Genomic DNA, 72,089 nt, shown 5'->3' on the forward strand with positions numbered 1-72,089 from the left:
ACCAGCAGCAGCGTGACCAGGAGGTACGGGGGCCCATGGCCGATATAGGGCCTGGCGGAACCTATGGAAGTCCTGGAATCTGCCAGCAACCTATGTCAAAATGGACAACCGCAGTAGTGTAAGGAGACCTCAAAGTGGCACATGGCAGAGTGTAAGCAATGGGAGGCCGTACAGGGACCCAGGTCACACTGTGGGCTCAGCAGCAGCGTGACCAGGAGGTACGGGGGCCCATGGCCGATATGGGGCCTGGCGGAACCTATGGAAGGCCTGGAATCTGCCAGCAACCTATGTCAAAATGGACAAGCACAGTAGTGTAAGGAGACCTCAAAGTGGCACATGGCAGAGTGTAAGCAATGGGAGGCCGTACAGGGACCCAGGTCACACTGTGGGACCAGCAGCAGCGTGACCAGGAGGTACGGGGGCCCATGGCCGATATAGGGCCTGGCGGAACCTATGGAAGTCCTGGAATCTGCCAGCAACCTATGTCAAAATGGACAACCGCAGTAGTGTAAGGAGACCTCAAAGTGGCACATGGCAGAGTGTAAGCAATGGGAGGCCGTACAGGGACCCAGGTCACACTGTGGGCTCAGCAGCAGCGTGACCAGGAGGTACGGGGGCCCATGGCCGATATGGGGCCTGGCGGAACCTATGGAAGGCCTGGAATCTGCCAGCAACCTATGTCAAAATGGACAAGCACAGTAGTGTAAGGAGACCTCAAAGTGGCACATGGCAGAGTGTAAGCAATGGGAGGCCGTACAGGGACCCAGGTCACACTGTGGGCTCAGCAGCAGCGTGACCAGGAGGTACGGGGGCCCATGGCCGATATGGGGCCTGGCGGAACCTATGGAAGTCCTCTAATCTGCCAGCAACCTATGTCAAAATGGACAAGCACAGTAGTGTGAGGAGACCTCAAAGTGGCACATGGCAGAGTGTAAGCAATGGGAGGCCGTACAGGGACCCAGGTCACACTGTGGGCTCAGCAGCAGCGTGACCAGGAGGTACGGGGGCCCATGGCCGATATGGGGCCTGGCGGAACCTATGGAAGTCCTCTAATCTGCCAGCAACCTATGTCAAAATGGAAAAGCACAGTAGTGTGAGGAGACCTCAAAGTGGCACATGGCAGAGTGTAAGCAATGGGAGGCCGTACAGGGACCCAGGTCACACTGTGGGCCCAGCAGCAGCTTGACCAGGAGGTACGGGGGCCCATGGCCGATATAGGGCCTGGCGGAACCTATGGAAGTCCTGGAATCTGCCAGCAACCTATGTCAAAATGGACAACCGCAGTAGTGTAAGGAGACCTCAAAGTGGCACATGGCAGAGTGTAAGCAATGGGAGGCCGTACAGGGACCCAGGTCACACTGTGGGACCAGCAGCAGCGTGACCAGGAGGTACGGGGGCCCATGGCCGATATGGGGCCTGGCGGAACCTATGGAAGTCCTCTAATCTGCCAGCAACCTATGTCAAAATGGACAAGCACAGTAGTGTGAGGAGACCTCAAAGTGGCACATGGCAGAGTGTAAGCAATGGGAGGCCGTACAGGGACCCAGGTCACACTGTGGGACCAGCAGCAGCGTGACCAGGAGGTACGGGGGCCCATGGCCGATATGGGGCCTGGCGGAACCTATGGAAGGCCTGGAATCTGCCAGCAACCTATGTCAAAATGGACAAGCACAGTAGTGTAAGGAGACCTCAAAGTGGCACATGGCAGAGTGTAAGCAATGGGAGGCCGTACCGGGACCCAGGTCACACTGTGGGCTCAGCAGCAGCGTGACCAGGAGGTACGGGGGCCCATGGCCGATATGGGGCCTGGCGGAACCTATGGAAGTCCTGGAATCTGCCAGCAACCTATGTCAAAATGGACAACCGCAGTAGTGTAAGGAAACCTCAAAGTGGCACATGGCAGAGTGTAAGCAATGGGAGGCCGTACAGGGACCCAGGTCACACTGTGGGCTCAGCAGCAGCGTGACCAGGAGGTACGGGGGCCCATGGCCGATATGGGGCCTGGCGGAACCTATGGAAGGCCTGGAATCTGCCAGCAACCTATGTCAAAATGGACAAGCACAGTAGTGTAAGGAGACCTCAAAGTGGCACATGGCAGAGTGTAAGCAATGGGAGGCCGTACAGGGACCCAGGTCACACTGTGGGCTCAGCAGCAGCGTGACCAGGAGGTACGGGGGCCCATGGCCGATATGGGGCCTGGCGGAACCTATGGAAGTCCTCTAATCTGCCAGCAACCTATGTCAAAATGGACAAGCACAGTAGTGTGAGGAGACCTCAAAGTGGCACATGGCAGAGTGTAAGCAATGGGAGGCCGTACAGGGACCCAGGTCACACTGTGGGCTCAGCAGCAGCGTGACCAGGAGGTACGGGGGCCCATGGCCGATATGGGGCCTGGCGGAACCTATGGAAGTCCTCTAATCTGCCAGCAACCTATGTCAAAATGGAAAAGCACAGTAGTGTGAGGAGACCTCAAAGTGGCACATGGCAGAGTGTAAGCAATGGGAGACCGTACAGGGACCCAGGTCACACTGTGGGCCCAGCAGCAGCGTGACCAGGAGGTACGGGGGCCCATGGCCGATATAGGGCCTGGCGGAACCTATGGAAGTCCTGGAATCTGCCAGCAACCTATGTCAAAATGGACAACCGCAGTAGTGTAAGGAGACCTCAAAGTGGCACATGGCAGAGTGTAAGCAATGGGAGGCCGTACAGGGACCCAGGTCACATTGTGGGACCAGCAGCAGCGTGACCAGGAGGTACGGGGGCCCATGGCCGATATGGGGCCTGGCGGAACCTATGGAAGTCCTCTAATCTGCCAGCAACCTATGTCAAAATGGACAAGCACAGTAGTGTGAGGAGACCTCAAAGTGGCACATGGCAGAGTGTAAGCAATGGGAGGCCGTACAGGGACCCAGGTCACACTGTGGGACCAGCAGCAGCGTGACCAGGAGGTACGGGGGCCCATGGCCGATATGGGGCCTGGCGGAACCTATGGAAGGCCTGGAATCTGCCAGCAACCTATGTCAAAATGGACAAGCACAGTAGTGTAAGGAGACCTCAAAGTGGCACATGGCAGAGTGTAAGCAATGGGAGGCCGTACAGGGACCCAGGTCACACTGTGGGCTCAGCAGCAGCGTGACCAGGAGGTACGGGGGCCCATGGCCGATATGGGGCCTGGCGGAACCTATGGAAGGCCTGGAATCTGCCAGCAACCTATGTCAAAATGGACAAGCACAGTAGTGTAAGGAGACCTCAAAGTGGCACATGGCAGAGTGTAAGCAATGGGAGGCCGTACAGGGACCCAGGTCACACTGTGGGCTCAGCAGCAGCGTGACCAGGAGGTACGGGGGCCCATGGCCGATATGGGGCCTGGCGGAACCTATGGAAGTCCTCTAATCTGCCAGCAACCTATGTCAAAATGGACAAGCACAGTAGTGTGAGGAGACCTCAAAGTGGCACATGGCAGAGTGTAAGCAATGGGAGGCCGTACAGGGACCCAGGTCACACTGTGGGCTCAGCAGCAGCGTGACCAGGAGGTACGGGGGCCCATGGCCGATATGGGGCCTGGCGGAACCTATGGAAGTCCTCTAATCTGCCAGCAACCTATGTCAAAATGGAAAAGCACAGTAGTGTGAGGAGACCTCAAAGTGGCACATGGCAGAGTGTAAGCAATGGGAGGCCGTACAGGGACCCAGGTCACACTGTGGGCCCAGCAGCAGCTTGACCAGGAGGTACGGGGGCCCATGGCCGATATAGGGCCTGGCGGAACCTATGGAAGTCCTGGAATCTGCCAGCAACCTATGTCAAAATGGACAACCGCAGTAGTGTAAGGAGACCTCAAAGTGGCACATGGCAGAGTGTAAGCAATGGGAGGCCGTACAGGGACCCAGGTCACACTGTGGGACCAGCAGCAGCGTGACCAGGAGGTACGGGGGCCCATGGCCGATATGGGGCCTGGCGGAACCTATGGAAGTCCTCTAATCTGCCAGCAACCTATGTCAAAATGGACAAGCACAGTAGTGTGAGGAGACCTCAAAGTGGCACATGGCAGAGTGTAAGCAATGGGAGGCCGTACAGGGACCCAGGTCACACTGTGGGACCAGCAGCAGCGTGACCAGGAGGTACGGGGGCCCATGGCCGATATGGGGCCTGGCGGAACCTATGGAAGGCCTGGAATCTGCCAGCAACCTATGTCAAAATGGACAAGCACAGTAGTGTAAGGAGACCTCAAAGTGGCACATGGCAGAGTGTAAGCAATGGGAGGCCGTACCGGGACCCAGGTCACACTGTGGGCTCAGCAGCAGCGTGACCAGGAGGTACGGGGGCCCATGGCCGATATGGGGCCTGGCGGAACCTATGGAAGTCCTGGAATCTGCCAGCAACCTATGTCAAAATGGACAACCGCAGTAGTGTAAGGAGACCTCAAAGTGGCACATGGCAGAGTGTAAGCAATGGGAGGCCGTACAGGGACCCAGGTCACACTGTGGGCTCAGCAGCAGCGTGACCAGGAGGTACGGGGGCCCATGGCCGATATGGGGCCTGGCGGAACCTATGGAAGGCCTGGAATCTGCCAGCAACCTATGTCAAAATGGACAAGCACAGTAGTGTAAGGAGACCTCAAAGTGGCACATGGCAGAGTGTAAGCAATGGGAGGCCGTACAGGGACCCAGGTCACACTGTGGGCTCAGCAGCAGCGTGACCAGGAGGTACGGGGGCCCATGGCCGATATGGGGCCTGGCGGAACCTATGGAAGTCCTCTAATCTGCCAGCAACCTATGTCAAAATGGACAAGCACAGTAGTGTGAGGAGACCTCAAAGTGGCACATGGCAGAGTGTAAGCAATGGGAGGCCGTACAGGGACCCAGGTCACACTGTGGGCTCAGCAGCAGCGTGACCAGGAGGTACGGGGGCCCATGGCCGATATGGGGCCTGGCGGAACCTATGGAAGTCCTCTAATCTGCCAGCAACCTATGTCAAAATGGAAAAGCACAGTAGTGTGAGGAGACCTCAAAGTGGCACATGGCAGAGTGTAAGCAATGGGAGACCGTACAGGGACCCAGGTCACACTGTGGGCCCAGCAGCAGCGTGACCAGGAGGTACGGGGGCCCATGGCCGATATAGGGCCTGGCGGAACCTATGGAAGTCCTGGAATCTGCCAGCAACCTATGTCAAAATGGACAACCGCAGTAGTGTAAGGAGACCTCAAAGTGGCACATGGCAGAGTGTAAGCAATGGGAGGCCGTACAGGGACCCAGGTCACATTGTGGGACCAGCAGCAGCGTGACCAGGAGGTACGGGGGCCCATGGCCGATATGGGGCCTGGCGGAACCTATGGAAGTCCTCTAATCTGCCAGCAACCTATGTCAAAATGGACAAGCACAGTAGTGTGAGGAGACCTCAAAGTGGCACATGGCAGAGTGTAAGCAATGGGAGGCCGTACAGGGACCCAGGTCACACTGTGGGACCAGCAGCAGCGTGACCAGGAGGTACGGGGGCCCATGGCCGATATGGGGCCTGGCGGAACCTATGGAAGGCCTGGAATCTGCCAGCAACCTATGTCAAAATGGACAAGCACAGTAGTGTAAGGAGACCTCAAAGTGGCACATGGCAGAGTGTAAGCAATGGGAGGCCGTACAGGGACAGGGACCCAGGTCACACTGTGGGCTCAGCAGCAGCGTGACCAGGAGGTACGGGGGCCCATGGCCGATATGGGGCCTGGCGGAACCTATGGAAGTCCTGGAATCTGCCAGCAACCTATGTCAAAATGGACAACCGCAGTAGTGTAAGGAGACCTCAAAGTGGCACATGGCAGAGTGTAAGCAATGGGAGGCCGTACAGGGACCCAGGTCACACTGTGGGACCAGCAGCAGCGTGACCAGGAGGTACGGGGGCCCATGGCCGATATGGGGCCTGGCGGAACCTATGGAAGTCCTCTAATCTGCCAGCAACCTATGTCAAAATGGACAAGTACAGTAGTGTGAGGAGACCTCAAAGTGGCACATGGCAGAGTGTAAGCAATGGGAGGCCGTACAGGGACCCAGGTCACACTGTGGGCTCAGCAGCAGCGTGACCAGGAGGTACGGGGGCCCAAGGCCGATATGGGGCCTGGCGGAACCTATGGAAGTCCTCTAATCTGCCAGCAACCTATGTCAAAATGGACAAGCACAGTAGTGTGAGGAGACCTCAAAGTGGCACATGGCAGAGTGTAAGCAATGGGAGGCCGTACAGGGACCCAGGTCACACTGTGGGCTCAGCAGCAGCGTGACCAGGAGGTACGGGGGCCCATGGCCGATATGGGGCCTGGCGGAACCTATGGAAGGCCTGGAATCTGCCAGCAACCTATGTCAAAATGGAAAAGCACAGTAGTGTAAGGAGACCTCAAAGTGGCACATGGCAGAGTGTAAGCAATGGGAGGCCGTACAGGGACCCAGGTCACACTGTGGGCTCAGCAGCAGCGTGACCAGGAGGTACGGGGGCCCATGGCCGATATGGGGCCTGGCGGAACCTATGGAAGGCCTGGAATCTGCCAGCAACCTATGTCAAAATGGAAAAGCACAGTAGTGTAAGGAGACCTCAGAGTGGCACATGGCAGAGTGTAAGCAATGGGAGGCCGTACAGGGACCCAGGTCACACTGTGGGACCAGCAGCAGCGTGACCAGGAGGTACGGGGGCCCATGGCCGATATAGGGCCTGGCGGAACCTATGGAAGTCCTGGAATCTGCCAGCAACCTATGTCAAAATGGACAACCGCAGTAGTGTAAGGAGACCTCAAAGTGGCACATGGCAGAGTGTAAGCAATGGGAGGCCGTACAGGGACCCAGGTCACACTGTGGGCTCAGCAGCAGCGTGACCAGGAGGTACGGGGGCCCATGGCCGATATGGGGCCTGGCGGAACCTATGGAAGGCCTGGAATCTGCCAGCAACCTATGTCAAAATGGACAAGCACAGTAGTGTAAGGAGACCTCAAAGTGGCACATGGCAGAGTGTAAGCAATGGGAGGCCGTACAGGGACCCAGGTCACACTGTGGGCTCAGCAGCAGCGTGACCAGGAGGTACGGGGGCCCATGGCCGATATGGGGCCTGGCGGAACCTATGGGAGGCCCGTAATCTGCCAGCACCCTATGACAAAATGGAACCCTGGGCTGGGGCATGCAGAACCGCCGTATCTTTATCACGTTTTTCCCAGGCCACCGAATGGCGACGCTGCATATGCTGACGCAACGCTGTAGTCCCAACATGGGCCCCCTGGCCACGCTTGACTTTCTGGCCACATAGTCGACATTAGGCTACGTTTACTTCCTCGGGCGGCTTGACGAAAAATTGCCACACCACAGAGTAGGAAACTTTGCCTCCGCTACTCCTCACTGGCTGACTGCTACTTCCTCCGTGCACACCGGCACCACTACTGGCCGTGGTGGTAGGCTGCAGTGGAGCTGGTGCTCTACTCCGTGGCCGTTTGCCTCCACTGACACTGCTGCGACCCTGCTGCCTCCTGGCAGCAGAAATGGGAGGCCGTACAGGGACCCATGAGAGACTCTGGACCTGGCAGCAGCATGAAGAGGCGGTATATAGGGGCCCATGGCAGATTAGGGGCCTGGCAGCAGCTATGTGAGGCCCGTAATCTGCCTGCACCCTATGTCAAAAAATTAAACACACCAGCAGTGTGAAGAGACCTGAAAGTGGCACATGGCAGCAGAGTGTGGCGATGGAGACAGCAGCAATGGGAGGCCGTACAGGGACCCATGAGAGACTCTGGACTTGGCAGCAGCATGAGGAGGCGGTATATAGGGGCCCATGGCAGATTAGGGGCCTGGCAGCAGCTATGTGAGGCCCGTAATCTGCCTGCACCCTATGTCAAAAAATTAAACACAACTAAAGTGTGAAGAGACCTGAAAGTGGCACATGGCAGCAGAGTGTGGCGATGGAGACAGCAGCAATGGGAGGCCGTACAGGGACCCATGAGAGACTCTAGACTTGGCAGCAGCATAAGGAGGCGGTATATAGGGGCCCATGGCAGATTAGGGGCCTGGCAGCAGCTATGTGAGGCCCGTAATCTGCCTGCACCCTATGTCAAAAAATTCAACACACCAGCAGTGTGAAGAGACCTGAAAGTGGCACATGGCAGCAGAGTGTGGCGATGGAGACAGCAGCAATGGGAGGCCGTACAGGGACCCATGAGAGACTCTAGACTTGGCAGCAGCATGAGGAGGCGGTATATAGGGGCCCATGGCAGATTAGGGGCCTGGCAGCAGCTATGTGAGGCCCGTAATCTGCCTGCACCCTATGTCAAAAAATTCAACACAACTAAAGTGTGAAGAGACCTGAAAGTGGCACATGGCAGCAGAGTGTGGCGATGGAGACAGCAGCAATGGGAGGCCGTACAGGGACCCATGAGAGACTCTGCACTTGTCAGCAGCATGAGGAGGCGGTATATAGGGGCCCATGGCAGATTAGGGGCCTGGCAGCAGCTATGGGAGGCCCGTAATCTGCCAGCACCCTATGTCAAAAAATTCAACACAACAGCAGTGTGAAGAGACCTGAATGTGGCACATGGCAGAGTGTGGCGATGGAGACAGCAGCAATGGGAGGCCCGTAATCTGCCAGCACCCTATGACAAGAAATGGAACACACCAGCAGTGTGTGAGGAGACCTGAAAGTGGCACATGGCAGGGGCATGATTCATGGCGCATTTAGTCAGTTGTGTCAGGAACTGGTGGTTTGAAATCCAGACTAATCCACGCCTGATTCATTTTCACAAACGTGAGTCTCTCCACACTTTGGGTGGACAGTCGTGTCCTCCGCGGAGTTACAATACCTCCTGCCGCACTAAACACGCGCTCCGATGCCACGCTACTAGCCGGGCATGACAGCCTTTCAAGGGCAAATTCAGCTAGTTGGGGCCAAAGGTCAAGTTTCGTTGCCCAGTAGTCAAGGGGATTGTCTACCTCGGTTGGCAGGGTGCTGTCCAAGTAGGCCCAAGCCTGTTGTTTGAGCTCCTGCTCCAGGTCCACCTGATGCTGCTGCTGCTGCTGCGGCTGGTTAGTAGTTTCCTCACTGCGCTGGTGAAGAAAGCTACTCATCATCGACTGCAGACTGAGGCAGCCGCTGCTGGTGGAGCTGCCACTGCTCCTACCACCCCACCCCTCCCCTGCTGCCATGGCAGCGGAACGCGAGCGCACAGGGCCCACAGTGTCTGAGGATGGACGTTGGCGCACAAAGGCAGAGACCAACTGACTACATAGGTGGTTTTTATAGTACGTAATTTTGGCCTCCCTCTCAGCAGGTGTGAAAAAGGCCACCATTTTGGAACGATAGCGAGGGTCCAACAAGGTGGACAGCCAAAAGTCATCCCTCTGTCTGATGGTTATTATTCGGCTGTCGCTAAGCAAGCAACCGAGCATGCTATGGGCCATTTGCGCCAAGGAATGCGAGGGACTCCCTGCCTCCATCTCCACAGCATACTGCCACGGTGCGTCTGGATCCTCTGTCTCCTCCTCCTCTACCAGATGCTCCTGCTCCTCCACTCCTGTCCGCTGAGTGGAAAAACCACCCATTTCACTCAATAATTCCTGAGCACAAATGTCCTCCTCTACCTCCTCCTCTTCTTCCTGTCCTGGCCCCACAGGGGTCATGTGGCGTTGAGATCTGTGCGCCACGTCTACCGCACCCTGACCAGCCATTGTTAACAGCATTTGTTCCAGGACGTGCAACAGAGGAATGACGTCGTTCATCCCATAGTCCTGCCGACTCACGAATAGCGTGGCCTCCTCAAAGGGCCTGAGCAAGCGGCAGGTGTCACGCATCAGCTGCCAATGGCTGACATCGAAGTTACACAGGGGAGTACCTTTATCCGCTTGTAACATCAGGAAATCGGTGATGGCCTTTCGCTGCTCGTAAAGGCGGTCTAACATGTGTAGGGTTGAATTCCACCTTGTTGCAACGTCGCAGATCAGGCGATACTGTGGAATTCCGTTCTGCCGCTGCAGCTCAATGAGGGTGTTCTTTGCGGTGTAGGAATGGCTGAAATGCATGCACAGTTTACGTGACATTTTAAGGATGTCTTGCAGTGGGATGGTGGATTTTAGGAACCGCTTGACAACCAGATTGAACACGTGAGCCATGCATGGCGCATGGCACAACCTTCCTTGACGCAGAGCAGACACCATGTTCTTTCCGTTGTCGGTCAACATGGTTCCGATTTTCAGTTTGCGCGGAGACAGCCATCTGTCGATTTCTCTGTTCATTACACTCAGCAGTTCCTCCCCTGTGTGACTACGTTCGCCAAGGCATACCAGGTGCAGCACAGCGTGACACCGTTGCGCCCTGCACATGTGATATGCCGGTCGGGTAATGGGACCTGGCACGGGGGTGGCGGCTGAGGACACGGCGGAAAAAGAGGTGGTAGAGGCGGACATGTTTGCTGGACCAAGGACGTGCAAACGTGGAGGCAAAAGCGTCGTGACCTGTCCAAGTTGCTGGTGCGGCTGTGCCGGCACCACGTTCACCCAGTGGGCCGTAAATGACATATACTGTCCCTGACCGTAGTTACAGCTCCACACGTCGGCGCTGCCGTGCACTTTGGCAGAGACCGACGTGCTCAAAGACTGGCCCACCATCTCTTCTACATGTGAATGCAGGGCTGGCACTGCCTTTATGGCGAAGAAATGACGGCTTGGCACTCTCCACCGCGGCGCGGCACAAGCCATCATTTCTCGGAAAGGTGCTGAGTCCACCAGTTGGAAAGGGAGGGACTGCAGCACCAGCAACTTGGACAGGAGGACGTTCAGCTTTTGCACCGTCGGGTGCGTGCTCGCAAACTGTTGTCTCTTGGAAACGGATTCCAAGAAAGACTGTTGACGGAATCCGAGAAGAGGAGTAGCAGGAGAAGGAGCATCTGAACGAGCGGAAGATGCCAACGAGCGACAACTCCCCTCAGCAGAGGTGTTGGAGCTTTGACTGGCTGATAGAGGGCGATTGACGACGTCGGGTGACGGAGCAAGTAACGGAGCGGGTGATGGAGCGGGGGCTGGGGCAGGCAGAACCGCCGTATCTTTATCACGGTTTTCCCAGGCCACCGAATGGTGACGCTGCATATGCTGACGCAACGCTGTAGTCCCAACATGGGCCCCCTGACCACGCTTGCATTTCTGGCCACATAGTCGACAGACGGCTACGTTTAATTCCTCGGGCGGCTTGACGAAAAATTGCCACACCACCGAGTAGGAAACTTTGCCACCGCTACTCCTCACTGGCTGACTGCTACTTCCTCCGTGCGCACCGGCACCACTACTGGCCGTGGTGGTAGGCTGCAGTGGAGCTGGTGCTCTACTCCGTGGCCGTTTGGCTCCACTGACACTGATGCGACCCTGCTGCCTCCTGGGCAACCCACCGACTGTTTCGCTCGCTGCCAAGCTGGCACCCTCTTCTCCTGATGATGCGGAAGAAATTGCCTGATGACGACGAGGCAGCCAAGTGCGATCAACCTCCTCATCATCAAGTACGGTCTCCGCCTCACTACTAGCCCCCTCGGCTGCGTGTGGGTCAGGAGACAGACCTGTCTCTAGACCGGCTACCGAGCCACTCTCCTCGCCAGTACTTGTTCGCCTGGCTGCTGAAAAGGCCGATGTCTCCCCCCGTTCCTGACCGCCCTCTGTTAGCTCTTCCTCACTGTACAGTGGGGCTGAGCCCACAGCATGCGATACTTCGCTTGGTGAGGGAACAGCAAAGGACAGGGGCAGGTAGAGGACATGTGATTTCAGTGGGCTTGCTCCCGGGCCATGCCAACTAACGGTTGTGTCTGACGTACCCACCGACCGTTGGCTGAAGGTGTCAGAGGTGACCTGGGAAGAGGAAGACGACCGAGCCAACCAATCAATGACGGTAGGGTTGTCGGTGGAGACACGACCGCTGGATGACACCGGGAGCACTGGCCTCTGGCTGCGAATAGTGCTGCCTCGACCCCTTCCTCTGCTGCCACGTCTGCTCGCTCCTAAAACATTGCCTCCTCTGCCACTCCTCTGCATGTTGTCTGACATACTCTTTAATTCAACGATTATGTGTCCCTGAGTAACAATTCTGTGGCCCTGAGTAACAATTCTGTGTCTGTGCGAGTATCAATTCTGTGGCCCTAAGTAACAGTTCTGTGGCCCTCAGTAACAGTTCTGCGTCTGTGCGAGTAACAATTCTGTGTCTGTGCGAGTAACACTTCTGTGGCCCAAAGTAACAGTTCTGTGGCCTTCAGTAACAATTCTGTGTCTGTGCGAGTAACAATTCTGTGTCTGTGCGAGTAACAATTCTGTGTCTGTGCGAGTAACAATTCTTTGTCTGTGCGAGTAACAATTCTCTGGCACTCAGTAACAATTCTGTCTGTCCCTGAGTAACAATTCTCTGGCACTCAGTATCAATTCTGTCTGTCCTTGAGTAACAATTCTCTGGCACTCAGTAACAATTCTGTCTGTCCCTGAGTATGAATTCTGTGGCCCTAACTAGCGTTTATTTGTCCCTAAGTAACAGTTCTGTGGCCCTGAGTAACAATTCTGTGTCTGTGCGAGTATCAATTCTGTGGCCCTAAGTAACAGTTCTGTGGCCCTCAGTAACAGTTCTGTGTCTGTGCGAGTAACAATTCTGTGTCTGTGCGAGTAACACTTCTGTGGCCCAAAGTAACAGTTCTGTGGCCTTCAGTAACAATTCTGTGTCTGTGCGAGTAACAATTCTGTGTCTGTGCGAGTAACAATTCTGTGTCTGTGCGAGTAACAATTCTCTGGCACTCAGTAACAATTCTGTCTGTCCCTGAGTAACAATTCTCTGGCACTCAGTAACAATTCTGTCTGTCCCTGAGTAACAATTCTCTGGCACTCAGTAACAATTCTGTCTGTCCCTGAGTAACAATTCTCTGGCACTCAGTAACAATTCTGTCTGTCCCTGAGTATGAATTCTGTGGCCCTAACTAGCGTTTCTTTGTCCCTAAGTAACAGTTCTGTGGCCCTGAGTAACAATTCTGTGTCTGTGCGAGTATCAATTCTGTGGCCCTAAGTAACAGTTCTGTGGCCCTCAGTAACAGTTCTGTGTCTGTGCGAGTAACAATTCTGTGTCTGTGCGAGTAACACTTCTGTGGCCCAAAGTAACAGTTCTGTGGCCTTCAGTAACAATTCTGTGTCTGTGCGAGTAACAATTCTGTGTCTGTGCGAGTAACAATTCTGTGTCTGTGCGAGTAACAATTCTCTGGCACTCAGTAACAATTCTGTCTGTCCCTGAGTAACAATTCTGTGTCTGTGCGAGTAACACTTCTGTGTCTGTGCGAGTAACAATTCTGTGTCTGTGCGAGTAACAATTCTGTGTCTGTGCGAGTAACAATTCTGTGTCTGTGCGAGTAACAATTCTTTGTCTGTGCGAGTAACAATTCTCTGGCACTCAGTAACAATTCTGTCTGTCCCTGAGTAACAATTCTCTGGCACTCAGTAACAATTCTGTCTGTCCCTGAGTAACAATTCTCTGGCACTCAGTAACAATTCTGTCTGTCCCTGAGTAAAAATTCTGTGGCCCTAATAACGTTTCTGTGGCCCTAAGTAACAATTCTCTGGCACTGAGTAACAATTCTGTCTGTCCCTGAGTATGAATTCTGTGGCCCTAACTAGCGTTTCTTTGTCCCTAAATAACGATTCTGTGGCCCTCATTAACAAATCTGTGTCCCTGACTAATGGTTCTGTGTCCCTATGTAACTTTTCTCTGTCCCCAATTCTCTTTTCTGTGGCCCTAACTCTGTCCCTGTCCCTAGTACAGAGCGGTCTGCCTCTGTTCAATGACTGCAGGCAAATGAAGAATTCCAAAATGGCCGCTATTTATAGCTCAACCATTACACAGTGCTGGCTGGCTGGCTGCTGATTGGCTGATGCGATCACATGTCGTTGAGGAATGCATTATGGGTCAGCGCGCCTTGTCTGCGCGCCTTCCCAGACATCCCCGCTCCGTCGCCGCACATGTCAGCCGCCATTTTCTGAAAAATTTCGATTCGCGCGTCCGAATTAGGCTATTTTTCGGATTCGGCACGAATCGAAATTTTTCCGATATTCGACTCGAATTCCACTTCGGATACTTCGATTCGCTCATCTCTAATTGCTACAGATGGCACCACAACTTTCAAACCTCCCATCCTGCTCTTGGGTAACCAATATTAACCCGGCTGGTCCCGGCTGGTGGTCCTGGCTGGTGATTCCCTGCCTGCACCTGGCGATCGTCGAGTATCGCCAACGGGGGAGAAACCAGTGTATAAACAACACAGATCTCTCCCCATTCAGCTCTTGCACACTGTTTTATATGGCTCTGCATAGCACAGCCATACAAAGCAGTGTGCTTACAGTGTAAAGCACACACATACAACACAGTAAAACAGCACACAGCACACAGTTAACCCTTTGATCTCCCCAGATGTTAACCCTTTCCTGCCAAGTGTTATTAGTACAGTGTCAGTGCTTTTTATTAGCACTGATTACTGTGTTGGTGTCACTGGGGATGTCAGTGACACCAAGTCAGTTCCCCCAGTGTCAAAATGCCCCCCGCAGTTCTGCAGTCCCGCTATAAGTTGCTGATCGCCGCCATTACTAGTAAAATTACAAAAATTCCAGTATATATACCGCCATTTGTAAATGCTATAACCTTCACGTAAACCAATTAATTTACACGTATAGGGATTTTTTTCAGCAAAGACATGTAGCAGAATACATTTTGGCCTACATTTATGACAAAATTAGATTTTTAAAAAATTTTTATTTGACATGTTTAATAGCAAAAAGTCAAAAATTGTTTTTTTTCTCAAAATTGTCTGTGTTTTCTTGTTTATAGCGCAAAAAATAAAAAGCGCAGAGGCAATCAAATACCGCTGAAAGAAAGCTCTATTTGTGGGGGGAAAAGGATGTAAATTTAATTTGGGTGCAGTGTTGCATGACCGCGCAATTGTAAGTTAAAATAACCCAGCATCGTAAAGCAAAAAATGGCCTGGTCAGGAAGGGGGGTAAATCCTCAGGAGGGCAAGTGGTTTAACCGCTTGCCGCCCTGCCACTGTATATATACGTGTGCAGGGCGGCAGTGGAGTGCAAAAGCATGTTTTAAAACGGGCTCCGCACTCCCGTCACTTTCGCGGGTAGGGGGCGCGCGCGCTCCCGCCGACCCGCGGGTGACACGATTCGATCCAGGAGGGATCGATCATTAGATTTCAGCCAGTGATTTCTGGCTGAAATCAGATGATCGGTCCCTGTCCTATCCTGTCCTGTGTTGACATTTACACAGGGCAGGATATGATGTCATTCTTCTCTGCCTGGACACATTCCATTCCAGACAGAGAAGAAGAAACATTTAAACGTGAGTAAAACACTACACTGACAGTTAGAACACACTAGAGGACACATTTAACCCCCTGATCGCCCCCCCCCAGTTAACCCCTTCACTGCCCTGTCACCAGTGTCACTGATCAGTGAAGCGATTTTTACTGATCACTGTATCAGTGTCGCTGGCGACTTCCGTTAGTGTTAGCGCCCCTCCCAGATAGCGCCAGATTGCCCGCTAATAAACCAGTAGTCCCGTCTAACCGTCTAACCCCTTGATCGCCCCCCCCCCCGAGTTGACCCCTTCACTGCCCTGTCACCAGTGTCACTGATCAGTGAACCGATTTTTACTGAACACTATATCAGTGTCGCTGGCGACTTCCGTTAGTGCTAGCGCCCCTCCCAGATAGCGCCAGATTGCCCGCCAGTACATCAGTAATCTCATTTAACCCCTTGATCGCCCCCCCCCCCAGTTAACCCCTTCACTGCCCTGTCACCAGTGTCATTGATTACAGTGAACAGATTTTTACTGATCACTGTATTAGTGTCACTGGTGACTTCCGATAGTTTTAGCGCCCCTCCCAGATAGCGCCAGTTTGCCCGCTAGTACACAAATAATCACATTTGACCCCTTGATTGCCAGGAACACGCTTACTTGCACGCTAAACCTCCATTGCTAGTATAGTGTCTGATTGGATCAATATCTTTGATCAGATCAGCGCTATACCAGCATTCACATTACTATAGTATCCCCAAAAACGCAGTGTTAGCAGGATCAGCCCCAACACCTGCCAGCACCTGCGTTTAGCCCCTACACCCCCCCCCCTTCTCTCCCAGCAAGTGCAGTGTCAGTAGATAACTGTCACTTGATACATATTACACACAAAACCGCAGTGTTCACAGAATCAGGCCTGATCTCTGTTAGCACTTGTCTGTAAATTTTTTGTAGCGGTTCAAGCAGTCCCTGACAGCCAGGCGCTCTTTTTCCCGTGAGTCGCACTAGGTACCTGTAAATTTAGTGGCCAAAATGTCTAAGCAAATGTACTCTAGTGAAGACGCCTATAGGATTCTGAGCATGTCAAGTGAGAGCGAAGGGGAAGACTCACTGGCAGAATCAGGCTCAGCATACAAACCTATAGACAGCAGCGGCACCCTGACAGGTAGCTCAGACGACGAGGAAGTGGTTCCTGCTAAGGTCAGGCGTACCCGATCCCATTCACAGGTTGCTGAGGTGGTACAATTGCATTATGACTCTCATATGCAGCAGAGTGCCAGTACTAGTGCCGCAGTATCTTTTGGTGAACTGGCGAGCACCAGCGGCCTAGTACGTCCTGGTCGTAGGCATACCAGCACTGCAGTATCACTTGGTGACGTGGCGAGTCCCATAAGTGCAGTACAAGCTGGTGCGGTGGCGAGCACAAGTAGTGTCCCGAGGCCACCAAGAATTCGCAGACAGGCCCGTAGCGCCCCTAGTGTTCTTCCGGATGTGCTTGCAAATCCCGATTGGCAGCCCACAAATTCTGCAGCACCCGTACTTCCCCCATTCACTGCCCAACCCGGAATTCAGGTGGAAACAGCAAATTTAAATACTCCCCTTAATTTTTTTGAGCTGTTTTTCACAGATCTTTATGCATTGATTGTGGATCAAAGCAATTTATATGCACGACAATATATCGCTGCCAACCCAAATTCATACCTTGCCAGACCATTCGCATGGAAACCCATTACAGTTTCCGAATTTAACGTTTTTTTGGGCCTAACCCTCAACATGGGCATTAATGATAAAAATCAATTCCGCTTGTTCACATGTCCGTGTTCTCTGCTGCCATGGCCAGGCATAGATATGAGACGATAATGCGTTTTATGCACTTCTACGACAACACACTCAGTCGCCCTCGGGGTGACCCTGAATTTGACCGGCTCCACAAAATTCGGCCCCTCGTAAATCACCTTAACCAAAAATTTGCAGATGTGTATACTCCCCATAAAAACATCTGCATCGATGAGTCCCTCATTCAATATTCTGTCCGCCTTCTAATCAAACAATATCTCCCCAGCAAGCGTGCCAGATATGGGATCAAGATGTATAAGACCTGTGAGAGGGCAACAGGCTATACATGTAAGTTTCGGATTTACGAGAGAAAAGATAGTCACTTGGAGCCCCCCGGATGCCCAGACTACATGGGGAGCAGTGGCAAGATAGTTTGGGACTTGGCGTCATCCTATTTCCATACGGGGTACCACTTATACGTGGACAATTTTTATTCAAGCGTGCCACTATTTAGACATTTGTTCAGTTTGGGAATTTGCGCATGTGGCACTGTGCGATCTAATCGCCGAGGCTTCCCCCAACGGCTTGTAAATACCCGTCTAAAAAAGGGGGAAAAAGCCTGCTTGAGAAATGAAGAATTGCTCGCAGTGAAGTGGAAGGACAAACGGGATGTTTACCTCCTGTCTTCCATTCACGCAGATACAACCGTCCAAATTACCACGGCAGCTGGTGTTGTTGAGAAGCCCCTCTGTGTCCACGATTATAACCTTAACATGGGAGGGGTGGACTTCAATGACCAGATGATGAAGCCGTACTTAGTTTCCCGAAAATCCAAACGCTGGTACATAAAAGTGTCAGTTTATTTATTTCAATTGGCTGTATATAACGCTTTTGTTCTCTATAAAGCAACTGGACATAGTGGATCATACCTAAATTTCCAGTTAGAGAACATCAGGGCCCTTTTGTATCCAGAAGGTGCTGCGCCCCAAACCCCTCTCCCAGATGCAGTTAGCCGTCTGCATGAGAGACATTTTCCCGATACCATTCCTGGTACCCCAACCCAAAGAAGACCCCAAAAAAGATGTCGTGTCTGCACCAAACGTGGAATTAGGCGTGACAGCCGCTATTGTTGTCCCTCCTGTCCTGGCCAACCTGGCCTCTGCGTCAAGCCCTGCTTCCGCCTCTACCATACACTAGTGAACTATTAGTATAGGGTACAGCACGGCACAGATCAGGGCACATTTACACAGGGTCTCGAAAGATGTTAGGTAGTCAGGAAACTGGCTATCGCATTTGGAGAGACCCTACCAGCTGTTTAAATGTTTGAAGTTTGAAAAAAAAAAAGGTTAAAAAAATAAATAAATAAAGTACAAATACCCCCCAAAAAAATAAAAAAATGTAAAAACCAAAAATAGTTATAGTTTTTTTTGTTGTTGTCATTTTTGTGATTGTTCGACTTCTACTGTTTTATTGTTATTGTTTTATTGTTAACCATTTCTGTTTGCAGGAATGCTTTCAGCTGCAGCGCTGACCTGTTTATTCTGACAGCAACAGGAACTTGCTCTCAGAATAGACATAAGTCAGCGTGGGCAGCGCTGTTGGATGAGATTTTTTATCCGCAGTTAAAAAAAAGAGAATATATGCCAAAGCATGGGGGCCTGGGGTGGCCAGTGGGTGGATGGCCCCTATGCTTCGGCATATATATTTTATATTTGTTGGCACATTTCATGTGTGCCCACCATTAGAAGTGGGTGGATTGAGGGAGTTTTCTAATGGTGGGCATACCACCACACACTTTTCCTTATAAAGTTGTTTTATTGAGTTTGTTTTATTGTTAACCATTGTTGATTTCTTTGCAGGAACGTCAAACTGCAGCACTGACCTGTTTATTCTGACAGCAACAGGGTCTTGCTTTCAGAATAGACATAAGTAGGTGTGTGCAGTGCTGTCGGATGATATTTTTCTTCCGCAGTTAAAAAAAAGAGAATATATGCCAAAGCATGGGGGCCTGGGGTGGCCAGCGGGTGGATGGCCCCTATGCTTCGGCATATATATTTTATATTTGTTGGCACATTTCATATGTGCCCACCATTAGAAGTGGGTGGATTGAGGGAGGTTTCTAATGGTGGGCATACCACACACTTTTTCTGGCAGAGATTTCTTCTCTTTTTTTTCATTCAGCCCACAGGCTGCATAAAGTAAAAAAGAACATAGCATATACACCCAACAAGGACCAGTGACGTACTGGTACATCACTGGACTTTGAATGGTTATACCAGGGTGATGCCCGCAGCTGCAGGCATCATGCTGGTATCATTTTTTTCAGCCGGCAATGGGCTTTTATGTAAAAGCATTCGGTAGGGTCTCTCCAAATGCGATACATGAAAGCATGGTTAATTAGCTGCAGAATTGCCTTTACAAGCAGCGGGAGAAAATGCTCCCCCTCCCCTTCCCTGAGATAGCATTAAAAGTGATTAAAAAAAAAAATATTAAAGGGACAGTGTAAAAATAATTAAATAAATCAGAAAAAAAGAGAAAAAAAGGACCCTCGCCCATTCGCGCACACCTGCGGTCGTGTGCGTTGACCCTGTGCCAGTATGGAAACAGTGATTGCACCATGCATGTGAGGTATCGCCACGAACATCAGATCAAGGGCAGTAATTATAGCTCTAGACCTCCTCTGTAAATCTAAAATGGTAGCTTGTAAAGGCTTTTAAAGCGTTTCCTATAGATATTAAAAATGTATGCAGTTTGTCGCCATTGCACAGGGCATGCGTAATTTTAAAGCATGTCATGTTTAGTATCTATTTACTCAGCATAGCATCATCTTTTATATCATACCAAATAATCGGCCAATATATTGTGTTTTTTCTGCATTAAAATTAAAAAAAGTGTATATTTTTCAAAAAAATTGCGTTTGAAAAATCGCTGTGTAAGTAATATGTGAGATAAAAAATTGCACCACCCACCATTTTATTTACTAGGGTGTCTGCTCTAAAAAAATATATAATGTTTGGGGGTTCACTTTAATTTCCTAGCAAAAATACTGATTTTTTTAATGTGAACAAAAAGTGTCAGAAAAGGCTTGGTCTTCAGGTGGTTAGAAGAGTGAGTGATGTTTGGCATAAACTTCTAATGCTGGGCATAAAATGCCCCCACCCCCCAAAACGACCCCTTTTTGGAAAGTAGACACCCCAAACTATTTGCTGAGAGGCATGTTGAATCAATAGAAGAATTTATTTTTTTACCACAAGTTTTTGGAAAATGAAGAAAGAAAATAAAAATATATTTTTTCTTTTCTTTTTTATATTTCAAAACCTTGTGAGAAAAAATTAGATCTGCAAAATACTTACCATGCCTCTTTTTAAATTCCTTGGAGTGTCTACTTTCCAAAAAGGGGTCATTTGGGGGGGTTTGGTGCTATCCTGGCATTACAGGGCCTCCGAAACTGTGATAGGTAGTGGGGAAGTGAAATGAAGAAGTTACGCACCTTCAGGCTTTCAAGGTGCTCATTGGATTTCAGGCTCCTGTATGCGGCTAGGCTCCCAAAAAGTGTCACACGTGTGGTATCTTCATACTCGGTAAAAGTAGCAGAATGTATTTTGGGGTATAATTTTACATATACCCATGGCTTGTGCAAGAAATAAATCATTTAAATGACAATTTTGTGTAAAAAAAAAACAAAAAAAAACGTTTTTGTCATTTTCCAGAAACTTGTGGAAAAAAAATAAATCTCCAATGGACACAATGGCCCTGATTCACTATTGGGCTTGGGCGCATATTTATGGGCTTAAGCCCAATTTTCATGGGCGTCCGTCATTTTTTACCCTGCAACCTAATTCACTATTGAGCAGAGCCCATAAGCAGATGCCCAATCTAATTCACAAAAAGACACACGCCCGAAATCAGACTCACAAAACAGACTTGCTAAGAAGCAAGTCTAAAACCATGAAAAATCACTGCAGAGACATGTTCACTTAGAAATTTGCTTTGCCAAATATCAGGACTTCACTTTAAACAATATCTGCTATTTCCAAAAAAATTAAGAATGTGTTAAAAATCGTTTTTTTCAAGGAAATCGACACAGTAAAAATCTAGAAGCCCGTGCAGTGCCTTTGGCAGATACAACTGAGCATGTGCAGAACACATTTTAGACCTCTGCCATGGGCGTTTGCTTTTTAGCCACTGACTAATAGTGAATCTTACTGCGGATTCCTCTGACAGCCGACACTCGCTCGCGTCTATTGTGTTTAATAAACAGCACTCGGCATATCTTCATGTAATCTAACTAGATTTCCTTAGTTCTAGTGATTCTATTTTTGTTTCTTATCCTTTATAATTATTTCTGTAATGATTTTACTTATTTCAAAGGTCTAGATAATATTTATTTTGACAGCTGAATGTAAAAATAAAGGTCCGCAATAAAAAAAAAAAAAAAAAAAAACAGCGTGGGTCCCCCCTCTCATCCTTACCAAGCCCTTCAGGTCTGGTATGGATATTAAGGGGGAACTCCACGCTGAAATTAAAAAAAAAAAACAGCGTGGGTCCCCCTCAATATCCATACCAGACCCTTATCCGAGCATGCAGCCCGGCAGGTCAGGAAAGGGGGGGGACGAGCGAGCGCCCCCCCCCTCCTGAACCATACCAGGCCACATGCCCTCAACATGGGGGGGGTGCTTTGAGGCAGGGGGGGATCCCCCCCCCAAAGCACCTTGTCCCCATGTTGATGAGGACAAGGGCCTCTTCCCCACAACCCTGGCCGGTGGTTGTGGGGGTCTGCGGGCGGGGGGCTTATCAGAATCTGGAAGCCCCCTTTAACAAGGGGGCCCCCAGATCCCGGCCCCCCCCCCCCACGTGAACGAATCTGCGGTACATGCTCCCGCAGACTCCTTCACAAAAAAAAAAGTGTGGTGTAAAAAAAACACAGTACAGGGTCTTTGACAAGTCCTTTATTAAAACAATGTCCCCCGAAGTAGATCCAACGTCAATCGCGGCGGCGGCGGCAGGGACCCGAAAAAAGAAAAAAAAAAAAAGGTTCCGCTCCAGTCGGAGGCTTCCAGCCTTGTGAAGAAGAGGCTAGCTGACAGTTCTTATATAGGTATGGGGCGGGGCCAGCCGGGGACATCATCCGAGTGACCCGCCCCATGTCACATGCTTGCTGTTCCCGGCTGGCCCCGCCCCATACCTATATAAGAAATGTCAGACTGTCTCCTGCATTCAGCTAGTTAGCCTCAGTGGAGAGACAGGGTGACATTTCTCAAATAGGTAAGGGGCGGGGATGATGTGCCCGGCTGGCCCCGCCCCTAACCTATTTAAGAAATGTCAGCTAGCCTCTTCTTCACAAGGCTGGAAGCCTCGGACGGGAGCGGAACCTTTTTTTTTTTTTCTTTTTTCGGGTCCCTGCCGCCGCCGCCGTGATTGACGTTGGATCTACTTCGGGGGACATTGTTTTAATAAAGGACTTGTCAAAGACCCTGTACTGTGTTTTTTTTACACCACACTTAGTTTTTTTGTGAATAAGTCTGCGGGACCATGTACCGCAGACTCGTTCACGTAGGGGGGGGCCGGGATCTGGGGGCCCCCTTGTTAAAGGGGGCTTCCAGATTCTGATAAGCCCCCCGCCCGCAGACCCCCACAACCACCGGCCAGGGTTGTGGGGAAGAGGCCCTTGTCCTCATCAACATGGGGACAAGGTGCTTTGGGGGGGGATCCCCCCCTGCCCCAAAGCACCCCCCCATGTTGAGGGCATGTGGCCTGGTATGGTTCAGGAGGGGGGGGGCGCTCGCTCGTCCCCCCCCCTTTCCTGACCTGCCGGGCTGCATGCTCGGATAAGGGTCTGGTATGGATATTGAGGGGGACCCACGCTGTTTTTTTTTTTAATTTCAGTGTGGAGTTCCCCCTTAATATCCATACCAGACCTGAAGGGCTTGGTAAGGATGAGAGGGGGGGACCCACGCTGTTTTTTTTATTATTTATTTAATTCACGGAAATAATTTGAAATTCAGCTGTCAGTGGGAAACCCCGATGACAGCTGAAACATTCCTTCTGTCCCTGCAGAGAGCTCCGCTATTATATTTGACATTAAAAAGTATAGAGACTGCAACATTGTATCTATTTGTATCCATTCCGGATATAGATGTTTTTATTCGGATACAAATAGATACAATGTTGCAACCTTTATACTTTTTATTGTCAAATATAAAAGCGCAGCTCTCTGCAGGGACAGAAGTAATTACTTTGCTATTATATTTGCAGGCCGTAGACGGGGCGAAAATCGAACAATTTTTTTACCATTGGTGGTAACGTCGGCCCATTGAACAACCGAATTTTTTTTTTTTTTTTAAATGGTCAGTTTTCGCCCCATCTATGGCCTGCATTTTTCTTTTTCTTATTCTTCTTTTTCTTGCAGGTCATGACTCATGTGCAGATTTTTTATCTGTTAAAAGATCAGCCAATTTGCCAATCATTGCAGCTAAAATCGGCCGATCTGCAAAATCGGCCAATTTTTATCCAAATTTACCAATTAAAAAAAGTTGCAAAATCCCCAAAAATGGCTGACCAATTAACCCACTAACGGGCCGATTTTTTTTGCGGACGATTTTAGACCCATGTAAAGCAGGCCATAGATGGGTCTAAAATCGGCCGATTTTTCTGCCGAAAAAAAAATCGAACGATTTTCGGGCCGTTAGTGGGTTAATTGGTCAGCTGTTTTTCGGGATTTTGGCACATTTTTTTTATCAGTAAATTTGGAACAAAAAATTTTCGACTTTACTGGTAAACAAAATATGCTAAAATCCCAAAAAATGGCCGACCAATTATCCCAATAACGGAAGAGGCCCTTGTCCCCATTAACATGGGGACAAGGTGCTTTGGGGGGGAGCCCCCCTTCCCCAAAGCACCCCCCCATGTTGAGGGCATGTGGCCTGGTATAGTTCAGGAGGGGGGGGCGCTCGCTCCTCCCCCCCCCTTTCCTGACCTGCCGGGCTGCATGCTCGGATAAGGGTCTATTATGGATTTTGGGGGGATCCCCAAGCTGTTTTTTTTTTATTTCAGCGTGGAGTTCCCCCTTAATATCCATACCAGATCCGAAGGGCTTGGTACGGATGTGAGGGGGGACCCCACGCTTTTTTTTTTTTTTGTACATTCAGCTGTCAGTGGGGAACCCCGCTGACAGTTGAAACATTAACACATGGCTGTCGCTCCTACAATCCCGCATGAGTTATGTTATCAACTCATGCAGCATTTTAGTAGCGAAAACCAATGCAGCGCTCATGTTTCAGCTGTCGGCGGAGTTCCCCACTGACAGTTGATGTAAAAGTATTGCAGGGAATTATAAACAATTTGTAAAAAACCCGGCGTGGGGTCCCCCCTCTCATCCATAATAAGCCCTTCGGGTCTCGTATGGATGTTAAGGGGTAACTCCACGCTGAAATTAAATAAAAAACAGCATGGGGTACCCCCCAAAATCCATAACAGATACTTATCTGAGCATGCAGCCCAGCAGGTCAGGAAAGGGGGGGGGGACAAGCGAGCGCCTCCCCCCCTCCTGAACCATACCAGGCCACATGCCCATACCAAATTATTCAAACATTTGTAAACAGACCAATTAACTGAAATGGTTTGGCATTTGTACCCCAAATATGACGTTCCCTGAGGCATTGGTAAACCGAGGTAAGCCTGTATTAGTATTGCAATCCTTTGTATTGGGATACATAGAACCAACATACATCTGAATTGGCAACATAGCACAACATTTGTGTCACATTGGAGATATCTGGTAGTTATACTGACCTTGCCCAGGGACCTAAGATTGATTCACAGCACAGAAATACAGGCTGGATTAGCAATGTAGCTCCGTGGATTAGTGGTTAGCACTACTGCCTCACAACTCTAGGGTTGTCGGTTTGAATCCCAACCCCGGTGAGGAAGTAGCATGATCTCCGTGTGTGGCTGTCTTCAAATAGATGTTCGGGCAACATCTTTGCTTTCTGTCTAAATGATCCCTAAAATGTGAATTAGAATGAGGCCTTGTCTGTTGAAACACCTTCAAAGCTGCACCTTATGTGAATGTCATACAATGGGATAAGGTAAGGGCCTGGAGCACTAATAGATTTGATAATGATGGTTTACACTCCATCCACTTTTGTGAAGGATTTGGCAAGCAAAGAGCTGACAGAGAGAGAGAAAGTCTGCAACGTCGCACCCTATTGTATGCTATTAGAGCGACCACATGGGTGTGTTTTAAACATTGATTTCTATAGTACATATAGTATATGTATATAGTAGTACATGTACTACTTTAGTGGCAATTTGCATAGAGATCTGTGTCAGATGTCTTGAAAATTGCATTGAAATGGTCAATTTTACTGTAAGTCGCAGGATTTGTAAATCAGCTTTGCCCAGAGTGTAATGTTTGGTGAAGTTTGATTTCTGGAGTGTTTTACCAATTGATGGGAAATTCACCATACTAGTCAAATCGATTTGTCATTTTCAGTATTGCATACAAGATGTGGTCATGTGACTGTCTTAACTCATGCGAGAATCTGGAGGGAATTGTGACCATAGTAGCAATAACCGTTCCAATTGGGGTTCCCTTTCACATCCCTGCTCAATGTTCTGTGGTATGCTGCACACGTACATTTCACTGTATATTTCTTTCTGATTTGTGGGGCCTGTATACCAAGGGTTAATGCAGGTAGGAAGAGGATACATCAGGTGAAAACACTTTCACTGACCAAATTAAGGTCAGTGGTGGGTGTGGCTTCATTGGGTGTGGGGCCTTGTTTGGCACGCTCCAAATACAACCTAGCTTATATAAAGACGTGCAGTAGGGAGTGATTTGGCCTGTTACTAGGCTGGGTGGTTTGGGGGAAGAAGAGATTTTGTGCTGAATTGCCCCAGACACCACTCAGGCTGTGTTTGGAAGTGGGCTGGAAATGTTTCCATATTTTTGGCCTTGTAAAGTGTTTGTGTGTTATTGCACAATGATTGTGTTTTTTCTCTTTGCATTGAAAGCCTCACACATGTCAATCGTTTTGTTTAAAATCTGCTCTTGTTTTAATTTTGCTTGCTTATTTAGACTCCAATGCATTTTTCTGACAAACCTGCTGACAAATGTATGTGTAGGGGGTTTGTAGAGGTGGGAGGGGATTTGTAGAGGTGGGAGGGTTTTTTTTCACATGCTTTGTTTTCTTGATATTTTGATCTGAAGACTTTTTTTTGTGAATGGATCTTCATACTAAGTGATTGTGTAAGTAAATCCTATGTGCACGAAAATGTTGCTTGATTCATCGTCCCCTTTGTTTCCTGCTATAACCTGAGCACGCACAGTTCATTAGAAGTATCTTTAGATTGTAAGCTCTTATGAGCAGGAGTGTTTTATTTTTGCCACGTGAATCCTATTTTTGTGACTCACCAAGATATTGACTGTACCTACTTGTTCCTGCTGACCAAATAAATGAAGATATATTTGATCAATAAATGTTTGACCGATGTTTTTGTGTTTATTTTATGTTCAATATATGAACAACCTTAATAGTTACTTTGTATACTTATATAATCTGCTCAAATGTGGCTTGTAAGAGCGTGAATATGCAAGTGGGTGCAAACTGGCTTTTTCAAAACCAAAAAAAAAAAAAACCCACTTGCACCACAATATTGTTATGTACTAATGAATGTCACATTCTCTGTGCAGCCAGCTACAGGTTTTCTACAATTCGATTTACAGTAATAAAATAGTCCACACTGTGTTGATTTTTGGCCTTTGGCAACAAATATTAGCCAAGGTTAAAAAAAACAAATCAATAAGAAACACACATTTGCGAAAGCTATCATAGCCGTGCATAGAAATGCGCGATTGCAAACAAATAAGCACCAAACAGGTGTCCGCATGGCGCATGAACGGCTATCCTGGAAGTCCGTCATCACGTGCGCGCGCACCCGGAAGTGGTTGTGGGGAGTGTAAGTGGATGACAAGTGGTTGGAGGTTTTGTGTTGGTTGAAAATTTTGATAACTTTATTGGCATTTGGACATGGCGAGAGCACAGTTCTCAACTGAGGAGATGATCCTTATATGTAAAGTAACTGTGGCCATTGCAAATATGTTTATAACATGTGAGGGACAGGTAATTGCAATTTTGTGGGTGGGGCCTAGCAGAATCTCACTTGGTGCACATGCTACTTATCTGTACATTAGCTCCTGGGTATTGATGGGTCAATGATATTAACCACTTGCCTACTGGGTACTCCTACCCCCTTCCTGTCCTGGCCAATTTTCATCTTTCTGCACTGTTACACTTTGAATGACAATTGTGCGGTCATGCCACATTGTACCCATCTTAAATTTGTATCAGTTTTTTCAGACAAATAGAGCTTTCTTTGGGTGGTATTGACTTGCTGCTGTGAGTTACTTTTTGCTCGATAAACCACAAAATAGCTCATAATGAATAAAAGTCTGTTTATATTATAACATTTGGTAAACTGGTAATTTAGCAACACTGATGTGCGTTGATGAGGCAGCACTGGTGGGTGGCACTGCTGGCCACAGGTGGGCGGAGCTGTTGGGTGGCACTGGTGGGCACTGATCATCGGGGCCGACCCCTGCTCTGATAACTGCTGGTTCTCGGCAGTACTTAACACACATTCTGACAGCGTGATGAAAGTGCAGCCAAGACCCGGCAAATGCATTTCCCGGTGATCAGCGTGTCATTGGACATGGCTGATCACATGGTAAAAAGCCGCTGTGATTGGCCTTTACCACATCACGTGATCAGCTGTGTCCTTAGGACACAGCAATCACGGAGAGCGCGTTCTGCCAGGATGTCATATGACACCCTCCCAGAGCTGCCTGGATGCAGTGTAACGTTATTCGGCTATCTGCGGTCGCCAAATAGGTAACCAGCTAGGCCTTCATGGCTAATCTTTGAATATCTGGACATGTATACTGCGTATAATGCATTACATTCTACAATGTGTTGGTGTACATGGTATTACAGTGTGCAATGCGTTGCTGGATTCTGCATGACAGTGGACAGCGTATCACAGTGTGCAATGCGTAGCTCCAGCCTGCATGACAGTGTACAGTGCATTACAGTCTACAATGTGTGGGTGTACACGGTATCACAGTGTGCAATGCGTTGCTCCATCCTGCATGACAGAGTACAGTGCATTACAGTCTACAATGTGTGGGTGTACACGGTATCACAGTGTGCAATGCGTTGCTCCATCCTGCATGACAGTGTACAGTGCATTACAGTCTACAATGTGTGGGTGTACACGGTATCACAGTGTGCAATGCGTAGCTCCAGCCTGCATGACAGTGTACAGTGCATTACAGGCTACAATCTGTGGGTGTACACGGTATTACATTGTACAGTGTATTACAGTGTGCAATGCGTTGTACACTGCAGTGTGCACTAAAGCATTTTACACTCATGCACTGTACACACTAACGCCTTTGACATTTCTAGTGTGAAATGCGTTAGTGTGCAATGCCTTGGACAGTACAATGCATTTGCAGTATTGGTGTATGTTTATTAAGCACAGATAATTAATCTGATTTTAGTTATCAAGGAGAAGTCTTCTCTGTCCCCCCGTTTATGAGGTGGAGGACAATTGTTTTCCGAAGAAGAGAGGAGACATTTTTTCAAGGAGATCTGTATAGATTTCCAGAGATATGTGTAGATGGTTGAGGGGCTGCATGTGATCTCCGGAGATAATTGGGATTAACGATCACCTGAGTTAAACCAGTGAATGAAAAGTGTAAAAAAACATGGATTGAAAATAATCTGCACTGACCACTGTGCTTTGTCATGCCACATATTGGCACATTCTGGTGTCACACAGATGCGATGTGAAATTTGCAGTGTTTTCTGTGCAAGCGCTGCACCGCATCACAACCGCAACACCTTCATGCCACCTGCTGCGGCTTTCTAGGTGAAGTTACCAGCACACAAATATTGGTACACAAAGCGTATTGCGATTTGCCAAATTGGATCGCATGTCTATTCACACCCATGTGCATACCCTGAAAAAGGGTCCTGCACATTTTTGGCCCGGATGCCGTGCAATTTGAGGTGTGCAAAATGTTTGTCTCTAATTGCAACGCACACAAATTGCATGTGATTTGCCCAGGAGTGCGGTGTTAGACCACAATGCATGTATGTGAAGCCAGAATAAAAGGATGTGGATTTTGTCTACTTTTACTTGCGCATGTTAACATTATGTAAGTGCATTATTCTTCTGTTTAACATGCTATAGAAATGCAACATGCATTTGGATGTAGTGTTTTTGTATGTGCATTTTGGAAGTATTCTAAACACACATTGACCCTAGGGCCACACCATATCTTAAGCCGCGTTTGTCAGAAATGCTGTACAGTACATTTAAAGCGGATTTACACTCCACCTATCAAAAAATAACAGTCATCGGCTACAAAAACAGTAGCTGCTGACTTTTAAAAAGCAGCCGCTTACCACAGAGCAGCCAAAATCATTCATTTAGCTGCTCCCATACCAGCATTCCTTGGCCCCTCTCTCCTGTCCATTGCTCCCCGAACAAGCACCTTGTTTTGGTGTGATCCCAAGAACACTCCTTCATGAGCCACGTAGACCAGAGAGGCAAGCTTTTCAAGCACATCATGAAATCAGGATGGGGCTCCACTTCAAGTAAGCATTAGTGTGCCTGGGGGAGGGGGGGACCTTGGGCCTTTCCAAACACAGTAGATGCTCCAAGAATGTTTCCTTGAACTCTTGAAATGGTTAAAAAGGAAAGACACTCTAGATAGCCTGCACTGAGAATTGACTGTCATGATGATGTGTCAATGATTATTTGCTCTCATTTTTCAGGAGTGGTACTGCTTGCGGTTGAAGCTGGTAGAAATCCACCATCACGTCCTCCACTCACCTTCACTTGTGGCCAGTGGATATTTTGTGGCCCCAGGCAAGAACTGGCATCGAGGACCTGCATAAAGACCCTGGCATGCCAGAGGTGGTTTGGAAGCAGCACAGCAATTTGACCATCCCTTTCCTCTGTGTTGGTTTTAGGGGTGCAGAATTGCTTCTCGTTCGTGAACGGACTGTCGCCGGATATCAGAGTCCCCATATTTTCAAGATATGTTTTAGCCATGTTGGCTTATTTTTATGTTGAGTCAATTAAAGACTATTTTTTGTTACCTTAAAAAAGTGTCAGATCCTCTTGATTGTATTCCCGAGACTTAAGATGGCCAGATAATATGCAATCTGAGGAAAAGTCAGTGCAATGTCCTCCACAAGTAGCTACAGTCTGTCATAGGAGGACCTACCAGAACAATGCATTCATTTGGAGTGGGCCAGGCCCATACAGTACATCATGGAGGTTTGCTATGAAGGAACATTAATGTTTGGATACTTGAGCTCATGTGGTTTGTTTCCAAATATTTCTGCCCATTGCAGCGTATTGACTATTGCAGCTCAATAAAGATCAGGCATACAGAAAAGTGTACCTTGTCCATAGAATAGCCACTGGGAGGTCCTATCTGGGCACACAGATCTGGCTTATGCATAATTGTGGAAAATGCCAATTCGGTCTGCTTTATAATATGAAGGGGTCAGTTCACACTTGCTTCAGGGGAAACATTACAACGAATTTTGTTATTTTTCATAGGAAAACGTGGCCGATCCCTAGATGCATTGAGGTACATAGCAGAGGTTCAAGATACTCCATAGAAGAACCTATTGTTCTTCCTAACTATACAGGTGGCACAGACACAAGCATACACCCAGGGCCACTGTTAGATATCACGGGGCCCCATACAGCCTACCTAACAGGCCCCCACCACCAGAGAAAATATCCAAATTATATATATGGTAAAAATACACAACATTTTCTTCATGGACACAATCACAAACAAATTCCTGTTCAATCAAAATGATAAACCTGTACTGAGTTAATAAATCAAACGTTGTGTAATTGAGGGCTCATTCACATGGGTGCTGTGGCCTGTAGAGTGTGAATCAGTGTTTGGTTTTTGTGGCTGTCGCCATTAGCATGCAACCTATGTTACACTATGTGAATACTGCAGATCCTAATTTGACAAGCATATGGTTGCAATTGTACAGCCCTGAACACAGACAGTGAGCATTCAGGGCCACTTCCCCACGCCTTCACACTTGTCAGATTAAAACCTGTGTTCATACAGCTGCTGTGTCCCCATAGTGTAACAGGTGGCTCTAGCCACATAAACAACCCACTCATTCATGCTGTACAGGACAGAGGACCTGTGTGAATGTGGCATTTTGTGTTTGTTATATTTATTTTTTCCCAAAGCCCATTGAATTCAATGGGCTGCTTAACATGTGGAAACATGCCACAATACTGCAGGCATGTTATTTTCCAAGTGTGTCGCACCTAACCGCACAGTAGTGTGGTGCCATGCATTTTTGTGGCTGTGAATGGGGCTGTTTTTAATAGACGTGTGTAGGTGCAATAACGTTTTCATCATGGTACCTGCGCACATCTACAGAGGGCATTGCATTTCTTTGCTGTGCTGGAAAATGTGTGTTCTTGCATGCGTTTCTGCATCACCAATGGTGTGAACAAGTCCTAAGGGCCGGTTCACACTATAGAAACAGTCTAGATGTGTTCCTGATGGGTTTTTTTCATGCCCTTTTGGCATGCATGTTTAGTGTGTTCCAGTACATTTTGGATGCGTTTTGGACATGTTTACATTGCATTTTTGTATCCCTTCCACTTATTTTTTTCTATTTTCTTTGTATTCAATGTAGTTAGGGACATGTGCGTTTTAGTACATTCAAGGACGTTTCAATGTGTTCCAGTACAGTTCTGTGCAGAAACAATGCAGCGTGGTCAACTTTGTTTACAGCACCTGCAATGCACTGAAAATGCAAGCGCTGATGTGAACTATGACATTGACAACCACATAACCTTCTTTCTGTGCGTTTGTGATGCCGAAAAAGCAACTGAAACACATGTAGTGTGAACTGGCCCTAAAGGTTATTACAGGTCAGGGAACGGGACTGACCAGGAATTGTGAATTCAATCGGACTAGTGGTGAAATACAATCAGCAATTGTATAATAATGTGAGATCTGAGCTGTAGCTGATAGAAAATGAGACACATTCACTTGATCATTAAATAGATAGTTAAAGAGTGGGGTGGTGATCCATAGATTTGCATATGGGACAGGTGATGATGGGGTGGGGGAGGGGGTCAAGTTGTATAAGGAGACAGATTTAAAAGAGAAAAATGTTACAATGAAATATACACGGCATGAAACTTGCACATTTCCTAATTGGCAGAAAAACAGTACATTCATCCACTTTCTAGTCATTAGGCAAAATCATAATTGATTGATCAATATTCCTGGCACTGACACAACCCAGAAAATTGATCTCCATTTTTTAGGATGTAGCCATGACTGGGATTAGAACCCATGACTAGAGATGAGCGAAGAAATGAAAAATTCAATTCGGCTGATTTGGTGAATTCCAGTATGAAATTCGATTCGATGCGAATTTCTCCGCTACGAAGATGACTTATAAAAAGGGTTTCTAGGCTTCAGAGAGCCTTTAAATTAGTGCAGAACACTGTACCTTTAATTTAAATGCCCTTGGAGATCAGGAAGGAGAAGGAGAAGGAGAAGGATGAGAAGAAGGAGAAGGAGAAGGATGAGAAGAAGGAGAAGGAGAAGGATGAGAAGAAGGAGAAGGATGAGAAGAAGGAGAAGGAGAAGGATGAGAAGAAGGAGAAGGATGAGAAGAAGGAGAAGGATGAGAAGGAGAAGGATGAGAAGAAGGAGAAGGAGAAGGAGAAGGATGAGAAGAAGGAGAAGGAGAAGGATGAGAAGAAGGAGAAGGATGAGAAGATGGAGAAGGAGAAGGATGAGAAGAAGGAGAAGGATGAGAAGAAGGAGAAGGAGAAGGATGAGAAGAAGGAGAAGGATGAGAAGAAGGAGAAGGAGAAGGAGAAGGATGAGAAGAAGGAGAAGGATGAGAAGAAGGAGAAGGATGAGAAGAAGGAGAAGGAGAAGGATGAGAAGAAGGAGAAGGATGAGAAGAAGGAGAAGGATGAGAAGAAGGAGAAGGAGAAGAAGGAGAAGGATGAGAAGATGGAGAAGGAGAAGGATGAGAAGAAGGAGAAGGAGAAGGATGAGAAGAAGGAGAAGGAGAAGGATGAGAAGAAGGAGAAGGAGAAGGATGAGAAGAAGGAGAAGGATGAGGAGAAGGATGAGAAGAAGGAGAAGGATGAGAAGAAGGAGAAGGAGAAGGATGAGAAGAAGGAGAAGGAGAAGAAGGAGAAGGAGAAGGATGAGAAGAAGGAGAAGGAGAAGGATGAGAAGAAGGAGAAGGAGAAGGAGAAGGATGAGAAGAAGGAGAAGGAGTAGGATGAGAAGATGGAGAAGGAGAAGGATGAGAAGAAGGAGAAGGATGAGAAGAAGGAGAAGGAGAAGGATGAGAAGAATTAGAAGGATGAGGAGAAGAAGAAGGATGAGAAGAAGGAGAAGGATGAGAAGAAGGAGAAGGAGAAGGATGAGAAGAAGGAGAAGGATGAGAAGAAGGAGAAGGATGAGAAGAAGGAGAAGGAGAAGGATGAGAAGAAGGAGAAGGATGAGAAGAAGGAGAAGGAGAAGGATGAGAAGAAGGATGAGAAGAAGGATGAGAAGAAGGAGAAGGAGAAGGATGAGAAGAAGGAGAAGGATGAGAAGAAGGAGAAGGAGAAGAATGAGAAGAAGGAGAAGGATGAGAAGAAGGAGAAGGATGAGAAGAAGGAGAAGGAGAAGGATGAGAAGAAGGATGAGAAGAAGGAGAAGGAGAAGGATGAGGAGAAGGAGAAGGAGAAGGATGAGAAGAAGGAGAAGGAGAAGGATGAGAAGAAGGAGAAGGATGAGAAGAAGGAGAAGGATGAGAAGAAGGAGAAGGAGAAGCAGAAGGAGAAGGATGAGAAGAAGGAGAAGGATGAGAAGATGGAGAAGGAGAAGGATGAGAAGAAGGAGAAGGATGAGAAGAAGGAGAAGGAGAAGGATGAGAAGAAGGAGAAGGATGAGAAGAAGGAGAAGGAGAAGGATGAGAAGAAGGAGAAGGATGAGAAGAAGGATGAGAAGAAGGAGAAGGAGAAGGATGAGGAGAAGGAGAAGGAGAAGGAGAAGGATGAGAAGAAGGAGAAGGAGAAGGATGAGAAGAAGGAGAAGGATGAGAAGAAGGAGAAGGATGAGAAGAAGGAGAAGGAGAAGCAGAAGGAGAAGGATGAGAAGAAGGAGAAGGATGAGAAGATGGAGAAGGAGAAGGATGAGAAGAAGGAGAAGGATGAGGAGAAGGAGAAGGATGAGAAGAAGGAGAAGGAGAAGGATGAGGAGAAGGAGAAGGATGAGAAGAAGGAGAAGGATGAGAAGAAGGAGAAGGAGAAGGATGAGAAGAAGGAGAAGGATGAGAAGAAGGAGAAGGATGAGAAGAAGGAGAAGGAGAAGGATGAGAAGAAGGAGAAGGATGAGAAGAAGGAGAAGAAGGAAAAGCAGAAGGAGAAGGATGAGAAGAAGGAAAAGGAGAAGGATGAGAAGATGGAGAAGGAGAAGGATGAGAAGAAGGAGAAGGAGAAGGATGAGAAGAAGGAGAAGGAGAAGGATGAGAAGAAGGAGAAGGATGAGAAGAAGGATGAGAAGAAGGAGAAGGATGAGAAGAAGGAGAAGGATGAGAAGAAGGAGAAGGATGAGAAGAAGGAGAAGGAGAAGGATGAGAAGAAGGAGAAGGATGAGAAGAAGGAGAAGGAGAAGGAGAAGGATGAGAAGAAGGAGAAGGAGAAGGATGAGAAGAAGGAGAAGGATGAGAAGAAGGAGAAGGAGAAGGATGAGAAGAAGGAGAAGGATGAGAAGAAGGAGAAGGAGAAGGATGAGAAGAAGGAGAAGGATGAGAAGAAGGATGAGAAGAAGGAGAAGGATGAGGAGAAGGAGAAGGATGAGAAGAAGGAGAAGGAGAAGGATGAGAAGAAGGAGAAGGAGAAGCAGAAGGAGAAGGATGAGAAGAAGGAGAAGGATGAGAAGATGGAGAAGGAGAAGGATGAGAAGAAGGAGAAGGAGAAGGAGAAGGATGAGAAGAAGGAGAAGGATGAGAAGAAGGAGAAGGATGAGGAGAAGGAGAAAGATGAGAAGAAGGAGAAGGATGAGAAGAAGGAGAAGGAGAAGGATGAGAAGAAGGAGAAGGATGAGAAGAAGGAGAAGGATGAGAAGAAGGAGAAGGATGAGAAGAAGGAGAAGGAGAAGCAGAAGGAGAAGGATGAGAAGAAGGAAAAGGAGAAGGATGAGAAGATGGAGAAGGAGAAGGATGAGAAGAAGGAGAAGGAGAAGGATGAGAAGAAGGAGAAGGAGAAGGATGAGAAGAAGGAGAAGGATGAGAAGAAGGAGAAGGATGAGAAGAAGGATGAGAAGAAGGAGAAGGATGAGAAGAAGGAGAAGGAGAAGGATGAGAAGAAGGAGAAGGATGAGAAGAAGGAGAAGGATGAGAAGAAGGAGAAGGATGAGAAGAAGGATGAGAAGAAGGATGAGAAGAAGGAGAAGGATGAGAAGAAGGACAATTCTGTGACAGTTTCTGTCTATTTCTGACAGTTCTGGGACATTCACTCCATACAGCGGTTTCAACCGCTGTATGGAGGGAATGTCATAGAACTGTCAGAAATAGACTATTTATGACAGTTCTGGGACATTCCTTCCATACAGCGGTTGAAACATTGTATCTATTTGTTTCCATAAATGGAACCATTTATGGAAACAAATAGATACAATGTTTCAACCGCTGTATGGAAGGAATGTCCCAGAACTGTAATAAATAGTCTATTTCTGACAGTTCTGGGACATTCCCTCCATACAGCGGTTTCAACCGCTGTATGGAGGGAATGTCCCAGAACTGTCAGAAATAGTATATTTCTGACAGTTCTGGGACATTCACTCCATACAGCGGTTTCAACCGCTGTATGGAGGGAATGTCATAGAACTGTCAGAAATAGACTATTTATGACAGTTCTGGGACATTCCTTCCATACAGCGGTTGAAACATTGTATCTATTTGTTTCCATAAATGGATCCATTTATGGAAACAAATAGATACAATGTTTCAACCGCTGTATGGAAGGAATGTCCCAGAACTGTCATTAATAGTCTATTTCTGACAGTTCTATGACATTCCCTCCATACAGCGGTTGAAACCGCTGTATGGAGTGAATGTCCCAGAACTGTCATAAATAGTCTATTTCTGACAGTTCTGGGACAATCACTCCATACAGCGGTTGAAACCGCTGTATGGAGGGAATGTCATAGAACTGTCAGAAATAGACTATTAATGACAGTTCTGGGACATTCCTTCCATACAGCGGTTGAAACATTGTATCTATTTGTTTCCATAAATGGATCCATTTATGGAAACAAATAGATACAATGTTTCAACCGCTGTATGGAAGGACAGTCCCAGAACTGTCATTAATAGTCTTTTTCTGACAGTTCTATGACATTCCCTCCATACAGCGGTTGAAACCGCTGTATGGAGTGAATGTCCCAGAACTGTCATGAATAGTCTATTTCTGACAGTTCTGGGACATTCACTCCATACAGCGGTTGAAAGATTGTATCTATTTTTTTCCATAAATGACATTCTGCAGATACACTTAGAGGAGCGCTGCAGATACACTTTTTGCCGGCTTGGAATTATTCTTATTTTCATCCTACTTCTTCTTCTTCTTCAGAAGAAGAAGTAGGATGAAAATAAGATTAATTCCAAGCCGGCAAAAAGTGTATCTGCAGCGCTCCTCTAAGTGTATTTGCAGAATGTCATTTATGGAAAAAAATAGATACAATGTTTCAACCGCTGTATGGAGTGAATGTCCCAGAACTGTCATAAATAGTCTATTTCTGACAGTTCTGGGACAGTCACTCAATACAGCGTTTTCAACCGCTGTATGGAGGGAATGTCATAGAACTGTCAGAAATAGACTATTAATGACAGTTCTGGGACATTCCTTCCATACAGCGGTTGAAACATTGTATCTATTTGTTTCCATAAATGGATCCATTTATGGAAACAAATAGATACAATGTTTCAACCGCTGTATAGAAGGACAGTCCCAGAACTGTCATTAATAGTCTATTTCTGACAGTTCTATGACATTCCCTCCATACAGCGGTTGAAACCGCTGTATGGAGTGAATGTCCCAGAACTGTCAGAAATAGACTATTTATGACAGTTCTGGGACATTCACTCCATACAGCGGTTTCAACCGCTGTATGGAGGGAATGTCATAGAACTGTCAGAAATAGACTATTAGGCCCTGATTCACTATTGGGCTTGGGCGCATATTTATGGGCTTAAGCCCAATTTTCATGGGCGTCCGTCCATTTTTTACCCTGCAATCTAATTCACTATTGAGCAGAGCCCATAAGCAGATGCCCAATCTAATTCACAAAAAGACACACGCCCGAAATCAGACTCACAAAACAGACTTGCTAAGAAGCAAGTCTAAAACCATGAAAAATCACTGCAGAGACATGTTCACTTAGAAATTTGCTTTGTCAAATATCAGGACTTCACTTTAAACAATATCTGCTATTTCCAAAAAAATTAAGAATGTGTTAAAAATCGTTTTTTTCAAGGAAATCGACACAGTAAAAATCTAGAAGCCCGTGCAGTGTCTTTGGCAGATACAACTGAGCATGTGCAGAACACATTTTAGACCTCTGCCATGGGCGTTTGCTTTTTAGCCACTGACTAATAGTGAATCTGATTGTGGATTCCTCTGACAGCCGACACTCGGTCGTGACTATTGTGTTTAATAAACAGCACTCGGCATATCTTCATGTAATCTAACTAGATTTCCTTAGTTCTAGTGATTCTATTTTTGTTTCTTATCCTTTATAATTATTTCTGTAATGATTTTACTTATTTCAAAGGTCTAGATAATATTTATTTTGACAGCTGAATGTAAAAATAAAGGTCCACAATAAAAAAATAAAAAAAAAAAACAGCGTGGGTCCCCCCTCTCATCCTTACCAAGCCCTTCAGGTCTGGTATGGATATTAAGGGGGAACTCCACACTGAAATTTAAAAAAAAAACAGCGTGGGTCCCCCTCAATATCCATACCAGACCCTTATCCGAGAATGCAGCCCGGCAGGTCAGGAAAAGGGGGGGACGAGCGAGCGCCCCCCCCTCCTGAACCATACCAGGCCACATGCCCTCAACATGGGGGGGTGCTTTGAGGCAGGGGGGGCTCCCCCCCCCAAAGCACCTTGTCCCCAAGTTGATGAGGACAAGGGCCTCTTCCCCACAACCCTGGCCGGTGGTTGTGGGGGTCTGCGGGCGGGGGGCTTATCAGAATCTGGAAGCCCCCTTTAACAAGGGGGCCCCCAGATCCCGGCCCCCCCCCCTACGTGAAGGAGTCTGCGGTACATGGTCCCGCAGACTCCTTCACAAAAAAAAAAAGTGTGGTGTAAAAAAAACACAGTACAGGGTCTTTGACAAGTCCTTTATTAAAACAATGTCCCCCGAAGTAGATCCAACGTCAATCGCGGCGGCGGCGGCAGGGACCCGAAAAAAGAAAAAAAAAAAAAAGGTTCCGCTCCAGTCCCAGGCTTCCAGCCTTGTGAAGAAGAGGCTAGCTGACAGTTCTTATATAGGTATGGGGCGGGGCCAGCCGGGGACATCATCCAAGTGACCCGCCCCATGTCACATGCTTGCTGTTCCCGGCTGGCCCCGCCCCATAGCTATATAAGAAATGTCAGACTGTCTCCTGCATTCAGCTAGTTAGCCTCAGTGGAGAGACAGGGTGACATTTCTCAAATAGGTAAGGGGCGGGGATGATGTGCCCGGCTGGCTCCGCCCCATACCTATATAAGAACTGTCAGCTAGCCTCTTCTTCACAAGGCTGGAAGCCTCCGACGGGAGCGGAACCTTTTTTTTTTTTTTTTTTTCTTTTTTCGGGTCCCTGCCGCCGCCGCCGCCGCCGTGATTGACGTTGGATCTACTTTGGGGGACATTGTTTTAATAAAGGACTTGTCAAAGACCCTGTACTGTGTTTTTTTTACACCACACTTAGTTTTTTTGTGAATAAGTCTGCGGGACCATGTACCGCAGAATCATTCACGTAGGGGGGGGGATCTGGGGGCCCCCTTGTTAAAGGGGGCTTCCAGATTCTGATAAGCCCCCCGCCTGCAGACCCCCACAACCACCGGCCAGGGTTGTGGGGAAGAGGCCCTTGTCCTCATCAACATGGGGACAAGGTGCTTTGGGGGGGGAGCCCCCCTGCCTCAAAGCACCCCCCCATGTTGAGGGCATGTGGCCTGGTATGGTTCAGGAGGGGGGGGGGCGCTCGTTCGTCCCCCCCCCTTTCCTGACCTGCCGGGCTGCATGCTCGGATAAGGGTCTGGTATGGATATTGAGGGGGACCCCACGCTGTTTTTTTTTTTAATTTCAGTGTGGAGTTCCCCCTTAATATCCATACCAGACCTGAAGGGCTTGGTAAGGATGAGAGGGGGGGACCCACGCTGTTTTTTTTATTATTTATTTAATTCACGGAAATAATTTGAAATTCAGCTGTCAGTGGGAAACCCCGATGACAGCTGAAACATTCCTTCTGTCCCTGCAGAGAGCTCCGCTATTATATTTGACATTAAAAAGTATAGAGACTGCAACATTGTATCTATTTGTATCCATTCCGGATATAGATGTTTTTATTCGGATACAAATAGATACAATGTTGCAACCTTTATACTTTTTAATGTCAAATATAATAGCGCAGCTCTCTGCAGGGACAGAAGTAATTACTTTGCTATTATATTTGCCGGCCGTAGACGGGGCGAAAATCGAACAATTTTTTTACCATTGGTGGTAACGTCGGCCCATTGAACAACCGAATTTTTTTTTTTTTTTTTAAAACGGTCAGTTTTCGCCCCATCTATGGCCTGCATTTTTCTTTTTCTTATTCTTTTTTTTTATTCTTCATTTTCTTGCAGGTCATGGCTCATGTGCAGATTTTTTATCTGTTAAAAGATCAGCCAATTTGCCGATCATTGCAGCTAAAATCGGCCGATCTGCAAAATCGGCCAATTTTTATCCAAATTTACCAATTAAAAAAAGTTGCAAAATCCCCAAAAATGGCTGACCAATTAACCCACTAACGGGCCGAAAATCAGCCGATTTTTTTTGCAGACGATTTTAGACCCATGTAAAGCAGGCCATAGATGGGTCTAAAATCGGCCGATTTTTCTGCCGAAAAAAAAATCGAACGATTTTCGGGCCGTTAGTGGGTTAATTGGTCAGCTGTTTTTCGGGATTTTGGCACATTTTTTTTATCAGTAAATTTGGAACAAAAAATTTTCAACTTTACTGGTAAACAAAATATGCTAAAATCCCAAAAAATGGCCGACCAATTATCCCAATAACGGAAGAGGCCCTTGTCCCCATTAACATGGGGACAAGGTGCTTTGGGGGGGAGCCCCCCTTCCCCAAAGCACCCCCCCATGTTGAGGGCATGTGGCCTGGTATAGTTCAGGAGGGGGGGCGCTCGCTCGTCCCCCCCCCTTTCCTGACCTGCCGGGCTGCATGCTCGGATAAGGGTCTGGTATGGATTTTGGGGGGATCCCCAAGCTGTTTTTTTTTATTTCAGCGTGGAGTTCCCCCTTAATATCCATACCAGATCCGAAGGGCTTGGTACGGATGTGAGGGGGGACCCCACGCTTTTTTTTTTTTTGTACATTCAGCTGTCAGTGGGGAACCCCGCTGACAGTTGAAACATTAACACATGGCTGTCGCTCCTACAATCCCGCATGAGTTATGTTATCAACTCATGCAGCATTTTAGTAGCGAAAACCAATGCAGCGCTCATGTTTCAGCTGTCGGCGGAGTTCCCCACTGACAGTTGATGTAAAAGTATTGCAGGGAATTATAAACAATTTGTAAAAAACCCGGCGTGGGGTCCCCCCTCTCATCCATAATAAGCCCTTCGGGTCTCGTATGGATGTTAAGGGGTAACTCCACGCTGAAATTAAATAAAAAACAGCATGGGGTACCCCCCAAAATCCATAACAGATACTTATCTGAGCATGCAGCCCAGCAGGTCAGGAAAGGGGGGGGGACAAGCGAGCGCCTCCCCCCCTCCTGAACCATACCAGGCCACATGCCCATACCAAATTATTCAAACATTTGTAAACAGACCAATTAACTGAAATGGTTTGGCATTTGTACCCCAAATATGACGTTCCCTGAGGCATTGTAAACCGAGGTACGCCTGTATTAGTATTGCAATCCTTTGTATTGGGATACATAGAACCAACATACATCTGAATTGGCAACATAGCACAACATTTGTGTCACATTGGAGATATCTGGTAGTTACACTGAACTTGCCCAGGGACCTAAGATTGATTCACAGCACAGAAATACAGGCTGGATTAGCAATGTAGCTCCGTGGATTAGTGGTTAGCACTACTGCCTCACAACTCTAGGGTTGTCGGTTTGAATCCCAACCCCGGCAAGGAAGTAGTATGACCTCCGTGTGTGGCTGTCTTCAAATAGATGTTCTGGCAACATCTTTGCTTTCTGTCTAAGTGATCCCTAAAATGTGAATTAGAATGAGGCCTTGTCTGTTGAAACACCTTCAAAGCTGCACCTTATGTGAATGTCATACAATGGGGTAAGATAAGAGCCTGGAGCACTAATAGATTTGATAATGATGGTTTACACTCAACCCACTTTTGTGAAGGATTTGGCAAGCAAAGAGCTGACAGAGAGAGAGAAGAGCGAGCCAGTGAGATGAAGAAGAGTGAGCGAGAAAAACATACTGAAGAGTGATAAAGAGAGACATACAGAAGAGTGAGCGAGAGAGAAGAGCGAGCCAGTGAGACAAAGAAGAGTGAGCGAGAGAGAAAAGAATTGGTTGGTGAATCCACACATCAAACTTGTCACAAATACTGGTATGGATTTTTCCACCAAATGCAAAGCAGACCGCACGCCTTCAAAGATTTATTTCCTTTGTTAATTTTCCTGCTTCGTTCACACTATATGCAATTGAAAATTACTGTTTAAGTTGCCAATTTTACTGTGTTTTCTAGAGAATTACTAACTAGTTGTGTTTTCAATTGTGTGTAGCATTGCGATTTCTATTTGAGTCTAGATGTTAAATTGCTAATAAATGGCCAAAATCTTCAAATACCTTTGAACTCTCACTGCAACAAATGGCGTACGTTAATACACTCACATTCACATTCATTATATCCAATATCAGGTACCATGTCAATTCACAAATCGCACCTGAAATTGCACACCCTGGATGCGACTTGTCATGCGATTGGCATGGCCAGCAACTTGCCCTTTGCATGGCAAATTGCACACAATGTTACTGGGGGCTAACACCACTGTCACATCTAATCCGATGCGGCAATTGCCCAACTTACAGTGAAGTTGCACGAGTTCACAATCCAATTGGATGTGAACAGAGCCTACAGTGGCCAATAGGGTGCGACTTGGTCTACGATTTGCAAGTCGCCTGTAATGCCAATTGCATGGCAATCGCAAACAATGTTACTGGGGGCTACCCGGTCACATTAAAGCAGATTTCTAAGTGGTGTTGTTGACACCACAGTCACATCATGTGACTTGCATAGAAGTTGCATGATTTCAAAGTTAGGGTACATGGTGATTTCAAGTGCAATTTGCAAGACATCCGACACCGATCTCTCAGCAAATTGCATGAAAAGTAGTGTATTCATTACTCTATTATTACTTGCGGCTCCAACCAAGTTTGAACCACAACAATATGAACGCTCCAATAGCGTGCACATTGAGTGGGACTTGGCATGTGATTTGCACAACATGCAAGTTGTAAATCGTCTGCAAAGTCGCACCCTATTGTCTGCTATTAGAGTGACCACATGGGTGCGTTTCAAACACTGATTGCTTAAGTAGTACATGTACTACTTTAGTGGCAATTTGCATAGAGATCTGTGTCAGATGTCTTGAAAATTGCATTAAAATGGTCAACTTTACTGTAAGTTGCAGGATTTGTAAATCAGCTTTGCCCAGAGTGTAATGTTTGGTGATGTTTGATTTCTGGAGTGTTTTGCCAATTGATGGGAAATTCACCATACTAGTCAAATCGATTTGTCATTTTCAGTATTGCATACAAGATGTGGTCATGTGACTGTCTTAACTCATGCGAGAATCTGGAGGGAATTGTGACCATAGTAGCAATAAAGGTTCCAATTGGGGTTCCCTTTCACATCCCTGCTCAATGTTCTGTGGTATGCTGCACACGTACATTTCACTGTATATTTCTTTCTGATTTGTGGGGCCTGTATACCAAGGGTTAATGCAGGTAGGAAGCGGATTCATCAGGTGAAAACACTTTCACTGACCAAATTAAGGTCAGTGGTGGGTGAGGCTTCATTGGGTGTGGGGCCTTGTTTGGCGCGCTCCAAATACAACCTAGCTTATATAAAGACGTGCAGTAGGGAGTGATTTGGCCTGTTACTAGGCCGGGTGGTTTGTGACTAAGTCCTTGCATGGTGTGGTTTGGGGGAGGAAGAGATTTTGTGCTGAATTGCCCCAGACACCACTCAGGCTGTGTTTGGAAGTGGGCTGGAAATGTTTGCATATTTTTGGCCTTGTAAAGTGTTTGTGTGTTATTGCACAATGATTGTGTTTTTTCTCTTTGCATTGAAAGCCTCACACATGTCAATCGTTTTGTTTAAAATCTGATCTTGTTTTAATTTTGCTTGCTTATTTAGACTCCAATGCATTTTTCTGACAAACCTGCTGACAAATGTATGTGTAGGGGATTTGTAGAGGTGGGAGGGGATTTGTAGAGGTGGGAGGGTTTTTTTTCACATGCTTTGTTTTCTTGATATTTTGATCTGAAGACTTTTTTTTGTGAATGGATCTTCATACTAAGTGATTGTGTAAGTAAATCCTATGTGCATGAAAATGTTACTTGATTCATCTTCCCCTTTGTTTCCTGCTATAACCTGAGCACACACAGTTCACTAGAAGTATCTTTAGATTGTAAGCTCTTATGAGCAGGAGTGTTTTATTTTTGCCACATCAATCCTATTTTTGTGACTCGCCAAGATATTGACTGTACCTACTTGTTCCTGCTGACCAAATAAATGACGATATATTTGATCAATAAATATTTGACCGATGTTTTTGTGTTTATTTTATGTTCAATATATGAACAACCTTAATAGTTACTTTGTATACTTATATAATCTGCTCAAATGTAGCTTTTAAGAGCGTGAATATGCAAGTGGGTGCAAACTGGCTTTTTCAAAACCAAAAAAAAAACCCCACTTGCACCACAATATTGTTATGTACTAATGAATGTCACATTCACTGTGCAGCCAGCTACAGGTTTTCTACAATTCGATTTACAGTAATAAAATAGTTCACACATTGTTGATTTTTGGCCTTTGGCAACAAATATTAGCCAAGGTTAAAAACAAATCAATAAGAAACACACATTTGCGAAAGCTATCATAGCCGCACATAAAAATGCGCGATTGCAAACAAATAAGCACCAAACAGGTGTCCGCATGGAGCATGAACGGCTATCCTGGAAGTCCGTCATCTGGTGCACGCGCACCCGGAAGTGGTTGTGGGGAGTGTAAGTGGATGAGAAGTGGTTGGAGGTTTTGTGTTGGTTGAAAATTTTGATAACCTTATTGGCATTTGGACATGGCGAGAGCACAGTTCTCAACTGAGGAGATGATCCTTATATGTACAGTAAGTGTGGCCATTGCAAATATGTTTATAACATGTGAGGGACAGGTAATTGCAATTTTGTGGGTGGGGCCTAGCAGAATCTCACTTGGTGCACATGCTACTTATCTGTACATTAGCTCCTGGGTATTGATGGGTCAATGATATTAACCACTTGCCTACTGGGTACTCATACCCCCTTCCTGTCCTGGCCAATTTTCATCTTTCTGCACTGTTACCCTTTGAATGACAATTGTGCGGTCATGCCACATTGTACCCATCTTAAATTTATATCAGTTTTTTCAGACAAATAGAGCTTTCTTTGGGTGGTATTGACTTGCTGCTGTGTGTTTTACTTTTTGCTCGATAAACCACAAAATAGCTCATAATGAATAAAAGTCTGTTTATATTATAACATTTGGTAAACTGGTAATTTAGCAACACTGATGTGCGTTGATGAGGCAGCACTGGTGGGTGGCACTGCTGGCCACAGGTGGGCGTAACTGTTGGGTGGCACTGGTGGGCACTGATCATCGGGGCCGACCCCTGCTTTGATAACTGCTGGTTCTCGGCAGTACTTTCCACACATTCTGACAGCATGATGAAAGTGCAGCCAAGACCCGGCAAATGCATTTCCCGGTGATCAGCGTGTCATTGGACATGGCTGATCACATGGTAAAAAGCCGCTGTGATTGGCCTTTACCACATCACGTGATCAGCTGTGTCCTTAGGACACAGCAATCACGGAGAGCGCGTTCTGCCAGGATGTCATATGACACCCTCCCAGAGCTGCCTGGATGCAGTGTAGCGTTATTCGGCTATTTGCGGTCGCCCAATAGGTAACCAGCTAGGCCTTCATGGCTAATCTTTGAATATCTGGACATGTATACTGCGTATAATGCACTACATTCTACAATGTGTTGGTGTACATGGTATTACAGTGTGCAATGCGTTGCTGGATTCTGCATGACAGTGGACAGCGTATCACAGTGTGCAATGCGTAGCTCCAGCCTGCATGACAGTGTACAGTGCATTACAGTCTACAATGTGTGGGTGTACACGGTATCACAGTGTGCAATGCGTTGCTCCATCCTGCATGATAGTGTACAGTGCATTACAGTCTACAATGTGTGGGTGTACACAGTATCACAGTGTGCAATGCGTTGCTCCATCCTGCATGACAGTGTACAGTGCATTACAGTCTACAATGTGTGGGTGTACACGGTATCACAGTGTGCAATGCGTTGCTCCATCCTGCATGACAGTGTACAGTGCATTACAGTCTACAATGTGTGGGTGTACACAGTATCACAGTGTGCAATGCGTTGCTCCATCCTGCATGATAGTGTACAGTGCATTACAGTCTACAATGTGTGGGTGTACACGGTATTACAGTGTATTACAGTGTGCAATGCGTTGTACACTGCAGTGTGCACTAAAGCATTTTACACTCATGCACTGTACACACTAAAGCATTTTACACTCATGCACTGTACACACTAACGCATTTTACACTCATGCACTGTACACACTAAAGCATTTTACACTCATGCACTGTACACACTAAAGCATTTTACACTCATGCACTGTACACACTAACGCATTTGACATTTTTAGTGTGCAATGCGTTAGTGTGCAATGCCTTGGACAGTACAATACATGTGCATACCCTGAAAAAGGGTCCTGCACATTTTTGGCCCGGATGCAGTGCAATTTGAGGTGTGCAAAATGTTTGTCTCTAATTGCAACGCACACAAATTGCATGTGATTTGCCCAGGAGTGCGGTGTTAGACCACAATGCATGTATGTGAAGCCAGAATAAAAGGATGTGGATTTTGTCTACTTTTACTTGCGTATGTTAACATTATGTAAGTGCATTTTTTTTCTGTTTAACATGCTATAGAAATGCAACATGCATTTGGATGGAGTGTTTTTGTATGTGCATTTTGGAAGTATTCTAAACACACATTGACCCTAGGGCCACACCATATCTTATGCAGGCCATAGATGGGTCGAAAATTGGCCGATTTTTCGGCCGAAAATAAAAGCGGCCGATTTTCGGATCGTTAGTGGGCTATTTGTTCGGCCGTTTTTCGGTATTTTGGCAGATTTTTTTTTTCGGTAAAGTTGGAAAAAAAAACGGCCGAATTTGCCGATCGGCCGATTTTCGCGGCAATGATGGGCAAATTTGCCGATTTTTTTACTGATAAAAAATCTGCACATGAGCAGTGACCTGCAAGAGGAAGACAAAAAGAAGAAAAAGAAGAAGAGGATGATGATGAAGAAGAAGAGGATGAAGAAGAGGATGATGATGAAGAAGAAGAGGATGATGATGATGAAGAAGAAGAAGAAGAAGAGGATGATGATGATGAAGAAGAAGAAGAGGATGATGAAGAAGAGGATGATGATGATGAAGAAGAAGATGAAGAAGAGGATGATGATGAAGAGGATGATGATGAAGAAGAGGATGATGATGAAGAAGAAGAAGAGGATGATGATGATGATGAAGAGGATGATGATGAAGAGGATGATGATGATGAAGAAGAAGAAGATGATGATGATGATGAAGAGGATGATGATGAAGAGGATGATGATGATGAAGAGGATGATGATGAAGAAGAAGAAGATGATGAAGAGGAGGATGATGATGATGAAGAAGAAGATGATGAAGAAGAGGATGATGATGAAGAGGATGATGATGATGATGAAGAAGAAGGATGAAAAATGAGAGGAATTCCAGTATGGCAAAAAGTGTCCCTGCAGAGAGCTCCGACATTGACATTTACAGCGGTTGCAACATTGTATCTATTTGTTTCCGAATAAAAACATCTGTATCCTAAATGGATACAAATAGATACATTGTTGCAACCGCTGTAAATGTCAAGGAACTGTCAAAAAAATAGCGGAGCTCTCTGCAGAGACACTTTTTGCCGGCTGTAGACGGGATGAACAACCAATTTTTCATTTTTTAAAAGAAAAATCGGCCGTTTTTCTCCCCGTCTATGGCCTGCATAAGCATTAGTGTGCCTGGGGGAGGGGGGGACCTTTGGCCTTTCCAAACACAGTAGATGCTCCAAGAATGTTTCCTTGAACTCTTGAAATGGTTAAAAAGGAAAGACACTCTAGATAGCCTGCACTGAGAATTGACTGTCATGATGACGTGTCAATGATTATTTGCTCTCATTTTTCAGGAGTGGTACTGCTTGCGGTTGAAGCTGGTAGAAATCCACCTTCACGTCCTCCACTCACCTTCACTCGTGGCCAGTGGATATTTTGTGGCCGCAGGCAAGAACTGGCATCGAGGACCTGCATAATGACCCTGGCATGCCAGAGGTGGTTTGGAAGCAGCACAGCAATTTGACCATCCCTTTCCTCTATGTTGGTTTTAGGGGTGCAGAATTGCTTCTCGTTCGTGAACGGACTGTCGCCGGATATCAGAGTCCCCATATTTTCAAGATATGTTTTAGCCATGTTGGCTTATTCTTATGTTATTTTCCAAGTGTGTCGCACCTAACCGCACAGTAGTGTGGTGCCATGCGTATTTGTGGCTGTGAATGGGGCTGTTTTTAATAGACGTGTGTAGGTGCAACAACGTTTTCATCATGGTACCTGCGCACATCTACATAGGGCATTGCATTTCTTTGCTGTGCTGGAAAATGTGTGTTCTTGCATGCGTTTCTGCACCACCAATGGTGTGAACAAGTCCTAAGGGCTGGTTCACACTATAGAAACAGTCTAGATGTGTTCCTGATGGGTTTTTTTCATGCCCTTTTGGCATGCATGTTTAGTGTGTTCCAGTACATTTTGAATGCGTTTTGGACATGTTTACATTGCATTTTTATATCCCTTCCACTTATTTTTTTCTATTTTCTTTGTATTCAATGTAGTTAGGGACATGTGCGTTTTAGTACATTCAAGGACGTTTCAATGTGTTTCAGTACAGTTCTGTGCAGAAACAATGCAGCGTGGTCAACTTTGTTTACAGCACCTGCAATGCACTGAAAATGCAAGTGCCGATGTGAACTATGACATTGACAACCATATAACCTTCTTTCTGTGCGTTTGTGATGCCGAAAAAGCAACTGAAACACATGTAGTGTGAACTGGCCCTAAAGTTTATTAGAGGTCAGGGAACGGGACTGACCAGGAATTGTGAATTCAATCAGACTAGTGGTGAGATACAATCAGCAATCGTATAATAATGTGAGATCTGAGCTGTAGCTGATAGAAAATGAGACACATTCACTTGATCAGTAAATAGATAGTTAAAGAGTGGGGCGGTGATCCATAGATTTGCATATGGGACAGGTGATGACGGGGTGGGGGAGGGGGTCAAGTTGTATAAGGAGACAGATTTAAAAGAGAAAAATGTTACAATGAAATATACACGGCATGAAACTTGCACATTTCCTAATTGGCAGAAGAGTACATTCATCCACTTTCTAGTCATTAGGCAAAATCATAATTGTTTGATCAATATTCCTGGCACTGACACAACCCAGAAAATTGATCTCCATTTTTTAGGATGTAGCCATGACTGGGATTAGAACCCATGACCCAAGTACTGTAAGTTCTGAGCTCTAACCACTAAACCACTGTGGGAGACACAGTTTGAGTTATAATGTAGAATAGTTCCATTGTTTGAAAATGATAGAGCGAGCGCTGGTCAAATTATATAGACTACTAAAATGGTATTACACAAGATAAATATAACCACGAACAGTAGTGCATGAACTCGTGAAAGGTCATCCACCCCTGTGACAGTGTACTACACTATTGAGCACCTTTCTGGCTCCTGTGGCTGAGCTAATTCCTCCCCAGGACCATTTGGGCACCCACCCTGATGAATGGATGGATGGATGGATGGATGGATGGAGCTGGATGACTAACCCATAACTGCCAGCATATCGCTGCACCCCCAGATGTGTGATGTGTATAACCCATGCACATTAATACTTTTGTTCTGGTGAGTGTAGACCAGTCCCAAGGGTGGTTTACCTTTCACAAGTTCATGCACTACTGTCCGTCACGGAGAGACCACACGTGCCATTCATAGGCACTCTCTGAGTTGGTACTCTCACACGAAGGACATTCCATTATTCAGGAATGATTCTATGAACTTATTTTAGCACCATTTACAATATTACATCATTGTTGCAATTCTTTGCACTTTTTGGTTTTTACATGCGTTCATTATTGATCACATGCATTTATAGCGCTGCACTTGTCTTTACCATAGAATAGTTACGTGATTAAAGAGAATGAAGATATATAATTATATTGGGAAATTAGAAGTATATAAATTATTTGAGATATAAGTGTGAAAATGTTTAACATTTGAGTACAGAATGTATGACATTCATTAGTAAATGCATTAGTTTCCTGATCATTTTGGAGACACAGCAAGAAAAGAAATAGAAGAAAATAGAAAATTCTAATACAGGTATACTATTTATTACATTCTAAGAATTCTTTTGCCATCATAAGAACGCCAATGTCAATAAAGCCCGCGCTTGTGCGCCATCTAGCGAACATATCCGGTATTGCACCTAAAAATGTGCCAGTGATAGCAAAGTAGTCAATAGACGCTCGTCAATGAGCTTGCTAGACGCTGGTCAGACGACTGATTGATTGACCGGAGTCTGCCTGAATGGTCAGTCTCTGCTATTACACTCACATCTTAGTGAATCAGGGCCTTAATGACAGTTCTGGGACTGTCCTTCCATACAGCGGTTGAAACATTGTATCTATTTGTTTCCATAAATGGATCCATTTATGGAAACAAATAGATACAATGTTTCAACCGCTGTATGGAAGGACAGTCCCAGAACTGTCATTAATAGTCTATTTCTGACAGTTCTATGACATTCCCTCCATACAGCGGTTGAAACCGCTGTATGGAGTGAATGTCCCAGAACTGTCAGAAATAGACTATTTATGACAGTTCTGGGACATTCACTCCATACAGCGGTTTCAACCGCTGTATGGAGGGAATGTCATAGAACTGTCAGAAATAGACTATTAATGACAGTTCTGGGACTGTCCTTCCATACAGCGGTTGAAACATTGTATCTATTTGTTTCCATAAATGGATCCATTTATGGAAACAAATAGATACAATGTTTCAACCGCTGTATGGAAGGACAGTCCCAGAACTGTCATTAATAGTCTATTTCTGACAGTTCTATGACATTCCCTCCATACAGCGGTTGAAACCGCTGTATGGAGTGAATGTCCCAGAACTGTCATGAATAGTCTATTTCTGACAGTTCTGGGACATTCACTCCATACAGCGGTTGAAAGATTGTATCTATTTTTTTCCATAAATGACATTCTGCAGATACACTTAGAGGAGCGCTGCAGATACACTTTTTGCCGGCTTGGAATTATTCTTATTTTCATCCTACTTCTTCTTCAGAAGAAGAAGAAGAAGTAGGATGAAAATAAGATTAATTCCAAGCCGGCAAAAAGTGTATCTGCAGCGCTCCTCTAAGTGTATTTGCAGAATGTCATTTATGGAAAAAAATAGATACAATCTTTCAACCGCTGTATGGAGTGAATGTCCCAGAACTGTCAGAAATAGTCTATTTCTGACAGTTCTGGGACAGTCACTCAATACAGCGTTTTCAACCGCTGTATGGAGGGAATGTCATAGAACTGTCAGAAATAGACTATTAATGACAGTTCTGGGACATTCCTTCCATACAGCGGTTGAAACATTGTATCTATTTGTTTCCATAAATGGATCCATTTATGGAAACAAATAGATACAATGTTTCAACCGCTGTATGGAAGGACAGTCCCAGAACTGTCATTAATAGTCTATTTCTGACAGTTCTATGACATTCCCTCCATACAGCGGTTGAAACCGCTGTATGGAGTGAATGTCCCAGAACTGTCAGAAATTGACTATTTATGACAGTTCTGGGACATTCACTCCATACAGCGGTTTCAACCGCTGTATGGAGGGAATGTCATAGAACTGTCAGAAATAGACTATTAATGACAGTTCTGGGACTGTCCTTCCATACAGCGGTTGAAACATTGTATCTATTTGTTTCTTCTTCTTCTTCTTCTTCATCCTCATCCTCTTCTTCTTCTGAGGATGAGGATGAGGATGAAGAAGAAGAAGAAGAAGTAGGCTGAAAATAAGATTAATTCCAAGCCGGCAAAAAGTGTATGTGCAGAGCTCCTCTAAGTGTATCTGCAGAGCTCCTCTAAGTGTATCTGCAGAATAGAGGAACTCTGCACATACACTTTTTGCCGGCTTGGAATTATTCTTATTTTCATCCTACTTCTTCTTCTTCTTCTTCTTCTTCTTCATCCTCATCCTCATCCTCTTCTTCTTCTTCTGAGGATGAGGATGAGGATGAAGAAGTAGAAGAAGAAGAAGAAGTAGGATGAAAATAAGAATTCCAAACCGGCAAAAAGTGTATGTGCAGAGTTCCTCTATTTCTGACAGTTCTCTGACAGCTTCTTCACATGTACAGCGGTTGAAACATCTGTATCCTAAATGGATACAATGTTTCAACCGCTTTACATGTGTTCCTTCTGTCAGAGAACTGTCAGAAATAGCGGAGCTCACTGCAGGGACACTTTTGCCGGCTGATCTGGAAATATTCGATACGCGCACCCGAAGTAGGCAAAATTTCGGATTCGACGCGAATCGAATATTTCCTGAAATTCGACTCGAATTCCGGCTCTACCCATGACCCAAGTGCTGTAAGTTCTGAGCTCTAACCACTAAACCACTGTGGGAGACACAGTTTGAGCTATAATGTACAATAGTTACATTGTTTAAAAATGATAGAGCGAGCGCTGGTCAAATGATATAGACTACTAAAATGGTATTACACAAGATAAATATAACCACGAACAGTAGTGCATGAACTCGTGAAAGGTCATCCACCCTTGTGACAGTGTACTACACTATTGAGCACCTTTCTGGCTCCTGTGGCTGAGCTAATTCCTCCCCAGGACCATTTGGGCACCTACCCTGATGGATGGATTGAGCTGGATGACTAACCCATAGCTGCCAGCATACCGCTGCACCCCCAGATGTGTGATGTGTATAACCCATGCACATTAATACTTTTGTTCTGGTGAGTGTAGACCAGTCCCAAGGGTGGTTTACCTTTCACGAGTTCATGCACTACTGTCCGTCACGGAGAGACCACACGTGCCATTCATAGGCACTCTCTGAGTTGGTACTCTCACACGAAGGACATTCCATTATTCAGGAATGATTATATGAACTTATTTTAGCACCATTTACCAGTTTACATCATTATTGCAATTCTTTGCACTTTTTGGTTTTTACATGCATTCATTATTGATCACATGCATTTATAGCGCTGCACTTGTCTTTAACATAGAATAGTTACGTGATTAAAGAGAATGAAGATATACAATTATATTGGGAAATTAGAAGTATATAAATTATTTGAGATATAAGTGTGAAAATGTTTAACATTTGAATACAGAATGTATGACATTCATTAGTAAATGCATTAGTTTCCTGATCATTTTGGAGAAACAGCAAAAAAAATAAATAAAAAAAAATAGGAAATTCTAATACAGGTGTACTTTTTATTGCATTCTAAGGATTCTCTTTTGCTATCAGAAAAACGCCAATATTAATAAAGCCCGCGCTTTATTAACATATCCGGTATTGCACCTAAAGATGTGCCAGACGGGATACCACATTTACTAATAGCAAAGTAGTCAGTAGACGCTCGTTAATGAGCTTGCTAGACGTTGGTCAGACGACTGATTGATTGACCTGAGTCTGCCTGAATGGTCAGTCTCTGCTAGTACACTCACATCTTAGTGAATCAGGGACCATGTGTCCTATGTACGCATAGAGTGGTGCTCAGGAACGAGCACACACCAGTGGCCCCATAGCAAGTGGCTTGCTTTTGGGGGCCCTGGTCACGGCGGAGGTTCCAGGACTGCTGGTGAGGAACCTGAGAAAAAGAGGATCAGAGCCGCTCTGTGCAAAATCACTGCACAGACCAAGTAAGTATGACATGTTTGTTATTTAAAAAAAACAAACAAACCTTTAATATCACTTTAAGACTCTTCTCTGTAAGTCTTTTCTCTTCTTCCATCTTTTTCCTATGCCCTTTACCTTGGGGGAGCAAGTCTGACAATACTGTGCTCTCCTAGGATTGAGGGGACACCAATTAGTGATTACATGTCCATTGTTATCAATCCCCTCCTCAGATTATAATATGCCCATTTCTCTCACAAGGACCATACAACTTCAACCGACAAATCTCCCGCCCTTATCACTCTCTCCAGATTGGAACAGAGTTTACAACCACCAGACAGAGCAGCCTGTTACTATACATTTTCGAGGGAGACAAATTTTAGACCTTAAAAGGCCCCTAACAAGTTTATTTATATCAGTTTTAATACAGTCTTCATGATACACTTCCCATAATCATTACAAGCAAGAAATGACTGTTGTTAGCATACAGAAAAACTTGTACTGTGAAAGAAGTAGCAAAAAAAGGCTAGTGAAGTGTAAAGGACTCGTCACTAGTATTGCCTGTAGACTCCATGCAGATAAACGTTTCCTTAATATTTTATTTATTACTTACAATGCCTTGTTCTGCATTGGTCAGAGATGGGTATTTTGGTAAAGGAACATGACCTTGCTTCCCCATGTCAGAGCTGCCCCCAGATCAGATAGCAGGTGCGGAAATGATCAAGGAGCAGTAGTAGAGGTGGAGGAAGCACACATCCACCAAATGGATAAAGCAGGAGCAGGGGGACCTTTGAACTACACTTTCTCAGGTACATCTTCCTCTCCAGCAAGTGACATCACCACATCTTACCCAAATCTTATAGGATTAGCAGTCAGAGACAGCAGTGTCCTAGGTCTCACACTGCAGATATACAGTTATAAGGCTCAAGGTACAGGAGTGTCTAGGCACTCTCACATACCAGGAAAAGCTCTGCTATTTTTCACTAGGAATACAAAGGCAAAAGGTAGAAGTTACTTAGATAAAATGTACTATGTATCCCTATACAACAGCATTCTTTACTTTTTGAGTACTGGTCTATGTTATTTAAGATTTTGAGTACTGTTTTTACAGATGGTTACAGCATCACTTGGTTTGAAGATTTATTCTTTTCAGAATTTATACATAGAATGCATGTAGAACAGGGGTGAGCAAACTGTGGCCCTCCAGCTGTTGTGGAACTACAAGTCCCATCATGCCTCTGCAAGTCATGATGCAACTGTCAGCCTTTCAATGCCTCATGGGACATGTAGTTCCACGACAGCTGGAGGGCCACAGTTGCCCACTAATGATGTAGAAGGTAATATTTTACCCAGCTATAAGAAGCATTTTCTTATACAATAATTAATTTACTAATTGAACAAAGGAATAGTTTGCTATTGATACCTAATAGTATGTCCAGTAATCAATGATTATTCCTTTTATCTTAAATTTCTTTCTGGCTCAGTTGCAGAATGTTCATGTTATCTTATTAAAGAACAAATATACCCAAAGCAAATTTCTCTTTTTGGAGTGATGTGGAGTTAGGCAGGCTACAAACTACTGGTGGATCTTAACTGTTTGGGACAAAGTAAGGGTATTTCCTTACACCCTGAGAGAATGAGGATGATTCACTAAAGTGTTGAGAATCTTCATTCAATTAATCTATTCATGCTAAAAGCAAATTTCTTGTGGTGTTTGATTTTTTTTATGGAACAAAAAGTATTCTAAATAAAAAAAAACAAATTCCTGTTTACTTTGAATACCCAATCATGTGCACATGAACAAAGCAATTGAAGTGAATATTCACTCAGTATATTAGGTTAAGATCCTCAATTGCTTTGCTTTCATGGTAATACAATGGCTTTGATGCTTTGGGTAACTGATGTGGGAGGAGTTCTGACCATTTATTGCATACCTGCTTCAGATTGCCTCTGCATTCCTCTTCAGACACATTGGCCCTGATTCACTAAGATGTGAGTGTAATAGCAGAGACTGACCATTCAGGCAGACTCCGGTCAATCAATCAGTCGTCTGACCAGCGTCTAGCAAGCTCATTGACGAGCGTCTATTGACTACTTTGCTATCACTGGCACATTTTTAGGTGCAATACCGGATATGTTCGCTAGATGGCGCACAAGCGCGGGCTTTATTTACATTGGCGTTTTCATGATGGCAAAAGAATTCTTAGAATGTTATAAATACACCTGTACACCTGTATTAGAATTTTCTATTTTCTTCTATTTATTTTCTTGCTGTGTCTCCAAAATGATCAGGAAACTAATGCATTTACTAATGAATGTCAAACATTCTGTACTCAAATGTTAAACATTTACACACTTATATCTCAAATAATTTATATACTTCTAATTTCCCAATATAATTATATATCTTCATTCTCTTTAATCACGTAACTATTCTATGGTAAAGACAAGTGCAGCGCTATAAATGCATGTGATCAATAATGAACGCATGTAAAAACCAAAAAGTGCAAAGAATTGCAACAATGATGTAATATTGTAAATGGTGCTAAAATAAGTTCATAGAATCATTCCTGAATAATGGAATGTCCTTCGTGTGAGAGTACCAACTCAGAGAGTGCCTATGAATGGCACGTGTGGTCTCTCCGTGACGGACAGTAGTGCATGAACTCGTGAAAGGTAAACCACCCTTGGGACTGGTCTACACTCACCAGAACAAAAGTATTAATGTGCATGGGTTATACACATCACACATCTGGGGGTGCAGCGGTATGCTGGCAGTTATGGGTTAGTCATCCAGCTCCATCCATCCATCCATCAGGGTGGGTGCCCAAATGGTCCTGGGGAGGAATTAGCTCAGCCACAGGAGCCAGAAAGGTGCTCAATAGTGTAGTACACTGTCACAGGGGTGGATGACCTTTCACGAGTTCATGCACTACTGTTTGTGGTTATATTTATCTTGTGTAATACCATTTTACTAGTCTATATCAGTGACCAGCGCTCGCTCTATCATTTTCAAACAATGGAACTATTCTACATTATAACTCAAACTGTGTCTCCCACAGTGGTTTAGTGGTTAGAGCTCAGAACTTACAGCACTTGGGTCATGGGTTCTAATCCCGGTCATGGCTACATCCTAAAAAATGGAGATAAATTTTCTGGGTTGTGTCAGTGCCAGGAATATTGATCAAACAATTATGATTTTGCCTAATGACTAGAAAGTGGATGAATGTACTCTTCTGCAAATTAGGAAATGTGCAAGTTTCATGCCGTGTATATTTCATTGTAACATTTTTCTCTTTTAAATCTGTCTCCTTATACAACTTGACCCCCTCCCCCACCCCATCATCACCTGTCCCATATGCAAATCTATGGATCACCGCCCCACTCTTTAACTATCTATTTACTGATCAAGTGAATGTGTCTCATTTTCTATCAGCTACAGCTCAGATCTCACATTATTATACAATTGCTGATTGTATCTCACCACTAGTCTGATTGAATTCACAATTCCTGGTCAGTCCCGTTCCCTGACCTCTAATAAACTTTAGGGCCAGTTCACACTACATGTGTTTCAGTTGCTTTTTCGGCATCACAAACGCACAGAAAGAAGGTTATATGGTTGTCAATGTCATAGTTCACATCAGCACTTGCATTTTCAGTGCATTGCAGGTGCTGTAAACAAAGTTGACCACGCTGCATTGTTTCTGCACAGAACTGTACTGGAACACATTGAAACGTCCTTGAATGTACTAAAACGCACATGTCCCTAACTACATTGAATACAAAGAAAATAGAAAAAAATAAGTGGAAGGGATATAAAAATGCAATGTAAACATGTCCAAAACGCATTCAAAATGTACTGGAACACACTAAACATGCATGCCAAAAGGGCATGAAAAAAACCCATCAGGAACACATCTAGACTGTTTCTATAGTGTGAACCAGCCCTTAGGACTTGTTCACACCATTGGTGGTGCAGAAACGCATGCAAGAACACACATTTTCCAGCACAGCAAAGAAATGCAATGCCCTATGTAGATGTGCGCAGGTACCATGATGAAAACGTTGTTGCACCTACACACGTCTATTAAAAACAGCCCCATTCACAGCCACAAATACGCATGGCACCACACTACTGTGCGGTTAGGTGCGACACACTTGGAAAATAACATAAAAATAAGCCAACATGGCTAAAACATATCTTGAAAATATGGGGACTCTGATATCCGGCGACAGTCCGTTCACGAACGAGAAGCAATTCTGCACCCCTAAAACCAACATAGAGGAAAGGGATGGTCAAATTGCTGTGCTGCTTCCAAACCACCTCTGGCATGCCAGGGTCATTATGCAGGTCCTCGATGCCAGTTCTTGCCTGCGGCCACAAAATATCCACTGGCCACGAGTGAAGGTGAGTGGAGGACGTGAAGGTGGATTTCTACCAGCTTCAACCGCAAGCAGTACCACTCCTGAAAAATGAGAGCAAATAATCATTGACACGTCATCATGACAGTCAATTCTCAGTGCAGGCTATCTAGAGTGTCTTTCCTTTTTAACCATTTCAAGAGTTCAAGGAAACATTCTTGGAGCATCTACTGTGTTTGGAAAGGCCAAAGGTCCCCCCCTCCCCCAGGCACACTAATGCTTATGCAGGCCATAGACGGGGAGAAAAACGGCCGATTTTTCTTTTAAAAAATGAAAAATTGGTTGTTCAAGCGGCCGACGTTGCCAGCAATGGTAAAAAAAAAATCGGCCGATTTTCATCCCGTCTACAGCCGGCAAAAAGTGTCTCTGCAGAGAGCTCCGCTATTTCTTTGACAGTTCCTTGACATTTACAGCGGTTGCAACAATGTATCTATTTGTATCCATTTAGGATACAGATGTTTTTATTCGGAAACAAATAGATACAATGTTGCAACCGCTGTAAATGTCAGGGAACTGTCAAAGAAATAGCGGAGCTCTCTGCAGGGACACTTTTTGCCATACTGGAATTCCTCTCATTTTTCATCCTCTTCTTCTTCTTCTTCTTCATCATCATCCTCTTCTTCTTTTTCATCATCATCCTCTTCTTCTTCATCCTCTTCTTCATCATCTTCATCCTCTTCTTCTTCATCCTCTTCTTCTTCATCATCTTGATCATCATCATCCTCTTCTTCTTCTTCTTCATCATCATTCTCTTATTCTTCTTCATCATCATCCTCCTCTTCATCATCATCTTCTTCTTCTTCTTCTTCTTCTTCATCATTATCCTCTTCTTCTTCATCATCATCATCCTCTTCATCATCATCATCATCTTCTTCTTCTTCATCATCATCATCCTCTTCTTCTTCTTCATCATCATCATCCTCTTCTTCTTCATCATCATCATCCTCTTCTTCTTCATCATCTTCTTCATCATCATCATCCTCTTCATCATCTTCTTCTTCATCATCATCATCATCCTCTTCTTCTTCATCATCATCATCATCCTCTTCTTCTTCTTCATCCTCTTCTTCTTCTTCATCATCATCATCCTCTTCTTCTTCTTCATCATCATCCTCTTCTTCATCCTCTTCTTCTTTTTCTTCTTTTTGTCTTCCTCTTGCAGGTCACTGCTCATGTGCAGATTTTTTATCAGTAAAAAATCGGCCAATTTGCCCATCATTGCCGCGAAAATCGGCCGATCGGCAAATTCGGCCGTTTTTTTTTCCAACTTTACCGAAAAAAAAAAATCTGCCAAAATACCGAAAAACAGCCGAACAAATAGCCCACTAACGATCCGAAAATCGGCCGATTTTATTTTCGGACGAAAAATCGGCCAATTTTCGACCCATCTATGGCCTGCATAAGATATGGTGTGGCCCTAGGGTCAATGTGTGTTTAGAATACTTCCAAAATGCACATACAAAAACACTCCATCCAAATGCATGTTCCATGTCTATAGCATGTTAAACAGAAAAAAAATGCACTTACATAATGTTAACATGCGCAAGTAAAAGTAGACAAAATCCACATCCTTTTATTCTGGCTTCACATACATGCATTGTTGTCTAACACCGCACTCCTGGGCAAATCACATGCAATTTGTGTGCGTTGCAATTAGAGACAAACATTTTGCACACCTCAAATTGCACCGCATCCGGGCCAAAAATGTGCAGGACCCTTTTTCAGGGTATGCACATGTATTGTACTGTCCAAGGCATTGCACACTAACGCATTGCACACTAAAAATGTCAAATACGTTAGTGTGTACAGTGCATGAGTGTAAAATGCTTTAGTGCACACTGCAGTGTACAACGCATTGCACACTGTAATACACTGTAATACCGTGTACACCCACACATTGTAGACTGTAATGCACTGTACACTGTCATGCAGGCTGGAGCTACGCATTGCACACTGTGATACGCTGTCCACTGTCATGCAGAATCCAGCAACGCATTGCACTGTAATACCATGTACACCAACACATTGTAGAATGTAATGCATTATACGCAGTATACATGTCCAGATATTCAAAGATTAGCCATGAAGGCCTAGCTGGTTACCTATTGGGCGACCGCAGATAGCCGAATAACGCTACACTGCATCCAGGCAGCTCTGGGAGGGTGTCATATGACATCCTGGCAGAACGCGCTCTCCGTGATTGCTGTGTCCTAAGGACACAGCTGATCACGTGATGTGGTAAAGGCCAATCACAGCGGCTTTTTACCATGTGATCAGCCATGTCCAATGACACGCTGATCACCGGGAAATGCATTTGCCGGGTCTTGGCTGCACTTTCATCACGCTATCAGAATGTGTGGAAAGTACTGCCGAGAACCAGCAGTTATCAAAGCAGGGGTCGGCCCCGATGATCAGTGCCCACCAGTGCCACCCAACAGTTACGCCCACCTGTGGCCAGCAGTGCCACCCACCAGTGCTGCCTCATCAACGCACATCAGTGTTGCTAAATTACCAGTTTACCAAATGTTATAATATAAACAGACTTTTATTCATTATGAGCTATTTTGTGGTTTATCGAGCAAAAAGTAAAACACACAGCAGCAAGTCAATACCACCCAAAGAAAGCTCTATTTGTCTGAAAAAACTGATATAAATTTAAGATGGGTACAATGTGGCATGACCGCACAATTGTCATTCAAAGGGTAACAGTGCAGAAAGATGAAAATTGGCCAGGACAGGAAGGGGGTAGGAGTACCCAGTAGGCAAGTGGTTAATATCATTGACCCATCAATACCCAGGAGCTAATGTACAGATAAGTAGCATGTGCACCAAGTGAGATTCTGCTAGGCCCCACCCACAAAATTGCAATTACCTGTCCCTCACATGTTATAAACATGTTTGCAATGGCCACACTTACTGTACATATAAGGATCATCTCCTCAGTTGAGAGCTGTGCTCTCGCCATGTCCAAATGCCAATAAGGTTATCAAAATTTTCAACCAACACAAAACCTCCAACCACTTCTCATCCACTTACACTCCCCACAACCACTTCCGGGTGCGTGCGCACGTGATGACGGACTTCCAGGATAGCCGTTCATGCGCCATGCGGACACCTGTTTGGTGCTTATTTGTTTGCAATCGCGCATTTTTATGTGCGGCTATGATAGCTTTCGCAAATGTGTGTTTCTTATTGATTTGTTTTTTTTAACCTTGGCTAATATTTGTTGCCAAAGGCCAAAAATAAACAAAGTGTGAACTATTTTATTACTGTAAATCGAATTGTAGAAAACCTGTAGCTGGCTGCACAGTGAATGTGACATTCATTAGTACATAACAATATTGTGGTGCAAGTGGGTTTTTTTTTTTTGGTTTTGAAAAAGCCAGTTTGCACACACTTGCATATTCACGCTCTTACAAGCTACATTTGAGCAGATTATATAAGTATACAAAGTAACTATTAAGGTTGTTCATATATTGAACATAAAATAAACACAAAAACATCGGTCAAATATTTATTGATCAAATATATCATCATTTATTTGGTCAGCAGGAACAAGTAGGTACAGTCAATATCTTAGTGAGTCACAAAAATAGGATTGATGTGGCAAAAATAAAACACTCCTGCTCATAAGAGCTTACAATCTAAAGATACTTCTAGTGAACTGTGTGTGCTCAGGTTATAGCAGGAAACAAAGGGGAAGATGAATCAAGTAACATTTTCATGCACATAGGATTTACTTACACAATCACGTAGTATGAAGATCCATTCAAAAAAAAAAAGTCTTCAGATCAAAATATCAAGAAAACAAAGCATGTGAAAAAAAACCCTCCCACCTCTACAAATCCCCTCCCACCTCTACAAATCCCCTACACATACATTTGTCAGCAGGTTTGTCAGAAAAATGCATTGGAGTCTAAATAAGCAAACAAAATTAAAACAAGAGCAGATTTTAAACAAAACGATTGACATGTGTGAGGCTTTCAATGCAAAGAGAAAAAACACAATCATTGTGCAATAACACACAAACACTTTACAAGGCCAAAAATATGCAAACATTTCCAGCCCACTTCCAAACACAGCCTGAGTGGTGTCTGGGGCAATTCAGCACAAAATCTCTTCTTCCCCCAAACCACACCATGCAAGGACTTAGTCACAAACCACCCGGCCTAGTAACAGGCCAAATCACTCCCTACTGCAGATCTTTATATAAGCTAGGTTGTATTTGGAGCGCGCCAAACAAGGCCCCACACCCAATGAAGCCACACCCACCACTGACCTTAGTTTGGTCAGTGAAAGTGTTTTCACCTGATGAATCCGCTTCCTACCTGCATTAACCCTTGGTATACAGGCCCCACAAATCAGAAAGATATATACAGTGAAATGTACGTGTGCAGCATACAACAGAACATTGAGCAGGGATGTGAAAGGGAACCCCAATTGGAACCGTTATTGCTACTATGGTCACAATTCCCTCCAGATTCTCGCATGAGTTAAGACAGTCACATGACCACATCTTGTATGCAATACTGAAAATGACAAATCGATTTGACTAGTATGGTGAATTTCCCATCAATTGGTAAAACACTCCAGAAATCAAACATCACCAAACATTACACTCTGGGCAAAGCTGATTTACAAATCCTGCGACTTACAGTAAAGTTGACCATTTTAATGCAATTTTCAAGACATCTGACACAGATCTCTATGCAAATTGCCACTAAAGTAGTACATGTACTACTATAGAAATCAGTGTTTGAAACGCACCCATGTGGTCGCTCTAATAGCAGACAATAGGGTGCCACTTTGCAGACGATTTACAACTTGCATGTTGTGCAAATCACATGCCAAGTCCCACTCAATGTGCACGCTATTGGAGCGTTCATATTGTTGTGGTTCAAACTTGGTTGGAGCCGCAAGTAATAATAGAGTAATGAATACACTACTTTTCATGCAATTTGCTGAGAGATCGATGTCGATTGTCTTGCAAATTGCACTTGAAATCACCATGTACCCTAACTTTGAAATCATGCAACTTCTATGCAAGTCACATGATGTGACTGTGGTGTCAATAACACCACTTAGAAATCTGCTTTAATGTGACCGGGTAGCCCCCAGTAACATTGTTTGCGATTGCCATGCAATTGGCATTACAGGCGACTTGCAAATCGTAGACCAAGTCGCACCCTATTGGCCACTGTAGGCTCTGTTCACATCCAATTGGATTGTGAACTCGTGCAACTTCACTGTAAGTTGGGCAATTGCCGCATCGGATTAGATGTGACAGTGGTGTTGGCCCCCAGTAACATTGTGTGCAATTTGCCATGCAAAGGGCAAGTTGCTGGCCATGCCAATCGCATGACAAGTCGCATCCAGGGTGTGCAATTTCAGGTGCGATTTGTGAATTGACATGGTACCTGATATTGGATATAATGAATGTGAGTGTATTAACATACACCATTTGTTGCAGTGAGAGTTCAAAGGTATTTGAAGATTTTGGCCATTTATTAGCAATTTAACATCTAGACTCAAATAGAAATCGCAATGCTACACACAATTGAAAACACAACTAGTTAGTAATTCTCTAGAAAACACAGTAAAATTGGCAACTTAAACAGTAATTTTCATTTGCATATAGTGTGAACGAAGCAGGAGAATTAACAAAGGAAATAAATCTTTGAAGGCGTGCGGTCTGCTTTGCATTTGGTGGAAAAATCCATACCAGTATTTGTGACAAGTTTGATGTGTGGATTCACCAACCAAGTCTTTTCTCTCTCGCTCACTCTTCTTTGTCTCACTGGCTCGCTCTTCTCTCTCGCTCACTCTTCTGTATGTCTCTCTTTATCACTCTTCAGTATGTTTTTCTCGCTCACTCTTCTTCATCTCACTGGCTCGCTCTTCTCTCTCTCTGTCAGCTCTTTGCTTGCCAAATCCTTCACAAAAGTGGGTTGAGTGTAAACCATCATTATCAAATCTATTAGTGCTCCAGGCTCTTATCTTACCCCATTGTATGACATTCACATAAGGTACAGCTTTGAAGGTGTTTCAACAGACAAGGCCTCATTCTAATTCACATTTTAGGGATCACTTAGACAGAAAGCAAAGATGTTGCCAGAACATCTATTTGAAGACAGCCACACACGGAGATCATACTACTTCCTTGCCGTGGTTGGGATTCAAACCGACAACCCTAGACTTATGAGGCAGTAGTGCTAACCACTAATCCACGGAGCTACATTGCTAATCCAGCCTGTATTTCTGTGCTGTGGATCAATCTTAGGTCCCTGGGCAAGTTCAGTGTAACTACCAGATATCTCCAATGTGACACAAATGTTGTGCTATGTTGCCAATTCACATGTATGATGGTTCTATGTATCCCAATACAAAGGATTGCAATACTAATACAGGCGTACCTCGGTTTACCAATGCCTCAGGGAACGTCATATTTGGGGTACAAATGCCAAACCATTTCAGTTAATTGGTCTGTTTACAAATGTTTGAATAATTTGGTATGGGCATGTGGCCTGGTATGGTTCAGGAGGGGGGGAGGCGCTCGCTTGTCCCCCCCCCCATTTCCTGACCTGCTGGGCTGCATGCTCAGATAAGTATCTGTTATGGATTTTGGGGGGTACCCCATGCTGTTTTTTATTTAATTTCAGCGTGGAGTTACCCCTTAACATCCATACGAGACCCGAAGGGCTTAGTATGGATGGGAGGGGGGACCCCACGCCGGGTTTTTTACAAATTGTTTATAATTCCCTGCAATACTTTTACATCAACTGTCAGTGGGGAACTCCGCCGACAGCTGAAACATGAGCGCTGCATTGGTTTTCGCTACTAAAATGCTGCATGAGTTGATAACATAACTCATGCGGGATTGTAGGAGCGACAGCCATGTGTTAATGTTTCAACTGTCAGCGGGGTTCCCCACTGACAGCTGAATGTAAAAAAAAAAAAGCGTGGGGTCCCCCCTCCCATCCATACCAAGCCCTTCGGATCTGGTATGGATATTAAGGGGGAACTCCACGCTGAAATAAAAAAAAACAGCTTGGGGATCCCCCCAAAATCCATACCAGACCCTTATCCGAGCATGCAGCCCGGCAGGTCAGGAAAGGGGGGGGGGGCGAGCGAGCGCCCCCCCTCCTGAACTATACCAGGCCACCTGCCCTCAACATGGGGGGGTGCTTTGGGGAAGGGGGGCTCCCCCCCAAAGCACCTTGTCCCCATGTTAATGGGGACAAGGGCCTCTTCCGTTATTGGGATAATTGGTCAGCCATTTTTTGGGATTTTAGCATATTTTGTTTACCAGTAAAGTTGAAAATTTTTTGTTCCAAATTTACTGATAAAAAAAATGTGCCAAAATCCCGAAAAACAGCTGACCAATTAACCCACTAACGGCCCGAAAATCGTTCGATTTTCTTTTCGGCAGAAAAATCGGCCGATTTTAGACCCATCTATGGCCTGCTTTACATGGGTCTAAAATCGTCCGCAAAAAAAATCGGCTGATTTTCAGCCCGTTAGTGGGTTAATTGGTCAGCCATTTTTGGGGATTTTGCAACTTTTTTTAATTGGTAAATTTGGATAAAAATTGGCCGATTTTGCAGATCGGCCGATTTTAGCTGCAATGATCGGCAAATTGGCTGATCTTTTAACAGATAAATAATCTGCACATGAGCCATGACCTGCAAGAAAAAGAATAAAAAAAAAGAATAAGAAAAAGAAAAATGCAGGCCTTAGATGGGGCGAAAACTGACCGTTTTAAAAAAAAAAAATCGGTTGTTCAATGGGCCGACGTTACCACCAATGGCAAAAAAATTGTTCGATTTTCGCCCCATCTACGGCCTGCAAATATAATAGCGAAGTAATTACTTCTGTCCCTGCAGAGAGCTGCGCTATTATATTTGACATTAAAAAGTATAAAGGTTGCAACATTGTATCTATTTGTATCCGAATAAAAACATCTATATCCGGAATGGATACAAATGGATACAATGTTGCAGTCTCTATACTTTTTAATGTCAAATATAATAGCGGAGCTCTCTGCAGGGACAGAAGGAATGTTTCAGCTGTCATCGGGGTTTCCCACTGACAGCTGAATTTTAAATTATTTCCGTGAATTAAATAAATAATAAAAAAAACAGCGTGGGTCCCCCCTCTCATCCATACCAAGCCCTTCAGGTCTGGTATGGGTATTAAGGGGGAACTCCACGCTGAAATTTAAAAAAAAAACAGCGTGGGTCCCCTCAATATCCATACCAGACCCTTATCCGAGCATGCAGCCTGGCAGGTCAGGAAAGGGGGGGGACGAGCGAGCGCCCCCCCCTCCTGAACCATACCAGGCCACATGCCCTCAACATGGGGGGGTGCTTTGAGGCAGGGGGGGCTCCCCCCCCCCAAAGCACCTTGTCCCCATGTTGATGAGGACAAGGGCCTCTTCCCCACAACCCTGGCCGGTGGTTGTGGGGGTCTGCGGGCGGGGGGCTTATCAGAATCTGGAAGCCCCCTTTAACAAGGGGGCCCCCAGATCCCGGCCCCCCCCCCTACGTGAACGAGTCTGCGGTACATGGTCCCGCAGACTCCTTCACAAAAAAACTAAGTGTGGTGTAAAAAAAACACAGTACAGGGTCTTTGACAAGTCCTTTATTAAAACAATGTCCCCCGAAGTAGATCCAACGTCAATCACGGCGGCGGCGGCGGCAGGGACCCGAAAAAAGAAAAAAAAAAAAGGTTCCGCTCCCGTCGGAGGCTCCCAGCCTTGTGAAGAAGAGGCTAGCTGACAGTTCTTATATAGGTATGGGGCGGTGCCAGCCGGGCACATCATCCCCGCCCCTTACCTATTTGAGAAATGTCACCCTGTCTCTCCACTGAGGCTAACTAGCTGAATGCAGGAGACAGTCTGACATTTCTTATATAGCTATGGGGCGGGGCCAGCCGGGAACAGCAAGCATGTGACATGGGGCGGGTCACTCGGATGATGTCCCCGGCTGGCCCCGCCCCATAGCTATATAAGAAATGTCAGACTGTCTCCTGCATTCAGCTAGTTAGCCTCAGCGGAGAGACAGGGTGACATTTCTCAAATAGGTAAGGGGCGGGGATGATGTGCCCGGCTGGCCCCGCCCCATACCTATATAAGAACTGTCAGCTAGCCTCTTCTTCACATGGCTGGAAGCCTCCGACGGGAGCGGAACCTTTTTTTTTTTTTCTTTTTTCGGGTCCCTGCCGCCGCCGCCGTGATTGACGTTGGATCTACTTCGGGGGACATTGTTTTAATAAAGGACTTGTCAAAGACCCTGTACTGTGTTTTTTTTACACCACACTTTTTTTTTTTGTGAAGGAGTCTGCGGGAGCATCTACCGCAGACTCGTTCACGTAGGGGGGGGGCCGGGATCTGGGGGCCCCCTTGTTAAAGGGGGCTTCCAGATTCTGATAAGCCCCCCGCCCGCAGACCCCCACAACCACCGGCCAGGGTTGTGGGGAAGAGGCCCTTGTCCTCATCAACATGGGGACAAGGTGCTTTGGGGGGGGAGCCCCCCTGCCTCAAAGCACCCCCCCATGTTGAGGGCATGTGGCCTGGTATGGTTCAGGAGGGGGGGGGCGCTCGCTCGTCCCCCCCCTTTCCTGACCTGCCGGGCTGCATGCTCGGATAAGGGTCTGGTATGGATATTGAGGGGGACCCACGCTGTTTTTTTTTTTAAATTTCAGCGTGGAGTTCCCCCTTAATATCCATACCAGACCTGAAGGGCTTGGTATGGATGAGAGGGGGGACCCACGCTGTTTTTTTTTTTTTTTTTTTTTATTGTGGACCTTTATTTTTACATTCAGCTGTCAAAATAAATATTATCTAGACCTTTGAAATAAGTAAAATCATTACAGAAATAATTATAAAGGATAAGAAACAAAAATAGAATCACTAGAACTAAGGAAATCTAGTTAGATTACATGAAGATATGCCGAGTGCTGTTTATTAAACACAATAGTCGCGAGCGAGTGCCGGCTCTCAGAGGAATCCACAATCAGATTCACTATTAGTCAGTGGCTAAAAAGCAAACGCCCATGGCAGAAGTCTAAAATGTGTTCTGCACATGCTCAGTTGTATCTGCCAAAGACACTGCACGGGCTTCTAGATTTTTACTGTGTCGATTTCCTTGAAAAAAACGATTTTTAACACATTTTTAATTTTTTTGGAAATAGCAGATATTGTTTAAAGTGAAGTCCTGATATTTGGCAAAGCAAATTTCTAAGTGAACATGTCTCTGCAGTGATTTTTCATGGTTTTAGACTTGCTTCTTAGCAAGTCTGTTTTGTGAGTCTGATTTCGGGCGTGTGTCTTTTTGTGAATTAGATTGGGCATCTGCTTATGGGCTCTGCTCAATAGTGAATTAGGTTGCAGGGTAAAAAATGACGGACGCCCATGAAAATTGGGCTTAAGCCCATAAATATGCGCCCACGCCCAATAGTGAATCAGGGCCATTTTCTCTACTATGTGGGCCTCGTGCACACTGGATGTTTAGTCCCGGTGCATGAGGCTCCTGCATTTAGGTACAAGCTCTGGGGACAGGCACACTGTCCATCCCCACAGCCAGCAGTCTGTCAAAGTCAATGAGTAGCTGACAGCTGCTGTGGCTAGAAGCAAGCGGTCTGCATTCTGGGCATTCATCCCTGGGCACCTACTGCATGGAACATCTGAATGCCGGAGCCTCATATACCAGGTTAAACACCCAGTGTGCATGAGTTCTCACTAATTGCCTCATTCCTATAATAAATCTAATAATAGTAACAGAGTTTAAGAATATTTGGTCTGTTTATTACTTTATTGGACACATTGGGGTTAATTTATTAAAGGATTAATAAAATGAAGTTGTGTTTGCTGCAATCCTTCAGATATGTGCAATCAAAAATCCTGTTTTTCTATTTCCCTTGTACATGATTGGATTTTAAAAGTGAACATTCACTACTCCTTTAGTAAGTAGTACTACCCTCTTGAGAGACGCTGAGTATTTTTGGATTCCTTGTCTGTCCTGAGACGGATGTGAAAGCACAGCCTCGGCTGACACCATCATGAATATTTGACTAGGCAGACCACTGGCTTTTAACCATAAAATAAACACATTTTAGAGAGAGCAGATATTCTAGTTATATTAAGGTCAAAATATAATGAGGGCAAGTGCAACAAGAATGGCAGTAAATGTGTATAAAAGAAAAGTTAAACACTCTAAAGGGTTAAAGAAAGTAATAAAATACAGTATCACCTTAAGAAACCTCAAACGTCCTGCAGGATCAGAAGTTATACATCAATTCCAGTGTGACAGACCCAACCAGGACAGGGGCTTTTGGAGGGAACTGCAGGCTAGCCTCTTGCCTACTGACCAAGGGCCCTGGCATCTGAAGGGGCTCTATTCTTTAGGAGGTGTGTGCCTGGGGGACCTTTGGAGTAGTTTTACTTCAGATTCAAGTCCATGTCTCCCAAAATACACAGACTCTGAGAACTAGAGGACCCAGATACAGATTTTGGGCCTCTGTACCCAAACCAGCATTGACTGCTTCAACCCCGCTCCTATAATCAGAGACTCAGAGCAGATGGTAATATAATCAGGTCAAAATAACCTGATGCTGAGGTCTCTTGCTGTAATCTGTTTATTATGGTGTTATGTATTTACCTTTGTGTATTTGTTTGTTAATTGAGTCACCTATTGTTTCTGTATGTTGGCTAGTCCTCCTGGAGGTTCCTACATGATGGGATTAATTAACTTTACCTCGTTATCTAATCAGTGTGGGATGTTTATCTCAATGTGTAATATTTGTTTTTATTGTTCAGGTGGGGGGCTGCTCTTATTTCTGAAGTGTATAAAAATCTGTATTTCTGTTCAATAAACAGTTCCAGTTTACACCTAAGCTAGTGCCTTCTAGTCTTGGGTGCAATGGCCAGCTATAATGCCTTGGTCCTGTGGCCTAGCGACAAGGAAGCAGTTCTCCAGCTTTTGATATGTCTCTCCCCAAGTGAGCTGGAGTGAACTATCAAGCTGTCAGGCTAATTCACATTTGGGTTCTCAGTTGCTGGAAAGTGGGTTTAACTCTGGAGATAGATACTATTAATATAAGTGGTAGTGTCCCCTTTTTGTATTTCATTAAATAAGGGTGTCGAACCTTCTGCACACTTGATGGGGCCCTAGTGCACATTAAGGTTCAAGTTCAGATCCTTCCTTGTGTGAGAGCAAGATTTCCTTAAGATTGTTTATTCACAGAAATACTGCCCCTTTGAGTGATGTTGAATTTGGATAAAGTCTCTTTAATACAAGGGATAAAGGCAAAAATTATCTAAGATTGTAAAAAGGGGCAGAAGCAGACCTCAACAGAGGTTGACCCCCCCCTAAAGATGGTGAACTAGTCTGGTGAAGCAGTTCCTTTGGGGTTGGAAGAAACTTGAGATGAGATACTACAGCATTCCTGTCTGCAGAGTATATATGCTGTGTCCAAAGTCCTGTGATTTCAGGATATTACTGTGGCACTAAAGCAGTAGGATACAATACCAAATGTGTTAGACAGTCTGGGCCTCAGTGTGATAAGCTGTGGCATAAGGTGTACTGAACTGAAAAAAGCAATTGAACTTAACACAGTCACTTGCAACTTGATGATCTGGGTATGGAACTCTCTCACCCGATCTGTAACCTCTACAACGTAACAGGCAGTCTCTCTTTTGGGCCCCCCCATGTTCTCTTGGTCCCTCTGTTGAAGAGCGATGCCGATGACAGCAGTACAATCCACCTGCCTGCAAGGTTGTCTGTCCTGCTTGTCAGCAGAATGCAATCCTAGTTTACTTCTCCATTCAGCGGCCTGATATAGCCTGGATCTCCAGAGTCCTACACAGCCTTTTTTCACACCCCCCATCCTTCCCCTCTCACCATCCACTTCCTTTGTGTAAAGTTCCCAGGCTTCTCAATATAAAGTATATGCTCCCGCCACTTTGCCAGCTCTTCTGGGAAATGTAGCTTGTTCACTCCTTGTCTGAGTACAGAAGTCCTGCAACCAGCATACAAGTTCAACAAGGCTTTTCTTCAAAAGAATCTGGATAACTGAACCACAGAACACTGCCATCTTGTGTTCACTTAACATCCTGCAACTAGTATCAATGCAGAGTGTTACAGTAAATAAACTCCATAACATTCCCTGTGAAAAACGCTTGCTTTAGATGGTGGTTTCACACATGCTTAGAAATAAAGAGCTCAATGAACAGAATAACAAATTTGTTAAAAATCATTGGCATTGTGTCCGAGAGGAGACTCAAATCTATAAGTGCTGCACCATAGGTGTCAGACATTCCTGCATATTGTACATATGTGGGATGATGGACAATGAAGAGAGAAGTTGGAAAGTCCCACTGAAGGCTAAGGTGAAGTAGGACTAGATCAGAAGCAGCATCCATAGAACACCAAAACCATGCGGTGTATAGAAAAGGTTCGGTCAGCGTTATAGAGGGGGCACCACAACGCACCAGCTGATGCATTTTATCCTGGTTATGGGATTTCCTTAGAGGTGGCATGGTGCACTCAAATAGAGTGCCCTTAGTCTTGAAAAGGGTGGCTAAGCATGCACCAGGTTACTGCATCCACCAATAGGCATCAACAAGGTCGCTCATTGGGAAACAAATAAACCGTGGCAGATACAAATGAGCCACTGGTCAGTGATCACTTTTACTGAAGGTATAGGCAACAATATCTCAAAAACATCATGTAAAAAAATCATGTATTATTGTTAATGCTGTCAAAAAGTATTACTCAATACAAGCTAAATACTTATGCCAATGCATATACTAACAAAATAATAATTAAAAAAAAACTCAATAGAAGCATAAAATAAAACAGGAACAAAG

The sequence above is a fragment of the Staurois parvus genome, unplaced genomic scaffold, assembly GCF_062004578.1.
Source record: "Staurois parvus isolate SC_StPar_1 unplaced genomic scaffold, SC_StPar_1.0 ptg000386l, whole genome shotgun sequence".
NCBI lineage: Eukaryota > Metazoa > Chordata > Amphibia > Anura > Ranidae > Staurois > Staurois parvus.